The 59,792-nt window shown below is 39.0% G+C and overlaps 1 protein-coding gene across 2 annotated transcripts; it reads left to right on the forward strand.

Annotated features, from left to right (window-relative positions):
• Positions 1-4,524: 4,524 nt before the first annotated feature.
• On the forward strand, positions 4,525-58,301 carry xpo1b (exportin 1 (CRM1 homolog, yeast) b). 2 transcript variants are annotated; one of them, XM_033979388.2, is made up of 25 exons: positions 4,525-4,870; positions 12,452-12,583; positions 13,205-13,306; positions 19,137-19,209; positions 23,874-23,935; positions 24,726-24,770; positions 27,207-27,388; positions 28,753-28,801; positions 28,896-29,015; positions 30,224-30,352; positions 31,888-32,046; positions 36,895-37,092; positions 40,490-40,628; positions 40,775-40,956; positions 41,601-41,757; positions 41,919-42,082; positions 42,752-42,886; positions 43,287-43,470; positions 45,120-45,226; positions 45,795-45,989; positions 48,443-48,611; positions 50,146-50,280; positions 51,816-51,975; positions 53,562-53,658; positions 55,477-58,301. In XM_033979388.2, exons 2-25 carry the CDS (start codon positions 12,458-12,460, stop codon positions 55,621-55,623), a joined length of 3,216 nt encoding a protein of 1,071 aa, XP_033835279.1. In that variant the 5' UTR covers positions 4,525-4,870; positions 12,452-12,457; the 3' UTR covers positions 55,624-58,301. The 2 variants fall into 2 exon arrangements, with proteins under 2 accessions (XP_033835279.1, XP_055083311.1); XM_055227336.1 differs by lacking the exons at positions 4,525-4,870; positions 12,452-12,583; positions 13,205-13,306 and adding an exon at positions 15,401-15,628.
• The last annotated feature ends 1,491 nt before the right edge of the window (positions 58,302-59,792 follow it).

The raw sequence follows: 59,792 nt of genomic DNA on the forward strand, positions 1-59,792 counted from the left end.
CGGGTCTGAACCAGGATTAAACCAGATCTAAACCAGGACTAAAACACTTATTGTCTTGTGTCATAGTAGTAGTATTTAGAGCTACTACAGCTACTACTACTATTACTACAACTACTACAACTACTACAACTACTACTACTATGTCTCCATAATATTCACATTTCATAGTTTATGCTTTTGTCCAGTTTGTACAGGACTAAACCAAACCTTAAACATAATAGTAGCTAACCAAACTTTCTGTGTTGTCTTGTGTCTTGTATTCCTCGACTCCTCCTGTCTCTGTAGCAGTGCATAAGTACATGGGGCGGTCCGTCAGTATAATGTATGTAAATGTGTCTCTGCTTTAAGAACTGGACGAAACGGGATCTAACTGGTCTAAGCTCTGGACCAGACTAAACCGGACTGGAGTCTAGAGGCTAGACTGGACCTGCCCTTGCACTCACTGAAGGGGCAGTATAAGTTGTTGGTAATTGGTCAACAACTTTGTCTGTCAACTTCAATTTTTTCAATGAATGTCAAATTAACTTGGTATTTAGGGCTTGATATTTAGTTTAATTTTTCTTTGCACTAGTGGGGAATATTTGTTGTACTTAGTAAGAGTGCAGTTACTTCAAACTAATATTACTCAAGTAGAAATACACAGTAGTCATCCAAGAAATTACTCAAGAGTGAAAAATAATTTGGGGAAACTTCTACTTTAGTAAGAGTAGTTGTCTAGACCTAACAACTGATTTATAATTTAAAGTTAATACCAGGTTTCCAAAAAATATTGAAAACTGCCAAAAAATCTGGTATTTTCAAATGCAAAAAAAATAAATGTAGACTTACTCACAGTGGGAAGAGTAACCCCAACATTTACTCAAGCAGCAAGAGTACTGTTACACTCTACAATATATTACTGAAGTAGTAGTAGTACTGTTTTTTACTTGAAGTGGGTCGACCAGTTTGTCTTTAGTGGAGTTCTCCCCAAAGCTAAAAACACAGAAACAAGATTTTTAAAGAATAAGGGCGTGGCATATATTTTGGAAAATATTTTGTTGTATATTTATTATTATTAAATGCATTATTATAATCAATACAATATTTAATCTAAACAATAACTTGCTTCAGGGCATAAGGCTCTCACAGTATAGCTCAAATGTACATGACAATATTATCTACCATTCCTTTTTTGATTTATATGTTGAGATATTTTGTTATGGCAATGTTCCTAGATTTATCATCATTCTGAAACCCATGGATATAACTCTATGGGAGGTTCATTGTTACTGTTCACTTATATTAATTAAAGAAATATCAAAAGGTATGATCGGCAAATGCTGAACCTTATCATTACTTGTTTGGGATTGGCTCCACAAAATTACCATATTAATCTTACTGCCTAAAGTCATTTGGCAACTGACAATGATCACGTCTTTGAACTTGAATAATCTCACGAAAATAATAATTTCACTTGTGTTTATTTACTGACAAAGAAGACATTGAACTTTGTGCCAGTTTTTGTTTCATGTGGATTAGAGATATTTACCATAAACCAGGTCAACAAATCTGCAAAGTGAGAGTTAAACAGCAAACTCCACCACAGAATTCTGACACTGTTTAAGTGTTCTGCAATTTCTGTTTGTGTAAATTGATTTGCATGAGGAAAAAGTATTATATTGTATTATACATTTCATGGTAGTAACAGTATGAGTTGTTGCTATAGTAAAATAGATATGGTCATAGCATTAGCAGCAGCACCGGTAGTAGAAGTAGTAGAAGTAACAGAAGTAACAGTAGTAACAGTACTAGTAATGGAAGTATAACTTGTACTATGTAAGACATTCCATTTTCTGAAATGCTTTTACTCGAGTACATACCTGAGCACATACCTGGAGTACTTGGCCCCTCTGGTGCAGGTGAGTCATGGCAATAATAGGATTGTGTTGGTTAATAACATGGTAATGGATGTGTAAGCCTCTGTCTGGACTGAGCAAGGACACTCGCAATCAACTGTAACATAAACATGGATATGTATGAACTTGGGATGCACATTCTGTTTTGATTTTGATTTACACAACCAGTCAAAAGTTTGGAGACATTTTTCATGATTATTTACATTGTAGATTCTCACTAAAAGCATCAAAACAATTTTGGAGAATTTGAATATAAAATATGAAAAACTATTTACTTTAGTTATTTTTCTTTGCTACATAATTCCATATATCTTGCATCATATATTGGATGTCTTCTGTATACAACTAAAAGGGAGAGTAGTAAACAAAGAAAATAAATAAAGACTGAATGGTGGTGTGTCTAAACTTTTGACAGATTTTTGCTTTATGCAATTATTTATTATATTTATTTTCTTTAGGCAAGTCTGGTAACCACAGGCTTGATGTCACTTGATGGTGCCACAAGAAATATCTATTTGAACGAATTTATCTCACACAATTTTTGGAATATTTTTTCCTCTTTATTGTCCCTGGGCTGAAACAGAAATGGCTGCTAATCTGAACCTATGACCCCTATGACAAACATCAGTCACATTCATGAAGGGTCTTGCCCACGGACACAATAAATATGCTCTGATCTGACCTGAGATCAAACCTCCAACCTTTGAGTTTGGGCAATCACATATTGACATAAAGGTTGCTATTAAATACATGTATATCTATGGGGCCAGTCAACTCGGCATTGACTTTAACCCACCCTCACAATAAATGTCTCCAATATATTTTTTCAGGGATGATTGCAAATGTATTTTATTCTTAAATCCAAAAAATAATGTTTACAAACTTATATTAGGAGCATAAACAGACACAAATAATACATAATCAGGTATATAATGTCCTTAAAACTGAAAAATGTTTTTATAGAAGAATTTCATAGTCGTTATTGAAATGCAAGTACAACAGATCAGAAGGCTTATAAGAGCATGAGTTTGAGTCACATAAACCTGGATATTGTAAACAGTTTTTAAACACGTTATAATGCTATATCACCAAAATAAACGGAAAAGATCAATGTAATTTGTAATATTTATAGGCCTTATGGTTACTAAACAATTTCTGTTAAATGAGAGCATGATTTTTAGCCAGTATTCTAATATTCTAAATATAGCAAATACAACTTAAAATGTAAGTCTCCATGGTCAGCTTGACATTGAATTTGACATTTCTATCTCCTACCCCCAAGTACATTGAAATATATTATCTTACTTGTATCTGAATGGCTAGACAAGAATATGTACTAAAACAAAATGAAAGAATGACAGACATTTTCTTTTCAAATTGTAAAAGATCAGAATTAAGTTTACAATTGATGTTTCATAAAGCCTTTATTACACAAGTTAATTATTATTATTATAAGTATATTTTTTGCATATTTCTAGTCTCCTTAACTGAGATACCGCACATTAAAATAGTCAAGTGCCCATAATAATAGAATAAAAACTGATTTCATGAATTTGTCATTTTATATTTTAGTTTAGACATACAATTTGTTCTACATGATTTAAGAGTGAGAAAAGGTCAGATCCAGAAATGCATATAGTGAAATTATAATTATTGCACGCTTCAGTTCAGTTTTAGGTCTAATTTTAAATCTCAAATCTCCAAAAAATGTAAATAACTCTTCAGATTAGATGAAAACGGGCGTGCTGTTGCTGGGTAGGTTTCAAACGCCCTTCTCCAAATCATTCTGCGTGACTTTAGTGGCTTGTGTACTGTCTCCACTCTCTATACTACACACCAAATCCAGTATTTTTCCATCAAGTCCTGCGCTCTGGCCCACGTGACGCAGAGGGAGCAGAAAAAACGCTGTCATGCTCGCATCCTCACTTCACCGCTCGAGCCCTCTCCACGCGCGCGCCCCGCTTTCCTAATTCAGATAAATGCACACAAACGTCCCCGAGCTGCTGATGGTGTCACTTCATATTTATAAAGTCCATGGTCCACTTTGATACCGCTGAAACCAAATCTTGCAGCGCGGGTCGCTTTCCCTAACCTCGTGCGTACATGACCGAGTAACCACTCCCACTCGTGGCTGGTGGAAAATTACCAGCTTACAAGTAACAGGCAAATGAATGGTCCACAGCGCTCAAATAGGCAAGATACCTGCGCATATCAGCCCATGTCCTTTACGGAGAAGTGCTATTTATAAAGTCTGAGAGCCGCTAAACTAAAGTGCTTCAAACCGCCGTTTTCGCGTTTGTTTTGCAAAGAAACGCACTGTGCTTTAAATGCGCTGTGTTGGACAGTGATAAGGCGTAGTTTAACTCGTACTGATATAATTAAAGCATGCAATACTATTCTGCTCTGATAAGCCGAGTCCATTCTGCGAGAGCAGAGTCTGCCCTCTCTTTCTCTACGGGCGGAGGAGTCGCGTGGGCGCTTGAGCGAATTGAAAATGACTGACGGGTGTTTGGACCAATCAGGACACAGATGAGGAGTCCCCGCTCTCGGCTCGACCTATCAGGAGACTCGGGGGGCGGCGCTTCGGTCCAAACTTTCCGCGGCGCCATCGGCGGAAAACTAAACCGAGATGGAATCTCCCAGTCTGAACCGGTTTCAACCGGTTAAGAGTGAGAGCTTCAGAGGAGAGAGCGCAGCGCAGCCTCCGCACCGCCCCGCTGAAAAAACACATTTAAACATAAAAATTACACTTACTTTGATTTGGAAAATGTATCGCAGGGACAAATTCCGACCGTAATAGCAGTTTGGGGATCCATAAACTGCAGACATCCCTCAGACTTGGAGCTGGACTCAGACACAACCAACGCTGCAAAATAGGAATAATTTTGTCTGATCAACTCTTTTCCTCTCCCGGTCACGGTGCGTGGACTTTCCCCGCGGGATCCGCTCTTTTCTGTCAGAGCCGTGGACTTTAGGTGGGTACAGGACTGGCCCCGTGCACCGTGCCATGCTGTCATCACTGTTATTATTTCTCTGCCAATTTCCTGTTACAAATGAGACGCATTTTACGTATAATTTAACTTACCCACATCATGCTTCCTTTAGTAAAACTTGCAGAAATCATTGGGCTATCTTGAATTGGCTAATTGCTAGCTTCTGTTGATTACTTTTCAAGGATTAGAAAAACTGTCAATTGAAAGTGTTGTAACTTTTGCAAGCCAACTACTGCTAACATAAGAATTAAACCTTCTGTTTGCTTGATTAAACGTGTAAAAGTGCACGTTTAATCTTGCATTTTGCACCATACCTTAACCGCATCTTTGTGGCTAGTTTATGTGTGGTATTGATGTTGCTAGGTTGTTGTTTTAGCTAAAATAGCATCTGTCATCGCAAAAGTAGTAACTCAGGCTTATCCTTGTAGCATCTGAGTAACTTTTAGTGGATTTATACCCCTAAAACCCACGCAAATCGCTTTAAAATAGCTGCTGAGGTCCTCGTTGCTTTGAGATTGTTGGTGGGAGTGGTAGGAGTCGCCAATGAAGGAGCACATGTCAACTGTTTGCGAGTGCGACGCCTCCAAAAGCGTGCTAGAGGGAGTTAAAGAGATACGCACTGTTTTGGATCACGACTGGTAATGTCAAATATATCAGGGTTTTAGAACAGACTTTTCTTTTCTACTTTTTCCTCTCTTTTTAATCCTTAATGTATTACAAGTTCAAGAAAATTCAGCCTATTCCAAACAAATGCTATACTATTTACTCACCATATACCCCATGTGAGACTATAGTAGCACATGTCTTTAGTGAATCATTCTGTTGAATAGTATTTTTGAAGTAAATATGTCACTTATCATTCCCTCTACTAATCAAGGAATGATAAAAGATTAAAGAGCCTATATTATGCTATGTTATAATGTTCTTTCCTCATCAAAAACAAAGCTCTTTACATTTTCTTTATCATATCCTACTATTGTAGTAATTGTAAACTGCCTCCAGTTACATTTGTATAGATATGTAATATAATTTTAAATGTTTAAATTAGAATGAGATGAGTCATTTTTTTTAATGTAATTTGTTTAATTGCACAATAACCTGTGTTGCCAGTACAAAAGTTAGGAGTGAACTGAAATGGTCCTCAATTTCACTATTTTGCAATTTTTCAAAATCTCGTTGATTAAAAATGCAAATTAATCAAATGAATTGGATTAATTGCCCAGCCCTAACCTGGAGTTGTGTTTTGTTTCATCCACACATGTTAAACACACAAATCTTGCATATTTAGGCAGAGTTCTTCTTTCTAACAGAAAACACTCTGTTCCACCTTGTGATGTCATGGTAATACAGGAAGTGCTCCACTGTGTTTTAAACTCCATACAGCTTCACTAGAATCATTTGAATCAGCCCTGAAGAATAGCCAACCTCTACTGAACTGAATGTAAAAGGTAGCTGTTAACTTGAAAACTACAAATACATAACATCAGAAGGTGGAACAGAGCATTTTGAACAGACAGAATAATTATAAAGGATTACTCAAACATGTGTAAATGAAACAAAACACAACTCCAGGTATGTTTTTGACAAGCTAACAACATTATAACATTGCTTAAAGCTGAAAGAGTCATTTTTTTTAAAAGTTGGGTAGTTCAGTTGACTAGGAGAGACTTTTCAGGTTATTCTTGTTTTTTTAGAGTTGTGATTGTTTTCAATAAAAGTGTTTTTTTTCTTTTTTTATGATGCAGCTGTCCTTCATAACATTTATGATTATATTTTTTATTGTATTTTTCTCATGCCAAGCTTTTATGCCTGAGACAAAACTGCTTTTATTAGCAGTCTATAATTGTGCTCAAAGAAATACGTTGTTATTGATTGAATATTCAGTTTCCTCTGAACAGTTGTCAAAAGGAAACTAGTAGAGCCAAACAATTTTAGATAAATATTAAAGAGGGGGTGCTTATATGGGGTATTAACTGCTAACGCATCCTGCTAATGAAACTACTGCATATTGCATCAGGTTTGTTAAGTTGCTGTGCATTGTTTTGTATCATGTTTTTTGTATATTTATGGAGAATCATCATGAGCATGAGTGATGTAGTATTGTGGACTGAGCATTGGACAAATCTTACAGCTAACCATAAGGAGGGTTTGGATAGTGCCAGGGAGAGCAATATATGTTTTGTCTCCACAATGCACATTTCCACTAAACTTTTCCAGGACAAACATTTATTTTAAGAAACTTCAACTGCTAAATTAATACAAGAATCCCATGCTTTTCCCAACAGTTTTGCAGAGGTATAAACTACACAGAATAAAACGGGATATTTTTAGTCGTTTGCAGATGTAATTATGTTATGTGAATAGTTGGAGTCTTGATTGTTTGTAGTGTGAGCTCAATATTCAGAGTGCAATTTTAAGTTGGTTGCGATTAATCTCTTTGCTCTAGTAACTGGTATGCAATTATGAATTTGTATCCACTCCACTGCTAAACTTAAACAAGAATGCATTGCAGAACATTTTGTGGGGCCTCAAACCACAGAGTTAGCAGTGTTTTATGCAGAATGGAAAGTAAATTAGTGCAACATTGATATTGCTCTTTAGATTTGATTTGTGATTTTTCTTTCAACCCTGGTAACTTGTACTGAATGAAGAACTGGTACCTAACCTTATTTACCTGCCCTCTACGCATCTTCCACTGATTGGTTGAGCAGCGGCCCAAACCCCGTCCTCTGTATAACGAGCATGAGTAGTTTTGATGAGGGGCTCCTGTATCGGTTCATCTCATGTAAAGCGGCACTGTCAACACGGCTGTTCTCTACACACGTGTGCATTATTCATCTGTTCAAAGCACTCATCCCTCAGAGGCTTTTGTGGTCAGGTTTAAAGTGTGAGAGAGACCACAGTTTACTCCCATCAACAGGGAGACGCATACACAACTTTATTTATGTGGTTAAAAGTATCGATATCCAGATGTACGGTTGTCAAAGGTATCAAAAATCTGTTACTAATCGAAACTAGTATCGAAACTAGATATACTCATTTGGGCAAGTATTGATACTAAAAAAAGTCACATTCACAGGACAGATCTGAACCATTCCTGAATAGCTGTAGAATGATCTTGAGCTGTGTCAGAACAAGTATAAGACACATAGACTAGTATGTGCCCATGGAGCCTACTTGGATGACAGCGGGACTGAGTAGACTTGGAAAATCACATTCTTTTGTCTAAATAAAAAGTATTGAGTCTATTCCTTAGTATCGAAATCATGTTTGAAATATTATTATGGTGACAACACTGCCTAGATGTAGGACTGAACGATCTGGGAAAAATAACAATTTTTTTTTATTTTTTTTCTGACAAGCATTGTGATTAGGGTTAGATTTGTGATTTACATTTTAAACAATTCTGTTCCAAGTTCACATCCTAAACATGTCCAGAATTGACAAAAAGACTGAAATCTCAACTGACAAATAAACACAAGAATCACATTTCAGAACATGTTTGTACAGATCTAAACTACAGAGTTAGCAGTTTTTATGCAGAGATCTTGTTTTGTGGAGGAAATTCTGGTACTTCAGAAACTGCAGCCTTTGCGATTTGCTGATTGCGTCCATTTAAATGGCTATTTTGATTTGATTGCCATTAACCATGCAGCTCTAATGTGGTCAAAACAAAGTGTCCATCCCCAGATACTAAGGCTGAACGATTTGGAAAAAATATCCAAATGTGATTTTTCTGTCTAAAAAGAGTTTTGTCATCAAACGGCAGGCTTTTTCATTGTAACAAAACTACACTAGTCAATACATTTCCTAAATTAAAGCGCTAGTTAATAATTTGGTTACTTGACAACAAATACACTATTATATTTACTCCATTGCAAAAGTAATAATTGACACATTGGTACAATTAAATTCAAGTTGTTTTTTGACAGTCCCGCTCTTACCAGTGTATATTCTTTTATCCTTTGGTAAGACGTCCAACTTGCCCATGTATGAATGTGGCTGTCGGTGCAGGGCAGAGCCCCATCACTAGGCCTGTCACGATAACAAATTCTGAAGCACGATATATTGCTATAGAAATGTATTGTGATAAATGATAATATTGATACCATTTTATGCCACTGATACCATTAAATTAAAGCAAGATAATTCCAATAAAACATTTTCTACTGCCTGAGCTGCAGCAAAAAAAATAGCCGATTGAATAATTAGCCATAGAAGTGACTTATTCAACAGCTCAAATCTTATCATATTACAACAAAAATAACAAAAATCTCCCCAATTTTGCTAAGAAAAAATACCCACACTAAATATTGAGCCTCAAAATATATTGTTCCAGCTTTCATATATTGAACGAGAAGTCAATATAGTAATTACTATGACAGGCCTACACATCACTGTCTGTGAGCCTCTGGGCAGCTGTGGCTACAGAAGTGGCTTACCACCATGAGTATGTGAATGAAGAAATGTGCATATGTAAAGTGACTGAGTGTCCAAAGCGACACTTTAAGACACTATTTACACAGTTTGTTCAGTCTGAAAATAAACAATAAACATAGTAGTAAATTATAGTCATGAGAAATTGGCATAGCAGCTCTCTAATAAGAAAAGTCTCTTACTGTAGCACAGACCTGGTTTAATATTTAGTTGCACTGGACACAAATACCTATTTAATGTTTAACAGATATTGCCTATTTTCTCAGTACATTGTACAGCTGTAAGATGAGATAAAGTGACATAGTCTTCTTGTATTTTTTGGTATAATACTTTTTTTACATGTCCCTTTACCATAACATGACCGACAGCTCTTGTAGTCACATGGCTGTTGGGAAATACATTTTGAAAGAGTAAAGTAAGCTCAAATTAACTTCTGTTGAAAGATGTTAACCCACTTTTGGGAATTAACCAACTCTGGGTTTCTCAATCAAAAGTGCAGGTACAGCTGAGGGCGAGCGGGCTGATTGTGTAGTGGGAGTGATTGATTTTTAGGCCCATACCTGTAGTGTTGGTTATTTTCTGTTTTGACTTGATTAAAGCTCTATGTTTTTGACTTTTGACTTCATGATGGGTGGATATTACATCGATGACACTCACAGCATGTCACTGTACATTAGATTGTTAGTCATCCATGTAATTCTTTATAGCTGCAAAGGTCAAATGTAAAGTAATGGTTTCATTTTTTTTTAATTGTTAAAATCAATGTTTACAGCTTTTAGTTGCAGCAGCATTAAAAAAAATCCACTGTATGGCATTAAATTGATCTTTCTTGCATATATATATATTTTTTAAAGATCTAACTTGTATCTTAGCCTTTAATGCTTATACTGTGGAACATTCTTGGCAAAGACATACACATCCGTGAAGACGACCCCAGTGGCAGACCCTCCCCCTGAAAGGTTACATCATGCATATTTAAATGTTAATTTGGATTACAGCTGTAATTATGGCACTAAATTAGAGATAAACTGATTGGTTGGCCAATATTTGCACTTTTTAGAATATCGGCTGTCAGCCTTAATTCTCTCGCATAGGCCGATACTTTGTTCTTAAAGGAAAAATAATAAAAGCTTTTATTTGATCACTTTACTGATTAGGGCTCTTTACAAAATCTGATTCCATTGAGGTGTGTTAGAAGTAAAACTGGGCTGTGGATGTCTAAAGTTGAAATGATTGTGTCAAGAGATTGTAGTATACTGTACATGTACGTAGATGTATCTATATCACCATCTGAGACACTGTGGAATCATAGTTAAAGATTTGCAAGCAGCGTTTCTCATGTCAGTGATCAGAACGTGGACCAGTCAAGTCTCGGCATGATCAGACTTCACTGAAGGAGAACATTATATAACATGTTAACAAATGAACACTAGCATTTCAGCCTATATCATCACTTTTGTAAGTGATAGTTTTAAACTCCCTGACACTTCATTTTTTGCAGGTTTAGGATGGAACAATTTAGGAAAATAATGTAATTGTGATTCAATTTGAATACATATATTGCAGAGTACACATTGTAAACAACTCCAGGAGCATTAACTCCTAGACTCCTGAAGACTGAAATCTGAACTGCTAAACTAATATAAGAATCCCATGCATTTCAGAACATGTTTGTAGAAGTATAAACTGCACGTACAACAAGATGTATCTATAAAAAAGACAGGATATTTAGTTCTTTGCTGAGGACTTTTGAGAACCTAAATAATTGGAGCCTATGCGATTTGATAATTGTGTCAACTCAAATTTGGATTTCGATGTAATTTTGAAATTTGCAGACACAAGTCACCCAAAATCACCCTTCTGAGAACTCCTTTTTATTTTGCTTTGATCCACTCGACCTTGGTCCCTCTTCAATGTTTATTTATTTTTGCTTTATTCAAAAGATTTACAAAACAAGACTGAAGACAAGTTCCTATTCACCAGTAATCCTAAATTATAATTCATAATAATATTTGACTAAACTGAGTCGCCTCCTTCAAATATTACAGCTACTGTGAGCAATGGTTAAAACACAGTGAGTCAAGCCAAGGTCAAATGAGCTGCCAGACTTCTGCAGTCAATACAGCAGATTTAATATAGTCAGAAAAAAAAATAAAACAAGGGTTGCAGAATTCTTTTCAATCCAATCAAAATCTCAGCCTACAATTATCTAGATAAGTGTTTCTCAAACTGTGGTATCCGAGCCCTTTCAGGTGGTACTTGGACAACTCTTCAGTTTGTGGGTTTGGCTAATTTTAGAGTTCATTTTTTTCCTCCTTTGGATAATTTCTTAGAACTATAGTGGAAATACGGTAATGTAGTCCACTTTTAGACCTGGTTTAGATCTGGTGGGACTCGGAAAGCCAAATCATTTCTTTGGTGGTACTTTGTGTGAAACGTTTAAGAGCCACTGGTCTAGATTATAAAAACTTTAAAGAATGTTTTGTCTTTATGGAGTTCATGAGTATAAAACCTGTTAATGCTATATTTCATTCAAATGTTTGTGTGTAGATGTCATGGGTTTGGGAATGTTACACAATATGGCATTTTGAAGCTTGCGATTATTCAATTGCAGGTGTTTTCTTGCTTAAATGTGATTACATTTGATTGCACAGTCCCACATTGTTACAAAAACATGGATATTATTTATATTGTCAGCGGCCTCAGAGTTGGAGCCTTTGTTTTTCTAATTGATGCTTTCTTTGTTGATGTTGTTTTGTGCCTCAGCTGTTTGACTCTTTCTAACCTCTTCACATGACTTCCTCCCTCCCCTGTCACTCTCACTCCTCCTTTTCTGTCTCCCCTTCTTCTCTCTCCCTGTCTCTTATTTGCACTCTTTCTCTCTCCCTACATCCTGTTGTCTCCACCCCCCCTCCCTCTTTCTCTCACCCCCTCTCACCTCTCCCTCCCTGTTTCTCTATTCCCCTCTTGCCTCTCTCTCTCCACCTTTCTTACATCCCCTCTCCCCATGTTTCCCTCTTACACCTCTCTCTCCCCTCTCCTTCCCCTTTACCCCCTCCACTCTATCTTTCTCTCTCTCTTTTTTCTCTCTCCATTTCTCTCTATCTCTCTGTCTCTCTCTCACAGAGCTCTATGCCAGCAGTGATGACCATGTTAGCAGACCATGCAGCACAGCAGCTGCTGGACTTTAACCAGAAACTGGACATAAACCTCCTGGATAATGTGGTCAACTGTCTGTACCATGGCGTTGGCCCACAGGTAGGGGGCGCTGCATGCACTCACAATCAGGCCTGTCGCCATAACACATATTGAATGGCGATATACCCTTATGTAGTTTAACAAATACATTCTAAATCAGGCATGGAGGCAAATGGTGGCAAAAGTAAGTACTGTATAGGTGTGCTTACTAAATTACTATAGATCTTCCCAGTGTTTGTAAACAGAACGCATGTGTTCCATTAGCTGGTATTGTCTGGCTAACTTACAGTACCTGATTTTTACTGTCTTAAAAAAGTGAAAAAAAACAAACAAGTTCATTAAAAAAAAATTGCAGTGGTGCCAAGTTATTCCTCACTAACCCCATGTATTCCGTGCATGCTAATTATTCATCATAATGAGTTTATAAGCACTTTTCACAAGTGTCAGAGACCAAAGCCAATGCTAACAACAGCTAGCATGCTAACAGTGCGCTTCCTGATTTGTGAAAGATAAAACACTTTCTAATTAGATGCAGACAGTACACAGTGGTCTCATTTTGACCCTGAGAGCTGCTTATACTATATGTCTGTGCTGGGCAAGACTAATTTACTTTATTACATGAAAAAACTTTAGTAAACATATATTTTCTTATTAAAACTATATTTTCTTTGCTTCTTGCAGCAGAGGATGGCGCAGGACGTTTTGACTCACCTGAAAGAGCACCCAGACGCCTGGACCCGAGTTGACACAATTCTGGAGTTTTCCCAAAACATGAACACCAAAGTAAGACTCCAAAACACACTCTGCACTGCTCTCCACTCCACCTATCTGCTCAGAGGAGGAACTGCAGGACAACAAATGCCCAAATGAGCTATCTACTTTATTTCTTGACACACCACTTACTAAAATATTACCAAATCACATTTTTTAGAAACAGTCCATTCCACTGTGTCTGGTTCTTTAAAGGTGCATTCACACTTGCATAAAGATCACATTGAAATGGGGGATAACTCTGATTAGACCAGGACCAGACCAGGATTGGGACTAACCCAGGATCAAACTGGACCATAAAAGGAGTGAGTCCATGTGTTGTGGTGGGACTGAGGGGAGCAGGGAATGATGACGTACCAGCGGGGCAGCTATCAACTCAACGGCATATATTCACCATGTGTCCTCGACATAATTCTCATTTTAAATGAATTACAAAAATTGAAAGAAAGCACACAGTGTAGGGCTTGGAGCTTTACATACAGCTAGGCCTATCACCATAACAAATTTTGAAGTGCGACATATTGCTGAAATAAATACCAGCCGACCGACCAACCTGCACTCAGCACTAGGGCCCAGAAAGTACCGCCTCTAGGTGGGAAAAGTGGGCATGTCTGTGTGCTCCATATCTGAGCAGGCTGAAGTCTGAACGTGTATGTTTATAAAGGGCTCAAGTCTAGATCAGAATTGAACTGCGCTCAAACCAGGACAAGCAAGTGTGAATGCACCTTAAATTTGTCAAAGGTGACGTTTGCATTATTTTTTGGATCAGAATTGGTCAGAATTGGTGATAAGTAATTGGTTACATTTTGATTATAAATTGGGGCCAAACCACCTCCTTTTATTTAATCCTGGTTAATAAATCACTATTCTACCTGTTTCCATGACGTGTTATTGCTTTGCCTTAAATTTTCCACAGTGTGCCATTATACTTCTATATCTTTATGGAGACAAGCAAATGACACCAGTAATTACAAATCTGTTGAGAGTAGGGATGGGACGATATTAAAATTTAGACTCACAATTATTTTGACCAAAATAAGCCATCAGCTGTGCAAAGTGCTATTTAGCTGAAGCGAACCTAGCGATAGCAAAGTTGACACAAAAACATGCCATTATTCATACAAATCCAAACTAACACAAATACATTCAATAGTTTATTTCATATGGTACGTTACCGTATTTTCCACGCTATACATCGCTCCGGAGTATAGGTTGCACCAGCGAAAAAATGCATAATAATGAAGAAAAAAACATATAAGTTGCACTGGACTATAAGTTGCATTTTTGGGGGAAATTTATTTTACAAAATCTGATACCAAGAATAGACATTTTCTCTTTAAAGTCAAGTTATAATAATAACAATAAATTAGAGACTGGCTGGCTTCATATCACTAAATCCATTGAATTCTTCATCCTCGGTATTGCTTCTGAACAACTCTGCCAACTCCAGAACTAGATGAAGCGCCACTTCCTCTGCTGCCTGGCTGTCATACAGGTACACAAGCCTAGATTGCCCTCGTGTGATTGTCAGTGTGAAAATAACAAAGATATAAGTCGCACCCCTGGCCAAACTATGAAAAAATGTTTGCCTTCGGAGCTGCGTCTTTTTTTCGGCTGGCTCTGCAGATTGGTAGGCAGTCTAAAGGCGATTATAATCGTGTGCGATGATCACGATTATTAAAACATGCCACCAAGGATTAATTACAGACCTTTTTGATCACTTTTAGCGATATTATTGTATATTGTCCCATTCCTAGAGGAGAGGCAACCCCACTCTCCGTAAGAATACATGTTTCTGAGGTATTTTTCAACAATTAAACACCTGTAACTGATTAAATACAAGATGGTTAAGTTTATGCCTTGCCGTGTAACATTCCACAGAAAGTACAACATATCTAAGGAGAACACCAGGTGGTACTTAACAGATTAATGCGACTAATTAATATTAAACTATTAATTGAAATCGCTTCCTGCAGTCCCTCCTCTCAGTTCTGGTGCTGTCTTCCTTTCTGCTTTGCTCCTTTAACACACATGTTTTGACTAATGTATGCGTTGATGTGTGATCAGTTGCTTTAATTTTGTAGCTTTATAGTTGAAAATTTGCCAAAAAACAATTGGGACTTTAGCGGCAAAGAGATAAGGTAAAGATCATGAATTTTACATTTATTTTAATTTATTTTTTAATTCAAGAAAAGTGCATTTTTTTCCAGCACAATTTGGCTATTTCTTACAATGATTCAAATGCAATGTACTGCTCTGAATGACATTAATCTCCATGTTATTATGTTTGTAGCCTGTAATAGGAAGAATCGTCTGGCGGCAGGCCTCCACAAGGTCTACCCTTTTAAATTCCCTTTGACTCGGTTCTGTTCATGCGTTTCTATGCGTTTCTATTGCATCTGTTTCATTGGACACAGAGACACAGACAGACACTGTTCACCTGTAGGGATCATGGCTACCTTTTACAACTTTTATTTAATTTTTTTTGTAACTCTTTATAATAAAACACCTTAAGTAGCCTTAAAGGCCTTTCTACCATGTTATAACGTTTTTCCTTCATGGAAAACATGCCTGTATGTCCTCCTTGCATGTTTGAATAATCGCTCCCAGGCCCTATTCAAACCCTCCTTACGGTTAGCTGTAAGATCATGTCCAGTGCTCAGCCCCTGAGCCTATGTCACCCATGCTCCCGCACAGCAATTTTCTGTGAATGTACAACTGCAGGATACAAAACCATGCGCTACAGCTAGGGCTGCAACTAACAATTATTTTCTTATCGATTAATCTAATAGTTATTTTTTCAATTACTCGACTAATTGCCTGCATATTCCACGTTTCTGTGCACCTTATAGACTATGCGAGAGCTGATTGTGTGGGCAGCGTGCCACATGCTGCGCTGTGAAGGCTGCACTTTTACAACACGAGGAGGGGCCCTCGTTTTACTTAATATTCAGTCACACTTTTAGCTCCTGGGCTGAAAACTCTTGGACGATGAGTGGAAATACAGCCCGGATGTTCAGAGTGTGCCTGTACAGATTATATATGCCACATTAATTAAGAACTCGGCTCTAAAGACGATGCATCGATGCACTCTACATGCATCAACATATTTTCCTAATTGGCGTTATCAGTTATGTTGGAAAATTGCAGCAATTCTAACTATAACTTCAGAAACCTGATGCTATGTGTTTTGTGTATGCTAACATCAAAAACGAAGTGAAACTCGCAAAACATGTTAATGTTTTTTTCGGCAAATACGGCATTTTCAAAACAGTAAAAGGTAACATGGTGCTCTAAATATGTTATGCGTTAGCAGTTAATATCCCATAGAAGTTAAATACCCCCACTTTAATAAAGCAGGAACAAATGCTTGATTCATCATGAACAAAGAGTTTATTCAGAATGATTAATAACTACTTAGTAGCTACTTAAAACCCTAACCCTTTAAGTACTTACTACGCCTGAATCATTCTTAATACACTAGTTGTTACTATTTAAGTATTTGTTAACGCTTTATTAAGGCTAATTAAGGTGTGCTTATTCTAAAGTGGTGCAATTTTCTCTCTTCCTTTTTCCTATATTCCCTCCTCACTTTGGACAAGCTCAGACATTCAATTTCAAATGTACATTGTTTCTATCAGGGTTTAACTAACAATTTGGGTTAGCAGATCCACAACTGACAATTGGCCATTATGTTATTTATATGACTTATTACTTAGAATTGCCACATGAAAACTGAGACTATACCCGGAACTAAACCTGGACTAAACTATAAATAAATCAGATCTAGAACAGGACCAAACAAAGTATTTCAGGTCTAAACTGGGATCAAACCAGTACTAGACTACGATTAACGATTTTGGCAAAAAAAAAAAAGATGTAACTGCAGTTTTTCTGATAAGCATTGAAATGACTATTTTTATAGTTTGTGTTTTAAAAATACAAATCTGTTGAAAGTTCACATTTTAAACCAGAGTAATTAACATATGAGAGAAGGCTGAAATATGAACTGGTAAACTAATACAAGACACATGTATTTCATATGTTAGATCTAAAGTAAAGAATTACCAGGTTTTTAGATGAGACCGGATGAGACCGGATATTTGCAAAGGACTAATTTAGTGCATAGTGATATATTTAAACGTGGGTCTTTATCTGGGATCACAGTTTGTCTAATATATCTCTAAAACATGAAACTTAAAATGGGGCTTGCAATGGAATCTGTGACTAAACTCAAGCGTTCTTATTGATATTTAAGAGCAATATCCATTCAACTGGAGTACATTTCACTTTCATTTTGCAGCTCATTTCTACCCTGTTTTTATTTTACTCCTCCTTTTCGTCCTGCCATGCCATGTTTTTATTTTGAAACTCTCTGATGATCCCTACAGATGACAGACTTCCCCTTATGTAGATGCAGTATTTGATTATTTAAAAATAATTATATGTATTTTAGTCGTCCCAAAATAAAGTAGGCGTAACTAGTGGCTCGTCCTGCTGTTTCTTCATCAATCTGATTAAAATTTAGTTTTACAGCCCTAGATTAAAGGTCGGCTATTGAACATTCAATAATAACTCAATAATAACTATCTTGTAAGATATGTATATATGTATATGTGTATATATATATATATATATATATATATATATATATATATATATATATATATATATATATATATATATATATATATATATATATATATATATATATATATATTTAAAAAAAAGAATTGTGAGGCCAAAATAGTATGTTACAGTTCACACTTTATTTTAAATTATGTCAGACTCCTACGGTCCATGACAGTGTTATGACACAATAACAATTTGTTGTATTAATGAGTAGTAAAAATTAGCCCTAACTAGTTTTAATGTGATGAGAATTGCTTTTGGTTTCTCTTTGGCTGTGCATCCTGTACCTGGAATGCCACCTATGATATAAAATAACCACAAGATTAGAAAGAACTAAAGCCAAAAAGAACCAGGGCCCCAAAGGATAATTTATAATGGGCCTAATTGTTGTCACAACACTAAAATTATACTAAGGAATAGATTCGATCTCAGTACCAGTTCAGATACCACAATGATAATAAAAACACTCTTAAATTAGACAATAGAATTTTCAACATTAAATCATATTACTTTCTTTTATATTACCATAAGGTCTTGTATCTGTGTAATCCCTCAGTCATCCAGCTATATGAGGTCTTATACTAGTTCCGATAAAACTCAAGGGTAATTATTATTATTGCTGTCCTGTTGATGTGACTTTTAGTATTGATACTTGTTCAAATGAATCTATTTTGGATACAAGTTTTAATATTAGATTTTCCATGCTTTTGACAACTCTAAAGGGCATATATCTGAACTAAGTCAAGATTAAAAAATTAAATTTAATTGAGACAAGCCCTAACTTAAATGTAAAAAAGCAAAAATATGGCATAAAACTGAGGACTGGTCCTGACTACCTGGCACCAGTGCCACAATAGGAAAAATTTTACATTTACTTTGAACTGACACTCAATAACCAACCTTTTTTCAGCTTATTTTTATTCAGAAACAAATATCTAAAAGTTGCAAGTCTATTGGAAATTTGGTGAGATTCTTGTAAGAAACAGCAAGACATACACACAGTTACTACTTTCAGGTCCTAAAAATAAAACTCGAAACCACAATGTTTATCTCTGAAATGTGCATGAAGGAGGTGGTTTAGTCTTACTTGAGGCTGGTCCACTTCATTCTGTTTTGGTTTGTATTAAAATAAAGGCACAGTGATCATTTAAAGTGTTTAAATGTTTGATAAAGTTTAGTTCTAACACTGCTCTGTGTTGGCCTGTTACAGTACTATGCTCTTCAGATTCTGGAAACTGTTATCAAAACAAGATGGAAGATCCTGCCCCGGAATCAGTGCGAAGGCAAGTACACAGACTTTAAATGTCATTCACTGGTACCATTCAAGTGGACAAAACGAGTGGAAATGGATGAATGCCATTGATTTAAAAGGAAGGTGCATAGCCTTCACTCTTACTTTTTTAAAAGGTACTTCAATCACAACTGAACATGGGTTGCCAATGCCTTAACCTGCAAATACAGGATACATATGCATTTTTTCATTCTCAATATGGCCTGGCCATTCTGCGATTGGTAATTGTCTTGAGAACCAAAACACCAAATTACAATGTAAACAGTTTGACAATTATGTCCAATGTTTTTGTAATTAAGAATAAAGCAACATTACATCAGTAAAATATATTTGATTTGACCATGTTTACCTTGTAACTGGGGGATAGTTAGGTAAGTAAAAAGTCTATATTATATTACAGCATCTTGCCCTAACTAGAGATGGGGCAATCCGATTTTTCATAATGAAATAATCTCACTTGAATTCAGCTAATCCGTGGGTTTCAGTTTATTGTTATATGCTACATTTTGAGGACTTTTCCTCATCATTCTGAAACCCATGGATAGGAGCCCTGAAGATTGCAACACCACATTTCTCATGTAAATGTGATGCAATACAGACTCAGCTGTTGTTTATCATATTACTTGTACAACTTTGTGGAATATTCAGATAGAAGCTATCTTTCTGTCTTTGGGTGCATCAGGAGTGGAGAGTTTTTAAATGTTGTGACGTGCGGTTGCCAGGTTGAGTGGTTTTCCTCCTTTAAGCATGTCACTTGTTTATGCCCCAGTGCTCTGAGCAGCAGGAGGTGGAGGAGCAAAATGGACAGACTCAAATGACCCCAAAGCGACAAACATTTTATCATTTAGTTTACCTTTGTTTTTGCCTAGAGAAATTTTTAAATAATGAGTTTCTTTCATTTTTTTTTACCATATTTTTGAAGGGACATGGTGGTTGTAGTTAAAAAGGAGATGGTTATTGGCAGGATTTGGAAAAGTGGTTTTAAACAATTATTGTGAATAATTATTTTTCAATTCCATCCATCCATCCATCCATTTTCTTCCGCTTATCCGGGGCCGGGTCACGGGGGCAGCAGTCTAAGCAGGGACTCCCAGACTTCCCTCACCCCGGACACGTCCTCCAGCTCCTCCGGTGGGACCCCAAGGCGTTCCCAGGCCAGCCGAGAGACATAGTCCCTCCAGCGTGTCCTGGGTCTTCCCCGGGGCCTCCTCCCGGTGGGACATGCCCAGAACACCTCCCTAGGGAGGCGTCCAGGAGGCATCCTGAGCAGATGCCCGAGCCACCTCAGCTGGTTCCTCTCAACGTGTAGGAGCAGCGGCTCTACTCCGAGCTCCTCCCGTGTGACCGAGCTCCTCACCCTATCCCTAAGGGTGCGCCCGGCCACTCTGCGGAGGAAGCCCATTTCAGCCGCTTGTATCCGCGATCTTGTCCTTTCGGTCATTACCCAAAGCTCATGACCATAGGTGAGGGTAGGAACGTAGATTGACCGGTAAATCGAGAGCTTCGCCTTCCGGCTCAGCTCCTTCTTTACCACAACGGACCGATACAGCGACCGCATCACTGCAGACGCTGCACCGATCCGCCTGTCAATCTCACGCTCCATCCTTCCCTCACTCGTGAACAAGACCCCGAGATACTTGAACTCCTCCACTTGGGGCAGAGACTCACCACCCACCCGGAGAGAGCAAACCACCTTTTTCCGGTCGAGAACCATGGCCTCGGATTTGGAGGAGCTGATTCTCATCCCAGCCGCTTCACACTCGGCTGCAAACCGCCCCAGTGCCTGCTGCAGGTCCTGGCTCGAAGAAGCCATCAGGACAACATCATCTGCAAACAGCAGAGATGAAATCCTGTGGTTCCCAAACCAGGCCCCCTCCGGCCCCTGGCTGCGCCTAGAAATTCTGTCCATAAATATAATGAACAGAACCGGTGACAAAGGGCAGCCCTGGCGGAGTCCAACATGCACTGGGAACAGGTCTGACTTACTGCCGGCAATGCGAACACAGCTCCTGCTCCGGTCATACAGGGACCGGACAGCCCTTAGCAAAGAGCCCCGGACCCCATACTCCCAGAGCACCCCCCAAAGGACACCACGAGGGACACGGTCGAATGCCTTCTCCAGATCCACAAAACACATGTGGACTGGTTGGGCATACTCCCATGAGCCCTCGAGGACCCGATGGAGAGTATAGAGCTGGTCCAGTGTTCCACGACCAGGGCGAAAACCACACTGCTCCTCCTGAATCCGAGGTTCGACTATCGGTCGGATTCTCCTCTCCAGCACCCTGGAATAGACCTTACCGGGAAGGCTGAGGAGTGTGATTCCCCTGTAATTGGAACACACCCTCCGGTCCCCCTTCTTATACAGAGGGACCACCACCCCGGTCTGCCATTCCACAGGTACTGTCCCCGACCGCCACGCGATGTTGCAGAGACGTGTCAGCCAAGACAGTCCCACAACATCCAGAGACTTGAGGTACTCAGGACGGATCTCATCCACCCCCGGAGCCTTGCCACCGAGGAGCTTGCCAACCACCTCAGTGACTTCAGCCAGGGTGATGGACGAGTCCGCCCCTGGGTCCCCAGTTTCTGCTTCCTCCTCGGAAGACGTGACAGTGAGATTGAGGAGATCCTCAAAGTATTCCTTCCACCGCCCGACAACATCCCCAGTCGAGGTCAGCAGCTCTCCACCCGCACTGTAAACAGTGTTGGTGAAGCACTGCTTTCCCCTCCTGAGGCGTCGGACGGTTTGCCAGAATCTCTTTGAGGCCGTCCGATAGTCCTCCTCCATGGCCTCCCCGAACTCCTCCCAACCCCGAGTTTTTGCCTCTGTGACTGCCCGAGCCGCGGCACGCTTGGCCTGCCGGTACTCATCAGCTGCCTCAGGAGTCCCACGAGCCAACAAGGCTCGATAGGACTCCTTCTTCAGCTTGACGGCATCCCTTACTTCCGGTGTCCACCACCGGGTTCGGGGATTGCCGCCGCGACAAGCACCACAGACCTTACGACCACAGCTACGAGCAGCCACATCAACAATAGAGGTGGAGAACATGGCCCACTCGGAGTCCATGTCTCCAACCTCCCCCGGGATCAGGGAAAAGCTCTCCCGGAGGTGGGAGTTGAAGACCCCCCTGACAGAGGGCTCCGCCAGACGTTCCCAGCAGACCCTCACAATACGCTTGGGCCTGCCAGGTCTGTCCGGCTTCCTCCTCCGCCAGCGGATCCAACTCACCACCAGGTGGTGATCAGTTGACAGCTCAGCCCCTCTCTTCACCCGAGTGTCCAAGACACGCGGTCGGAGGTCAGATGACACGACAACAAAGTCGATCATCGACCTCCGACCTAGAGTGTCCTGGTGCCATGTGCACCGATGGACACCCTTGTGCTCGAACATGGTGTTTGTTATGGACAAGCTGTGACTAGCACAGAAGTCCAATAACAAAACACCAGCTCGGGTTCAGATCGGGGAGGCCGTTCCTCCCAATCACGCCCCTCCAAGTGTCACTGTCGTTACCCACATGGGCGTTGAAGTCCCCCAGGAGAACAACGGAGTCCCCGGTTGGTGCACTGTCTAGTACCCCTCCCAGGGACTCCAAGAAGGCCGGGTACTCTGCACTGCTGTTTGGCCCGTAGGCCGACACAACAGTGAGAGACCTGTCCCCGACCCGAAGGCGCAGGGACGCGACCCTCTCGTTCACCGGAGTGAACCCCAACACGCAGCGGCTGAGCTGTGGGGCAATGAGCAAGCCCACACCAGCTCGCCGCCGCTCCCCGCGGGCAACGCCAGAGAAATGGAGAGTCCAACCCCTCTCAAGAAGTTGGGTTCCAGAGCCCAAGCTGTGCGTGGAGGTGAGGCCGACTATATCTAGCCGGTAACGCTCAACCTCCCGCACAAGCTCAGGCTCCTTCCCCCCCAGCGAGGTGACATTCCATGTCCCCAGAGCTAGTCTCCATGTCCGGAGATCCGGTCGTCGAGGTCCCCGCCTTCGACTGCTACCCGGATCTCTCCGCACCCGCCCCTCATGGCTCCTCCCGCAGGTGGTGGGTCCACGGGAGGACGGCCCCACGTCGTTTCTTCGGGCTGGGCCCGACCGGGCCCCGTGGGGAAAGGCCCGGCCACCAGGCGCTCGCTGCCGAGCACCCACCCCAGGCCTGGCTCCAGGGTGGGGCCCCGGTAACGCCAGTCCGGGCGACGTAACTGGCCTTGATCTTTTACTTTCCATGATGGGCTTCTGAACCGCTCTTAGTCAGACCCGTCTCCCAGGACCTGTTTGCCATGGGTGACCCTACCAGGGGCATGAAGCCCCCGACAACATAGCTCCCAGGATCATTCGGGTGCTCAAACCCCTCCACCACGTTAAGGTGGCGGTTCGGGGAGGGGTATTTTTCAATTCCATTAAATTAAATTAAAGCCACAATATCTTTTTTATTTTTATTTTGAAGCCGTTGGATTAGTAAATGAAAGCATGAAAATTTTTTTTAACTGAACTTATTGTGCCAAAAGGTATGTTCAAATATCACAATAATATCTTAGAGTATCGCATCCTTCCTCATATCGTTCAGCCCTACAGTCATTGTTTATAAGTCATAATTAACCTTAACCTTACATCCTTATTATTGAACTAACACCACTGTTTCTGTCTGTGGTTTTGACAGGTATAAAAAAGTATGTTGTGGGCCTCATTATCAAGACCTCTTCAGATGCTTCAACTGTGGAGGTGAGTGTTCAAAATTCTTACACCATTTTTGTAAAACTGGCTATTTTATAAGGACTAAGATGTACCAAATCAGCTATTTCATTGTTGCTGCATTAAAAACAAACCTGACATTGTAGCTACTACCTTCAACGTTGAAATGCATGTTTGGTTAGCAGCATGGTGACTGAGTGGTTATTGCTCTTGTCTAAATTCTCATTCACCATGCCATCTGTGGTTTGGGGGGGCAGCCTGTCAGTCTGCCCTAGGCAACTGTGGCTACAATAGTAGCTTACCACAACTGAGTGTGTAGTCAATGATGTAATGTTAAGCGAAAGGTGGTACTCATGGGTTTCCAGCAAATAATCTTTCTAATTTGAAAGATGCTGTGAGTACCTTTCCCCATTCAAAAGATATAACATTTTGAATTGATTGCTATGGCAATTGGAGGGCAGTTGCTGTAGCTTAAAAGCCTTGAATATAAATCCACTGCATTTTATTAATAGAAAAAGTAGTGATCTATAGGTAGTAGCAGTAACCCAGCCTGCTGGTTGTTGTTGTTGTTGTGGTGCAGTTAGCCTGCCTTAATGACCACCTCTCATTGTGGACATGATGTCACTGCTCTGCTATATAATCACTCTGAGTAAATGCAGAGCTTGCACTTTCAGCCATGTTTCTGTTGTTTATGTCATCTACATCTTAAATATAACCTCACCTGCCCCAAATTGCCAACAAATACATTTTTACCAACAAAATTGTTATTTAATGTTCTTGTTTATTTAATTAATATAATGTTTTTTTGTTTTGATTTTAGAAAGAAAAGGTGTACATTGGGAAGCTGAATATGATCCTGGTTCAGGTAAGGCTCTTCATTGTTACAGTTTGTACAATGTGACAGTAATTACTTACGTTGTAAAATGAGATTTGGCTGGGAACACATTTTATTGTTTGTTGCTGCTGATAACTAACTTGTACCATTTTTCCCATCCATAACCTACCCATTTCTTAACCTAAATTATAACCCTCTTACTAAACTTGAAATGACCAAGCAAGGCAGATTGTTAAAAAAAACAAAAAACGCATTCACTGAAGCTTTGGTCTTGGCAAACTCAGTCCCATCTTTCTCTCTTATTTGATTGTTTAACGACTCTCTTGGCACAGAAATGATCATCTCTTTATTTACCTCTGAACTGTTTAGAGTCAGATGGTTCAGAGTGAGCCCGGAGCAGCTGCAGAAACCTTTAAAATCACTAAACTAAAGGCACATTATGAAGAGGTGAACATTTCAGTGAAAATATCAACAGTTCAGTGTAGGTGAAAATAAATGTATCATGATTCTTGACTAAATTTATTTTAAGAAAACCAAACTATTTTTTTTCCACTTCTCTCTGGCCAATCCCAAGGTGTAACCAAGCCAGCTGAGAGACATAGTCCCTCCTGCTTTTTCTTGGTCTTCCCTGGGGCCTACTCCCTGTGGGACATGCCCAGAACACTTCCCCAGGGATGAGTCCAGGAGGCATCCGGAACAGATGCCCGTGCCACCTCAGCTGGCTCCTCTCAATGTGGAGGAGCAGCAGCTCTAATCTGAACTAGTCCCATGTGACTGAGCTCCTCACCTTATCTTTAAGGGAGCGTCCAGCCACTTTGTGGAGCATACTCAGTTTCTGTAATAATGTTGTCACAATACTAACATTTTAATTTTGATACTAAAGAACAGACTTGATATTCTATACTGATTTTGATACCCAAATTATTATAATTGTTAATTATAATATTGTAATTTTCATCACAAAATAATAGTATTTGTTTATTATACTACGTGGTCTCACACTAGTTCTGATAAGACTCAAGATGAAACTGTTCAGGAAAGGTCCAATTTTATCCAGTTATGTGATTTTCGTTTTGTCTCAGTATCAATACTTCTTCAAATTAGTATCTAGTTTCGATATTCGTTTTAGTGTTGATTGGTATCTGATTTTTGATACTTTTGTCAACCCTAATCTGAGATCTTGTCCTTACGGTCATTACCCAAAGCTCATGACCATAGGTGTAGTAGGAACAGTCATTTATGCACTTAATAATGGCTTAACATCTTGCACTAGGATTGGCTATATATAATGTTTCTTCTATAGTGAAATTCATCTGCAAAACCACAGCAAAGTGTCCAACAGGCACTTTCTTGCTGTTCTGCCTGAAAATGCCACCCTTAATGTCACTTGGACTAAAACCCTCTTGTCTAATTCCTAATTATTATAAATTACTTATTACAGTGTCTTTAAACTGTTATCAGTGCAGTGAATGAGCAATTCCAGAGATCATTGTTTTGGCTCTGAATGAGACCAAAGCTTAAATTAGCGGCTGCTTCTCTCAGTCTGACCTCCTCTACTGAGGCTGGGATCTCAACAAATAATGCATTTCCATTTACAGTCTACAGTACATTTCTGTCTTATTTAAATAAAATAAATGTTTAAAGCTGCTGTAACAGTTATCCTTTTTCCACATCAAGAATACATGTGCATTACAAATATATCCTCACTGTAACTTTTTTGTTGCAATCCACAAACATGACTCTTCCTCCTGCTTGTGTCCATGGAAATGTTCCTTTGGCTACAGTAGTGATAATAGAGGGAGGGCATCAGACCCACATGGAGGGCATCAGACCCACATGGAGGGCATCAGACACACATGGAGGGCATCAGACACACATGGAGGGCATCAGACACACATGGAGGGCATCAGACACACATGGAGGGCATCAGACACACATGGAGGGCATCAGACACACATGGAGGGCATCAGACACACATGGAGGGCATCAGACACAAGGATATCTTAGTGTGTGATTGTAATTTACACCCTGTCCCACTGTAGTCTCGTCCCATAGAGCTCATACAGGCCACAGACTGTGATTGTGCATTAATGTGAGTGACTCATCTGTGACGTCACAAACCCTCAGTGTTTTGTCCTTTGGGGGCTGCCATACTCCACGCTGCTCATTAGACACAGCAGCAGAATTAGGACAAGAGTGAACTGAAGTAGGACGAGATATAAGATCTACACAAACATTTTTGGTTCAAAGGTCTTGCCCTCGTAGAAACAGTCAAGGCAAACTGCTCCCTGATTGGAATGATACATTTTAGATACTGCAAGATTATTTGCAATCAAATCAAAATCACAATTTACATGGACTCAATTATGTAAACTCAAATTGCAATTTCGATTTGAATGGAATTAATATCGTGTAGCCTTAACTCTACTCTAGTACCTAACCATGTGCTTTGTTGTGTTGGTGCAGATCTTAAAGCAGGAATGGCCGAAGCACTGGCCCACCTTCATCAGTGACATCGTGGGTGCGAGTCGGACAAGTGAGAGTCTCTGTCAGAACAACATGGTGATTCTCAAACTGCTGAGCGAAGAAGTGTTTGACTTCAGCAGCGGGCAAATGACTCAGGTCAAAGCCAAGCACCTCAAAGACAGGTACATATACAATATCTATATTTATTTAGTTCAATTCAATTAAGTCAAAAGTATAAAAAATCAGATACTAATACTGAAACTTGATACTCATTTGAGCAAGTATTGGTACTGCAAAGCATTAATAGGACAAAATTTGAGCTTTCCAGTGTCATTTGAGCTGGTATAAGATCTCAATATCTCTTATTTTACTTAAAAAGGAGCATTTTTATCTTCATTGTGGTATTGTAATCGCTATCAAGTATTGACTCAATTCTTTGGTACCATCAAGCACCTCAAGGGCCGCAACAGAGGGAAACGTAAAACAATGTGAACAATTACTAAAAATTGTCATTTTTAAATTTATATTCAGTACAGTTCGCCATCAAGCACCTCAAGGACGTGACTGTTGTGACCGATTGACTGTGGGTGAGGGCAGATAATCCGAGACAGTCTGATAGGTTAAAAGTCCTTTATTACTGGGAAAGCGTGGCAATGGATTTTTACTAATTGTATATTTACAGACTAAGAAGCGCTCTTGAGTATTGTTTTTACTATTTGCTCTTGTTTACTTGTTTACAACTGAAAGTTTAGCTTCAGACACTGTCTAAAACAAAGAAAGCCACCTTGATCCTACTTTGGATGTTCTATGCAAATGTAAAGAAAGGTGACACTTCACAAACCTGACTGCCCTTGTTTTACCTGGAACCTGTTTACTCAGTCAAAAACTGATACCCAGATACTAATCAATACTAAAATTAATATCAAAACTAGGTCTCATTTCAACAAGTACAACAATCAATTCGATACTGATTAAAAGTCACAAAAATAGGTCAAAGATTCACCTTTCCTGAATAGTTTGATCAATGTCTTGATCTTTATCAAAACTATTATAAGACCTCGTCGTAAGTTTAACAAAAACTACGATTATGTTGTGGTGAAAATTACTCTCTACTGTATTGTAGTATTTAAACCAGTATTGAATATTTTCCTTAATATCAAATTGAGTATCAGTTTTTAATATTGTAACAGCACTTACCTAAACTATATTCTGTTACTCTATTTTTATGTGAACCTTTACCCCACCAGGCCAAATTGTGATTAAGAACATGTTCTTTAAGTTAAAACTTACCCAGGCAAGTTATAAAACTGCACTATGTATTTTTTGTGGTGGAGTGTTGCCTTTTCCACTGATCTGACCTGTAATTTGACTGGGTTTAAAGGCGAGGTGAGTTTAATGCTATACTGTGGAACATTCCAGACAAAGCAACTGTCTCTATGGAGACAAAAAGGTTGCGGACTGGAAAAATAACATAGTACACATTTAAGTATAAAATGATATATTCTTTGGACATAGCTCATGCTAATTAAATCCGTTCATGTTTCAGCATGTGCAACGAATTCTCTCAGATTTTCCAGCTCTGTCAGTTTGTCATGGTGAGTCCCTACATATATTTCATACTCTTATTTTAATCACATATATATTGATTTGTCTTATCTGATCTGATTGTATTGTCACTGACTTCTTTAGGAGAACTCCCAGAATGCCCCTCTGGTCCATGCTACCCTAGAGACTCTGTTGCGCTTCCTGAACTGGATTCCTCTGGGTTATATCTTTGAAACAAAGCTCATCAGTACTTTAGTGTACAAGGTGAGTCCAGAGATGAGTGATGTAAGGGAGTGGCAGGCAATATGGTGAAAAAATGTCTTAAATTGTGACCTGGATTCAAGAAAATTATCTGTATGATCACAATTTATGTAGTACAGTAAGTGAAAGAAGGAAGGAAAATAGGAAAAATATACATTTCGAGTGAATCAGAGCCCCACTCCCATGAACTAAACAAAACTCAGCATTAGATACAATGGGGCAAAAAGTTTTTAGTCAGCCACCAATTGTGCAAGTTCTCCCACTTAAAAAGATGAGAGAGGCCTGTAATTTTCATCATAGGTTCACTTCATACACTTCAACTATGAGAGACAAAATGAGAGAAAAAATCCAGAAAATCACATTGTCTGAATTTTAAAGAAAATAAGTATTTGGCGAATAACAAAAGTTCATCTCAGTACCTTGTTACATACCCTTTATTGTCAATGACAGAGGTCAAACGTTTTCTGTAAGTCTCACACAGCACAGCACAGCACAGCACACTGTTGATGGTAGTTTGGCCCATTCATCCGTGCAGATCTCCTCTAGAGCAGTGCTTTGGAGCTGTAGCTAGGAAACACGAACTTTGAACTCTCTCCAAAGATTTTCTATGGAGTTGAGATGTGTAGACTGGCTAGGCCACTCCAGGACCTTGAATTGTTTCTTATGAAGCCACTCCTTGTTGCCTGGGTGGTGTGTTTGGGATCATTGTCATGCTAAAAGACCCAGCCACGTTTCATCTTCAGTGCCCTTGTTGATGTAAGGAGGTTTTCACTCAATCTCACAATAGATGGCCCCATTCATTCTTTCCTTTACACACATCAGTCATCCTGGTCACTTTGCAGAAAAACAGCCCCAAAGCATGATGTTTCCACCCCCATGCTTCACAGTAGGTATGATGTTCTTTGGATGCAACTCAGCATTCTTTCTCCTCCAAACACGACAAGTTGAGTTTTTACCAAAAAGTTCTGTTTTGGTTTCATCTGACCATATGACATTCTCCCAATCCTCCAGTTTCTGGTGTCCTTCGACAGCTCTTTGGTCTTGGTCATAGTGGAGCTTGGAGTCTGATTGTTTGAGGTTGTGGACAGTTGTCTTTATACTGATACAATTGGTGGCTGATTAAATGCTTTTTTGCCCGTATGTATGTTAATAAATGTTACTGTAACTCACAATTATTCATATTGGGGTTTTTTTTGTGTGTTTTTTTTCAGTTTTTGAATGTGCCGATGTTCCGTAATGTGACTTTAAAGTGCCTGACGGAGATTGCTGGAGTGAGCGTAAACCAATACGAAGAGCAGTTTGTGTCCCTGTTCACCCTCACCATGTGTCAGCTCAAACAGGTGAGTCTTAAAGGCCATTCAGTCAGTTGTAGTACACAGATTCATCTGCAGTTCAAATATTTGTTGAAGAAGGCCAGTATCATGGCCAAGTTTTCTATCATGCCAAACACAGAGCCAGTATCAGTAGCGAGGTTATTGAATGCACTCACCCACTCTGGCCCTCTTATGCCAATGAGTTATCCTAGCTGTCAATCAAACCTGTTGCTAATGCCAGCTGGAGCTGATTAATGTGCAAGAATTTACGTGATTGGTCTATTATTTATAAGAAGTAGCAAAGTAAAAAGGATCATGTAGAGGGGGTTAAAACAAACATTTCAAAACTGTCAATGTCAATGCCCTGTCAGCCGAACACAGGCCATTTAATTCTCAAAAAATGCATTTTGCTTTATTGGAGGATTATTTCTGGGCCTGAGCGCCCAGGAGCTGCAGTACCTGGAGCGCCATTAATTGAGTTGTGGGTTTTCTTAGTCTAGAAATATTTATAGTCGTATGATGATTATAACAAAACCCAAATTTTATTATTGGCCTATAGAATGTTATGATGTCTAGACCGATGTATTGATTTGCTGATTTGTAGCGTATCTGTTATCGACCTTAAATCTCCATATATATATATATATATAAAATGTTTTTTTTTTTTGGACAACCAGCTGCCTCCATATGCAGAAAGCTTTATTTAAACACTTAAGTCCAGAGATGCTGCAAAAATGTGACTACATCCAGATTGTAGACAGACAAGGTCGTGGATGGGTTTGTACTATATTCAAATTAGATAATTTGGGTAAAATTACCAAAATCAGCCCTACATATTGGCTCAAAAATATTGGTAGAGCTAGTATAGCCCTAATATATTTTACTGGTAATGTGACAGTTTTGATTAAAAACAAAACTCTTAGATCCAGGATAAGAGTGGAAGAACCAGTGCATATCATTCTGAATTAAAGTTAATAATTTGTATGTCAATTACAACATATTTGTAATTGAATAGACTAATCATTGAAATCTCAGTTTTAATTTTGATTAATTGCACAGCTCTACTGATACTGTTAATGTATTATAATTGTTGTAATAGTAATCGTTGATGCACTTTATTATATTTGAGGACTTTTCAACATTCAAAACATGGGATATTTTATTTGAAAGAATGCATATTATGCGTTCTTGTAGCCTTAATTCCCTTGCAAACATGGGATAAGTATTTCACATTTTCTAACTTAACATAATGTCTGCATTTGGAAAACACACTTGTGGCTGTGAACACAATTTTATCGTACACTGAGTCTTGTAATGATTATGGGCTTAAAAACTGCTGGAGAGGTCTGGAGGTAACTAGGTGGGCAAAATGCAAACAGCATTTTTGAGGCTCAGAGAAGACTACTTTGGATTAATGGATTCATGAAAAAAGCGTGAATGAAACAAAATACAACTCCAGGTATGTTTCTGATGAGAGGACAACAGTGTAACATGGTTAAAAGCTCCAAATAGCCAATTTTGCATAATATGTGTTCTTTAAATATTTCTATTCTATGTTTCAGATGCTGCCACTTAACACAAATATTCGCCTGGCTTATGCGAACGGCAAAGACGATGAACAAAACTTCATTCAGAATCTGAGTCTGTTCCTCTGCACGTTTCTGAAGGAGCATGGTCAGCTGATTGAGAAGAGACTCAACCTGAGGGAGACACTTATGGAGGTCTGAGAATACACAAGACTATGTCAATATAAATACACTTCAAAATGAACACACAGCATAATACAGATGTAATCAGTAGGGTTTTAGCCGATAAACATGACTGATCAAGAAGAGACTCAACCTGAGAGAGACACTATCCCTGAGTTCAGACTGCACGCGGTGCAGCTCCGATTCATTCCGTATAATTACAAGTTGCGAGAGGAGCTCAGATTGCACACACCATGCAGTCCAGTGGTGCTGGCGGAGGTGCCGTGTCACTCCGTTAGGAGCCTATTTTTGTTGGACGCCTGATCCCTCTGCAAGCCTTTTCTCTTTATAAATAAATAGTTATCGTGTGAACAGCTTCAAAGGTGGTGACCGCACTAATGCAGTAGAGCTCTGGTCCTCATGTGAGTTTCACATCGCAACAAAACTGGACTGACACTGGAGACGCAGCTGGACCGGGTGCAGTCTGAGCAGGGCATAATGGAGGTCCGAGGTGCATGAGACAATATGACACAATACACATGTAACCAGTAGGGCTTTAGTCAAGAAACATGGCCAGCTGATCAAGGAGAGACACTAATGGAGGTCTGAAAAAACACAAGATAATAAAACATAATCCACATCAATATGTTGTTCATTTTGATGTATTATGTTGTGCGTTCATAACACATCTAACCAGTAGGGCTTTAGGGCTTTAGTCGATGAGCACGGACAGCTGATCAAGAAGAGACTCAGTCTGAGAGAGCCCAATGGAGGTCTGAGATAATAAAACATAAAACACATAAAATGAACGCATATCAGGAGACATCTATTCAGGGTTTACAAAGCACTGAGAGGCACAAGGTTAGTTATAACACAAACGATGTAAAAACATTCTACTTAAGTATACTGTATGCTGTATAAAATGCGGGCAATTAATGTTATGCACCCTTTCTACCATGTTGTAACATTATTCCCTCATCAAAAACATGTCTGAAGAGGTTTTAGATGTCATCCATGCATGTAATTTAGCGATCTCTCCCAGCCTCTATTTGAACCCTCCTTACGGTTAGCTCTGCCCATAAGCTACGTCACCTATGCCCCCACATGTCAATTCTCCATAAATATACAAAAATATGCTACAAAGCAATACGCTACAGCTTCACAAATGTGCTGTGTGCAGTTGTGTCATTAGCGGAATCATCCCAATTGTAATGTAATAACACTCTGAAGCAAAGGGAGGATAGACTCTCAATATCAAAAGCGAAAGTTAAAGGTATAAAATAAGTTAATACTTTGTTTTCAGCAAAATATAGCATTTTCACTACAATTAAAGGTGATCTAAATGTGTTTGCAGTTAATACCCCAGAGAAGTAAAATAGCCCCTCTTTAAGCTGCTCTAACTGCTTTAAAAGCCTTGTATGGACAGGTGTTTGAAATTTGCATTTTTTGCTATTACACTTGAAATGATTTGACATGGACATTACAAGTTGCCATTTTATTTATTTAAAATACTAATACCCAAGACACGCCCTTTAAATATTTAGCATATATTTTGACATCCACACTTGGTAAAGAATGAGATTTTTACTATTTTTCAGTTATTGACCCTAGAGTCCTGAATATGTGAGTCTGTTATTAGGAGGAGACACATCTTGTTTCCTTGTTAGCAGTCTATTTCTGTAACATTATCTAAATGCACAAATATCCCTTTCGCTCCAGGGTGCCCTCTAAAATAGGACTTTCCCAGTGAAAAAAGGTCAAATAAAAATAAATATACCCTCCTTTTCTACAACTGCAACACTGGCCTACATTCTGTTTCAATGCATCCTCACACACTAATCATGCATTTAAAAAAGGCTTCAATTTCAACTCAGTGGTACAATGGCTTGATATTCAATTTTATTTTTTGGGTAGCAATTAGGGTTGTCAAAATGATTGGAAATCAGATATGAATCGATACTAAAACTAGTATCGAAACTAAATACTCATTTGAGCAAGTATTGATATTAAAAGAGTCACAGACAGAAATAAACCTTTTCCGAAATAGCTTAAGAATGATCTTGAGCTGTATCAGAGCAAGAATAGGACCACATAAACCAGGGGTCGGCAACTTCGCTTGGCTTCGGGCCAATTTTTTTCAGCGCCCACAGATGGCGGGCCAGATGGTAAAGGTATTGGCTTATATATATTTATAAATACATAAATACGAATTACATCCATTTTAACTCACCTAAAACAGCCAATTAAAAAATCCTCGGGCAAAAGCTTTTGCTCCTTTTATTATGGTTTTGGTAAGAATTATGCCTTTGTTGAACATGGTAATATGGATACTAAAGGCGCACAGTATCGGGTAGAGCTATGAAAAACTTTTCACTTTAAGGTTTTACCTCATTTATTCAGGTCTTTGTCTCATGATATTAATTGAAACTAATACTTTTGTGGTTAAAATGTGCGGATTTAAACAAGGATAAAATCTTTCTAAGACGGTTACTTGAACCAGGAAGCTGCGTAATTATTGCTTATCGTCAAATCTCTCCATCAAAATTCTTTTCTCACGCTGTCTTCTTGTGACCATCACTGCGATTTAGCTCTGCCTCGAAGGTTAAACTACGACAGGCTTTTAGTCGTGCGTAATACCGCACTAACGGCTTCCTTACTCCGCATTTGGTGCCGTAATGACCTGCACCTTTACGCACGACTGTGGGAGAGCTGTAGGACTTGGATGATGCCAAGTGCAGCAAGGATCGTGATAAAATCACAACGTAAATGAAAAATGTTTAAAATTGACATGGCTAAGTGGATTTATGTTGTGTCAAACATGAGCAAAGGTCGGGAACAATAAAACCTGACATGCGGACAAAAAGCAAGTCCCCACCCCGGTTAAAAGAAATCTTCAAACTGAGTATTTTGACAGTTTTGTGATTAAGTGATTTATTTTAATAAAATAGGGAATTTTGAATAACTAACCACAGAAGTGCAAGAAGGCTATAGCGTAACGGGTACACATTCCTTGAGCTGCGCGCAGTCTGCACGCTTGCCTCACCAGATGTCCAAAAACAGTTAGCCACGATTTTGACTGGTGAAGGTGTATGTACACACCAGTTCATTGTTTGCTTTTAATGTTGTGTTACATGCACACCATGGGCAGTGGAATGCCCGTAGCGGTGCCCACATAACTTGGTATTTGTCGTAACGGTGGGTGTAGCGGACCAAAGGATGCAGACTCGGGGAATATTTACAGTATTTATTAAAGAAATGACAAATGGTGCAGTTCGAGGGTTGATCCGGCGGTGAGCAGGAGGTGAGGCACGGGCCAGGATCCAGGAGCGGGACGTGGAGCGCAGCGGAGATGACGATGCGGGCAGCACCAGGGCAGGACGCAGAGTGCTAACCAGGGTCCGGGGTCGCGGAATGCAGAGATAAAACAGACAGTACCAGGGCTGGGAAGCAGGGTGGAAGCAGGGTCGGAGCTGAGCCGGGAGCGCTGGAGCTGAGACGGTCCAGCAAGCTGGGTGGAGACGCACATACGATCCGGCACCGAACGGGATGAGGCTGAAACGAAGATGAACCGGCACTGAACAGGGTGTAGAAACGCAGATGATCTCGCCCTGAGTGTGTGGTCCTGCCTCCTCTTATACACAGCAGGTGGTGGTGATCGCGCTGATGAGCTGCAGGTGCGCGCAGGAGGAGCCAGGAGCTCAGCCCAGCTCGGCAGGTGAGGGAGGGAACGAGCAGGACAGGAGGAAAAACGTGGAGCAGACGGAGCGGATCATGACAGTATTAAAGAATCAATGCCGGAAGAAAGTCCAAAATCCTCTGGCGGGCCAAAATAAATTGGCAAAGGGCCAACATTTTCCCGCGGGCCGGACGTTGCCGACCACTGACATAGACCAAAGTCTGTGTAATCCCTCAGTCATCCAAAGTTATATCTGTCAACTGGACAAAAAGTTGTAAAAGTAAAGACGTTTCCCTGCTAATCCAAGCCACTTCTTCAGTTCTGGTCAGATTGCTGGTGGACACTGTATGTCTAGTTGCAGGGAGGAGCTAACTACACTGAAACTGTAAATAGCTATTGTTTACAGTTTCATTTTTAATGGGCCTAATGGCTCGCTCTATTGTTCTCTTCATTGGCTTTGGGTCTGGAGTTAATATATTGGGGACAATATGCACCCACGGACCACTATGGATACTACCTGGACCAGCTTCCATATTTTGAAAGGTCGATATAGTAGTTATCGTGACAGGCGTAACTAGTACATCTCAGCTGATCAAGTCCCAATGTCTAACTTTTTAGCCAAAAAACAGACTAAAGTAAAAGCTTTTAATTTTTGTTTTTTTGTTTTTAGTGCACTGGAAAACTACGAGTCCTTACAGTGAGCAGGCTTGCACCTCCACAGACCTAACTCTTACTTGGTTTGGAGGAGGGCAACACATTAGGGCTGTAATCAATTAAATAAATAGTTTGACTAAAGACAAATAAAGACCGATAAATTAGTCAAAAAGGGGCATGGCAAAAGCTCCATAAAAATTACCGTACATATTTCTATGTATCTAACCCAAACTGCATTCACAAGATATAAAGACAGATTAAACTTGTTGAATCATGAGGGGTTTTTTTTTGTTTTTTTAACATATAAAAAATACCAAATTCTGTAGGTCAATCAATAACTTTCTGCTGTTGTCTGATATCATTTTATTTAGTTTATAAGAATTTATAAATCAGCCAATGCAAATTTTCATCAACTAAGACACCACTGACCAATTAATCAACTACATTTTCCACAGCATGGCATAGAACACAACTATCTCTATGATGATGAATGTTCAGAATGACATTAAAATGCCATCAGCATGTTGTTAACTTTGCCTTGTTGTCTTTAGGCTTTGCACTACATGCTGTTGGTCTCTGAGGTGGAGGAGACAGAGATATTTAAGATCTGTCTGGAGTACTGGAATCACCTGGCTGCAGAGCTATACAGAGAGAGTCCCTTCTCCACCTCCACGTCTCCTCTGCTTTCAGGAAACCAACACTTTGATGTGCCCCCAAGAAGACAGCTCTACCTGCCCGTTCTGTCCAAGGTAAGGCAGCAACGCATGGTTATCGTGATCCGTATATCTGAACATACTGTACAAAATGTGTGCGTAAATGTCTGTTTGGGTGAATGCTTTCCGCTCACAACTTGCCTCTGACCTGAGCAGTATCATAAAGAAGCACATTAACTGTTGTGCACATAAGCTCAGCTTTAATCGTATGTGACTGTCACAGGTACTATACTATAAAAAATATGTAGGACTCTTAAAGGTTTTTATAGGTTCACAAAGAAATCAGCACAGTGCTTATGTTACGATAGTAGCCTGCTAACGCTGCTAAGTAGTGCTATTTGCCTGTGTATGCATTGTAACTTATTGTAATTGACAAACTAATTTATTGACTGAATGGAGCAACAGGAATGGCATATCCATATTGGTGAAAGTGTGGCTGTAGTAAAAGTAAGGGGACACTCTCTGTTATACTAAAAATGTCTCTTTAGCAGTTAGCACGGAGCGCGGTCTGCAAAGACGAAATGATAAATATTAAAGACAGGTGCTTCTCTAATAAAAAAAAAAAAAAAAAAAAGTAGGCTATACAAAAAAAAATGCTGTGAAATGAATTAGATTTACCACTATTATCAAACCCCTGTAAAAATAATGTCTGGTATCAATATTGGTACTTGATATCAGTGAGTACTTAAAATGAAATATTCGTATTTGTTTTGGAAAAAGTGGTATCGCTGCATCCCTATTAGTTATAGACAACTTGAACCAAAAAGAAAATGTCTTATTCTGTGTAAAACCTGCTATCCTCTACAAACATGTTCTGAAAATGGATGGGAGTTCTATCTCCTTTCAAGTGTTGAAGCTACAGTATGTATTTTTTTTAGCTAAAAAAAAAAAAAGACAAAAATAAAAGCATGTTTATGTGTGTGTGCACTGAATACATAGATTAACATGCATCCTTACTCTGATTGCATCTTGCATCTCCACAAACTCTCATTTGGCCTGGAAGAGGGCCTCCATATGCTTGTTTAAATTGAAATGTTGTTTCTTTGACTATAAAATTCCATAGTATGGTATAAAGCATACAGAATGTTGTGAAGTTTTAACTTTTAATTTCAATGGAATCATGCAGGTGATGTGACAACTCCTGAAAGTTACATACTGTGCCTTTACTGCTTCTTGACAGGTTTAAAATGTAAACTGAACATGCTTGCCACAAAAATCACAGTTAGATTATTTTTAGGGCCCAAGCACGAATGTGTGTGGAGGGTGAGTCAGGAACTTGTGTGTACAATTTTGTGGAAAATCAAGCAGTAAACAATATTGTATAGACAAGTAAGTGGGATCAATAATTAGAGTTCAGTGAGCTCTAATTTTGAGTGAAGAAAAAATAATCAAAGACGGCTCAGTAGCACCACCTCAAAAATCTATTAGCATTGCACCAATAGGAGTCCAGTCCAGAAGACAGTAGACAAATGAAACTTAGCATCAAAAATAGGTCACGTCAGGACATGTTAAAAAAAAAATTATATTATGGCCCCATCCTAAACCCTACAGGAAGTTGGCCATATTGGATCAAACCTGGGATTGACAAAATCACTAGTCTTAATCTTTTGACATCTCCTCCAACAGTCCCCTCAACTCCCCCAGCATCTTTCATCTTATCTGTCTGGCGGGACCTTTGAGTCTAGAGTCTAGTCTTTAACACAGGAAAATAACTGACGCCCATATGTGACACCAAGTACCATTAAAATAAAGTTGTTTAAAGATTTTTTTGTCATCTACATACCAAAATATAGCATGTTTGTCTTGTCTGTGTAGACCCTCAGTCGTCCAGGTCTGATCCATAGCAAACAACGAAGTTAAATCTGTCAACTGGACAAATCTTGTAGGAGTGAAGACGTTTCGCTGCTCATCCAAGCCGCTTCTTCAGTTCAGAACTGAAGACTTCAAACAACTTCGTTTGCCATGTTTGTCTTGGTGTGTAATTAATTTGCAATAATTTTGGGCTTTGGGTGTAGCCTTAGACTACATCTTTTATTATTCAAAAATGTATACAGGCATAATCTGTTTGTAGACACTGATTAAAAATGTCTTTTATTAAACTTGTCAATAGTTTGGCGTATTCTTACTATTATTTTGTTGACCAAGCACTTGGAGCTTTCTACCAGGACAGTTGCCTAAGAGGTCTTGTTTTGTAAGCCCAGTGAAGTATTACATCACAGAAATTGCCAAATCTTCTGGCAGACAGAGCAACCAGGTGGTGGCTCTAAAATCACCAAAACACAGTTACATGGCCACAAATCATCACTAGATAAAGATGTTTGCTCATTAGTGACAATAACAACAGCCAGTCAGTAACAGCCAGATGCTGTTACAGATACTGTGAAAGTCTTATCAGTTTCAAAACATATTGAATATTTGTTTAATTAAAAAAAAATAAAGATTTTTTTTCTCTCATTTTGTTCATCATTTTCAATCTGTGTTTTTAATTTAGTTTAGTTCTCATCATCATCATCTTTATTTGTTTAAGACATTTCTGTCTTAAGTCCACAAAAGCAAATCAAAGTACGCAAGTACCCTGATTTATAGGAATAAATTATACAATGCATTACATTCAGTCATTAATGAGAGCAATTCAAACTGTCCACTGACCCAAACACTCACACAACATTACACATACAATACAACCACACACCTCAATAATGAGCATTAGGTTTGTAAATACCTAATCTTGAGTTAGATGAAGCTATTATTTCTACATATTACTATTACATCAGTTCATAGCTTTCAAAATGCAATATACCAATTTTGAAGTGTGTCGTATTGCATCTCATTTTAAGTGCTGGTATGTTTGGTTATTCCACACCCGTGAATCCACAGCATAGCATGAAATTAGCTTACATTTGTTCAATTACACATGCTTTATTGCTCTAAAACACCTTGGAAAAGCATTCTTACTGTGAGTGGGGTTGCCTAGTCTCCATAAATCTGATCTGTAACTTGAGATAGTTGTGTCATATGCTTATTTCCATAAAGATGGATAGCTTTAATTCCATACTGTGGCATGTATGTTTTAATTGTAGGATTCTGTTGTCCACATTTTGTGAACATGTTTGTAGAGGTCTTTTAAAAGGTATGGCTAAGATGTCTTAAAATTTACCCTTGGGTGCAAATACAAATATTCATTTTCAGTAAGCGTCATTCATTATGACATGTACACAACCAATGAATACAGACAAAATGTACAAGCTTTCAGTTGACGTCAATTAGAAAGAATGGCTGTGGTCTCTGTCCCTTTTGATCCTACATTTTGTTACAGCAATGTAGAATTGACCTGCTATTGAGTTGTATCTTAAAAGTACTGTATACTAATCAAAAGTGTTTTTACTTTGGTATAATGCTTTACGGTTAGTGTAAATATATTGTCTTGTCTCAGGTCCGTTTGTTGATGGTGAGTCGAATGGCAAAGCCGGAGGAGGTTTTGGTGGTGGAAAACGACCAGGGAGAAGTTGTACGAGAATTTATGAAGGACACAGACTCCATCAACCTGTATAAGAACATGAGAGAGACTCTGGGTAAGAATAAATATAAACCTGTACAAGAACATGAGAGAGATACTGGGTAAGGCACCTGGCACATTTGCCTGGCTCCAGTAGGGCTGCAGTCAACTATAGTAGAGTACTTTTTAAAATCTCACTAAATTACCCATCTCTCTCTCCAGTGTACCTGACTCATCTGGACTATGCAGACACAGAGCGCATCATGACAGAAAAGCTCCATAACCAGGTGAACGGCACCGAGTGGAGCTGGAAGAATCTGAACACGCTGTGCTGGGCCATCGGCTCCATCAGTGGAGCCATGCACGAAGAGGATGAGAAGAGATTCCTCGTCACCGTCATCAAGGTAAACACTATAAAATATTCAATGGGAGGTTGGTGTAGACCTGGTTTGGACCTGGTTTTGACCTGTTCATTGCCATCAACGCAGAGCAGGGGATATAATGAAAGTGACAAAACAGGAGAAATAAGCCACGATAACACGTATAGTGAGGAGGAAATTAATGATTGCTGTTATATTATATTAGATAAAAATATATTGCAGACTAATCAGCTTTGTAAAATAAAGAGCTGTGGCTAATCCTCACGACATATGTCCAATATATTTGTAAAGTCCACAGTCGATATTGAAACATTGCTAAAATCTGATGCAGCTTTTTGGCCAATGGGCGAATGTGATTTCTACTTTGGTGACGTTTCCTGCACTATTTGCGATGCAGTGCCACTTCAGGCGAGGGGTATACTCTATTTCTCTTAGTTCAGTTCATTTGAGCTGAAGTGTGGTGATCCAGACCAAATGAAAACTGCAACAATGTTTAAACTTTAGCTCCTGATCGAGCCAGTTAACCGAAACTAAGAGGAGTGAAAGCACTCTTGATCATCAGTAAAGTGTTGAGGATCTTCACTTCTGTTGTCTTTTTACAGGAAGTGATCGTGTCTATTTGTGTGTTGTGACCTGTTGATATAAATATTTTTTTTTATGTGTTCCAGGATCTGTTGGGTTTATGTGAACAGAAGAGAGGCAAAGACAATAAGGCCATAATCGCCTCAAACATCATGTACATCGTGGGGCAGTATCCACGTTTCCTCAGAGCGCACTGGAAGTTTCTCAAAACAGTCGTCAACAAGCTCTTCGAATTCATGCACGGTCAGACATACAACTATCTATCATAGAGCTATCTTTGTCAAATTGGTATTTTTGATTAATTATTATTTTTTTCAGTTAGAGTCTGTAGTTTTTTTTCATCTGATGCTTAGTAGTTAGTTTTAGCAGTAATTTTTAATCATATTTTATATTCTCACTCGCAGAGACCCATGATGGTGTGCAGGACATGGCGTGTGACACTTTTATAAAAATCGCTCAGAAATGCAGACGCCATTTTATCCAGGTCCAAGTGGGAGAAGTGATGCCTTTTATTGACGAGATTCTGAACAATATCAACACCATCATCTGTGATCTGCAACCACAACAGGTCTGGAAAAACTGCAATAAAGATTTGGTGTAGTCCTGGTTTAGTCCTGGTTTAGTCATGGGTTAGTCTGGATTTAGTTGTGGTTTAGACCTGGTTTAGGCCTGGGTTTGTTTTGGATTTATTTTTGATAAATCTAGTTTAGTTCAGGTTTCATTCTGGGTTTTTGGCCCGGTTTTATACCTGGATTTATTACTGCTTTAGACCTTGTTTTGACTTTGTTTAGTGGTTTAGACCTTGTTTAGTAGTAGTTAAGTACTAGTTTAGTCCTGGTATAATCCCTGGTTTAATCCCTATATTTAGAGTTTAAACTTGGCTCAGACCTGGTTTAGTACTAGTTTACTCCTGGTTTGTCCTTTTTTGTGGTATTATTCAGGTTTAGTTCTGGGTTTAGTCCCCGTTTACTGCTGGTTCTGGTTCAGTCCTATTTGAAACATGTTTTAGTCCTGGTTTATTCCTAGGTTTGGATGTGACTTGGATCTTTAGTGCTAGTTTAATCCACTGCACACATTATTCTACCACAAGGGGGGATATTCAGTGTTGCAATGCAAAGTTCAAGAACAGCAATCCAACTAGAATATTAGAGAATCGTAGCTATTGAAAGTATATTCTCTGTGGAGGTATTTGATAATCTCTCGTCTTTCTCGTTTTATGTTTGTCCCTCATCTCTAGGTGCACACATTTTATGAGGCGGTGGGATACATGATCGGAGCTCAGACGGATCAGGCCGTTCAGGAACACCTCATAGAGAAATACATGTTACTGCCAAACCAGGTGTGGGACAGCATCATCCAACAGGCCACCAAGGTAAGACTAGCAATAATTAATCAGAATAATCATGACAGATGCATTATTTAAATGATCGTTTCTAATTATCTGGACTATCCAGACTCAAACACATGCCAAGGAGATGTTATAACAATCATCGTGGTTTTATTAAGTTGAATGAACAATTGAATGAACAATTCAATAATTTATAATTTTTATCAGATAATACACTTTATTTGTAAATATTAACTTATATTTTGACAAGAAAAAGGTAAAAAAATGTTTTTAAAAATCTAACTATACAACAGAAATAATCGTTTAACTGACTACTCACTTACTAGTTGCAGCCCTAGTGATGTCATATCTGAATAAATATGAACAAAATATTTAAGAAGCATTTCATTTTTTGTTTAAACTGTCCTCTGCTTTGTCTCCTCAGAACGTGGACATCTTGAAGGATGCAGAGACGGTGAAACAGCTGGGGTCCATCTTGAAGACCAACGTTCGCGCCTGTAAAGCTGTGGGCCACCCGTTTGTAATCCAACTCGGGCGCATTTACCTCGACATGTTAAATGTGTACAAGTGCCTGAGCGAAAACATCTCTGCCGCCATACAGACCAACGGTGAGGGAGCAATGTATACAAAATGGACCCTGTGTAGAACGTGGGTAGACCCTGCATAGACCTTGTTTAGACATGGTTTAATCCTGGTTTATTCCTGGTTTAGTTCTGGAGTTGTTGTGGTTCAATTCTGATTTAATCCTTTTATATTTGGTTTAGTTTTGGTTTAGACCTGGTTTAGACCTGGTTTAGACCTGGTTTAGTACTAAAGTCCTGGCTTTGTTTTGATTTTATTTATATATTACAGTATGTTCTGGTTTAGCTCTGGTTTGGACCAGCCCTAAATATTTAACTTTTCTAAATGTGTATTTTTTGGTAAGTTTATGTTGATTTGATTTTGGGATTTGTGAAAATTGTATTTAAATGGGCCTGGTGACTCATCTCTGCGTCTGTCTCAAACTGAAGGAGCTGCTGCAGTGCACACATCACAAAACTATTGTAAAAGCCAAAAGTAAAATCTGTCAACTGGACAAAAAGTTATAGGAGTGAAGACTTTTCTCTGACCAGAACTGAAGAAGCGGCTTGGATGAACAGATTGCTGGTGGACACTGCCTTATATCTATCTAAAGGGAGGCACTAACTACACTGAGACTGGAAACAGCTATTGTTTACAGTTCCTGTATGTAGGCTTGGTGTATTGACCTACACTCAGTGTGCACTGTGCCTGAGTCATACTTAGCATAGTCATTCACTCACACATTAAGAGTTGAATGACTATGCTAAGTATGACTGAGGCACGTGCACACTGGGCTTGGATGAGCAGCAAAAACGTCTTCACTCTTACAACTTTTTGTCCATTTGACAGATTTTAGTTCCAGCTTTTGTAACTAGTGGAATGGGTGTGTCCTGCTTGTCTCCATGGAGATGTTGTTGCTTTGCTTAGAATGCTTAACAGTATGGCATTAAACATATCTATATACATGGAGACAAGCAGGTAACATCACCTGGTCAAGATACTGGTCATCTGTGGAGTTGTGTGTCCGCTCACAGTAAGAATGCATGTATTTCAAGGCATTTTGTTAGCTGCAATTAAATAAATACAAGATAAGTGGAGTGCCATACTGTGAAACATTCCACGCAAAAAATAGCATCTCCATCGAGACAAGCAGACACTCCACTAGAAGAGTTGCATAGTATAGTTTTAAGATTATAAATATTTTGTTCCGTGTTACAACGTTTCCTCTTCAGATAATGCCTGAAGTGATTTTATGATTTTATGTCATCCATGCATGTTTGAGTAATTTTGCGATCTCTCCCGAGCCCAATTCGAACATTCCTTAGGATTAGCTGTAAGACTCCGTTTAGTGCTCAGCCCTCAAGCCTACATCAGCCATGCTCCCAATGCTCCCACACAACAACTCTCAAAGCAATACACTACAACCTGACAAACCTGATACGATGTGAAGTAGTTTCATTAGCGGAGAGCAAAGGGAGGGAAGACTTGGAGCATCAAAAATGAAAGTGAAACTTATAAAACGTGTTGGTATGTTGTTTTGGGGGAATATATAGCATTTTCAAAACAATAAAAGGTAACATGGTGGTCTAAATGGTTATTTGTTAGTAGTGAATACCACAGAGTAAAATACCCCTCTTTAAAATCATATTCATATATTCATGAATCGTAATAATATATTTCCTTCCTGTTGTTTCAGGGGAGGTGGTGACAAAGCAGCCTCTGATCCGCAGCATGAGGACAGTCAAACGGGAAACACTCAAACTCATCTCCGGATGGGTCAGCCGCTCCAATGACCCACAGATGGTGAGAGGCAAAAAATAAATAATTGTGTAAAATGTTTGAGGTGTATAGTGGAAATGTAAATTTCACCCGAGAATTTGAAATTCACTCTGGCTGTGCACATTTTTTCTGGTTTGAACCTGGTTTAGTTCCAATCTAGGCTTGGTCTAGTCCAGGTTTAGTTCCCAGTTAGTTCCAGTTTCATGCCTATGTTTGATGTGATGTGTGTGCATTTATGAATGCAACTGTATAATGTAATTACAGCTGCAACAGTTAATCTACTAATCGGGATGACTATAAAAAAAATTGGAAAATTGTAATTGTTATCTGGATTATACATACTCTAAGAGATGGGAAAATACCTTTTATAACAAAGACAGTGGCATTATTAAATCAAAATATTTAAAAAAGAATAGAAGAAGAAAGCACACTTAATACTCTCTACTTAGAGGCCATATTTACCATATTTAAACCTTTATTTGGTTAAAATATATTTAAAAAGTGTACAATCGTTTGATTAGTCGACTACCAAATTAAACGTTGCAACCCTAAATATAATGCTTTACGCTATCTCTTTTCCCATGTTTTCCAGGTTGGGGAGAACTTTGTGCCCCCCCTGCTGGACGCTGTCCTCATAGACTACCAGAGGAATGTCCCCGCAGCGCGAGAGCCTGAGGTCCTCAGCACCATGGCAACCATCGTCAACAAACTGGGCGGACACATCACCTCGGAGATACCGCAAATCTTTGATGCTGTTTTCGAGTGCACACTCAACATGATCAACAAGGTACAGAGTTTAATTGTGATAGAGATCCTTAAAGGTGCGCTATAGGCCTGTGTCCTGCTTTGGCACGAAGCGGTATGGTCACAAAGTGTTATTAGTGTCTTAAAGCAGAGCTATTCTGCAAAATAGACTTAAGAGTTTTAACCAGGTTTTAGCTGTTTCCTGTCACCATTTACCCCTTCTAAGTTGTATTTGGACTGATTTGTGCATGTTATGTTCAAGAAGCCATTTTGGGTTAGCGTATGTCACGGCCATTTGATTTTCATTTTTGAAACGGGAAATCCCAAATCGGGAAACTTTTGTTTTGAGATTGGGAAACAGAAAACAGCATAGAAAACTTGGGAAACAATCTGTTATTTGTTTTGGGTTTAAAACCAAAATTGGAAAACAAAAACTATTTAATTGTAATTGGGCTAAAACAAATATCCAAATTCCAAACAAAAACAAATATCCAAATAACTGGGGAAAAACAAATTCCAAACAATTTCTCCACTGGAAAGGAACCCCAAACAAATAACGGATTGTTTTCCAATTTTCTATTTTGTTTTGTGATAAGGAAGCGAGTAATTGCTGTTTTGTGATTTTGGATTTCCCATTTCAAAACAAATATTAAATGAGCACGACGTACATGGACCAGTGAAGTTGTTTGGAAATTGGATCTTTTATGTTTGGCCTTTTTTTTTTCGTGGAGCGGTGCTCAAAGCCCCGTGCCAAGTGCCTACTGAAGCTCTTTCAGGGCCCAGGCACTTGTTGCTGCACAGAGACAAAGTGTGGGGACCTGAGCTGCGTGCGATCGTAGATACTCTGTCTTCCTGTGGCCCTATTAAACCTATTTGAAACTGAATGGTCAGAGGCAGATTGGGGATCACTGCTCGAGGCTGCTAGACAGAAAGCTGTGGTTTAGCAGGATTGGGGAGCACAACGGAGCTTATACCACAATGGAATAGTCTCTAAACACAAACTAAACCTGGACATAACTAGGTCTAACCCGACACCCCGCATATAACTGAACCAGGAGGACAGCCCCATGCACTGTGATTCACACTATCCAAAACTCAATTTGCTCGTAACTTGTGAATGTTGATAAAATAAATATGTACCCAAACCCATATGGACGCAGTGTCTCACAGTCCATAACGAGGCAGTAGTGTACCAACAGCGTTCAAGTGGGGAATGTACCATCAAAGCCCCGCTCTCCAGTGTTCCCCAGCCCCATTGAGGCAGCTGAGTCGGCTTTCTGTCAACAGCGTATCCAAGATCTCATGCTGCCCAGATTCCCTCACCTATGCGCATCTTTGCCTCTGCGCGGCACCCAGTCCCCGGGTTCGGAAAGTGATTAGCTTTACTGGGCACTAGCCACAGGGCTTTGAGAGCCACTTCCTGAGGAAAACATGGGCAAAAACCAAATAAAATTTTGACTTCCAATTAAATTAAAATAATGTTACATTTTTTGTTTTCCAATTTTGGTTTTAAACCCAAAACAATTTACTGGCTTTTTTCTGTTTCATTTTGAGATTGAGAAACGGCAAACAGTAGTTTCCTTTTTTGGATTTCCCATTTCAAAACAAAAATCAAACGGCCGGGATGTACACAAACCATTTTGCCGATCAACCTGTTTTCACCACCACCTGCATATGCCCACTGCTCTGTACTTAATTTGTTCTTCAGTTAAGAAAATGTTTTTCTTAAAACATTTTGATGTGCAACAATCCATAGCAGTTTTCTAACGTGCAAGTCTGCAGAAATATAAAATATTTTTAAAAGATATAGAGAAATTCATTGCCATACTGTGGAACATTCTAGGCTAAGCAATAGCATCTCCAGTGAAAAAGTTACATAGCGTACCTTTTAAACTGTAACTGAGGTGGGACAAAGATGTGGGATAAACACATGGTTGTAAACACAATATGCAAATGCTTCGTTTAATTATTGATCTCTGCTCTGTGTTACAATATATATGCCACTTGGCTTTTTCAGTTAATAAAAATGCATTAGTCTTATAAGTCACTTTACAGTTTTGTGCACTATTCCTTCCATAGTCAACGGTAATTTACTATTGTAACCACAGTTGCCCTGGATTAGATTTACAGAAGCAAGGCTGCCAAACTGCACCATTGACCCCTCCGGCCACCACCAACAAACACAGGAACACCACATTCATACTAGGCACCGTGGGTAAAGTGTCTTGCCTGAGAACACAACAGCAGTTTGCCCTAGAGCTACTGCTGTCCTACTGTGATGCCTTTTATTCCCAGTGGTCTCCCATCAAAGTTTGAACAAAGTGAACAAACTCCATCTTGTTTGTTATGGATTGAAGATCTCTGCCAGATGGCTCATCCGCTTCACTGATGCTTAAGCAAAACCCCCTCATATTTCCTGGTTCTTTATACCATCCATGACTTTTATAAACCATATAATGAACCATGTAATATACCGTGTCTTTCTCTCTCTTGCAGAACTTTGAGGAGTTCCCAGAGCACAGGACTCACTTCTTCTACCTGCTGCAGGCGGTAAACTCTCACTGCTTCCCTGCGTTTTTGGCCATTCCTCCAGCCCAGTTCAAACTGGTTCTGGACTCTATCATCTGGGCCTTTAAACACACCATGAGGAACGTGGCAGACACCGGTGAGCAACAGTTAACATTTGAAGCTAATTGTAAAACTATGGGAAATTTTTTAGATGTTTTTTTTTATTTTTTATTGCACTTATTAACTGCTACCACATAACATATTTAGATCACTGTGTTACCTTTTATTGTTTTAAAAATTCTATATTCACAGAAAACAACATATTAAAATATTGAATAATTTTCACTTTTGTTTTTGATGCTCTGAGTCCCTATGCTGACCGTCCCTGTCAATCCCCGCTCAGAGCTCTGTCACAACACAATCAGCATGCATTCCACTAATGAGACTACTGCACATCACAGCAGTTTTGTGAAGCTGTAGTGTATTGTTTTGTATCATGCTTTTGTATATTTATGAAAAACTGTTGTGTGAGAGCATGGGTGACGTAGGCTTGTGGGCTGAGCTTTGGACAGAATTGTACCGCTAACCACAAGGAGGGTTTGAATAGGGCGAGAGATCGCTAAATTATTCAAATATAAATGGATGACATATAAAACCACTTCAGGCATAGTTTTGATGAGGGAACAAAGCTATAACACATAAAAAGGCTATAACACATACAAAATGCTTCAAAAAGTGGACTTCGCATAATACCCCCTCTTTAATTACTTATGAGCGCTTTTTTGCTGTTTAGGTGGACTATACATTCCAACCAATTGGGTAGCATTTCCTGTCTTTGATTTATAATGTTTATTTCAGTTTCTCAAGTAGGTCATACCCCTGGTATTTTAAGTTTGCCACAGCTGCCTTGGGCACTCACCTTAAGTAATATTTGTCTTTTCAAATACCACTAGAAACCAAATTAGGGCTAAGTGGTCTAAATGTAGACCCAGAAGACCCAGAAACAGGTTTAAAACAACACTAAACCATGGATTAGGTATTTCTAAATGATTATTAATCCAAAAGAGGATAGAGGAAAGGATAGATTTCTTTCTAAATACTCAATTTCTCAAAATAGTCATGTCTCGCACGTCGTACTACCAGCAGTCAGTACATTTTGCAAAAAGATTTTTTGATTGATTGATTCATTTATATCGATCACAGGTATTATTATTCAGCAACGTTAATATTTAATTTGCCAGATGACCTAAAAGGTGTAGGCTGAAGTTTAAGCTTAAGTGGAAGTTTCACCCTTCACCCTAGTAGTTAGTTTGCACCCGTTGAGTCCTAGATGTTATTAATGCAATGTTTTATGGCGTAAAGATTATCATAGAACCAAGAAATAACCACAAATTTCCCAGCAGTGCAAAGAAAAAGTGTCCATGATAAATCCTGACACAAAAAATATTGTTGCAGCTTTCATATATTGATTGATACGATAAAGATAGTAATTATTGTGACAGGCCTAGTTAATACCTCTGTGTCATAGCATCATCTTGGAAACTGTACAATACATTAACAGAACAGTAAAGTACAGCAACGTACTATGACACAAACTGAGGAACTTGATAATCCCCCTGGAAACCCTTGGCATATTCTTTAATACATATTTACTGTCTTAACTCTTTTGTATATATTGTCTGTGTGTTTAGGTCTTCAGATTCTGTACACGATGCTCCAGAACGTGGCTCAGGAGGAGGCAGCAGCTCAGAGCTTTTATCAGACGTATTTCTGTGACATTCTACAGCACATCTTCTCTGTGGTCACAGACACCTCACACACTGCAGGTCAGATCTATAGTAAAATAATCATGCATTTTATTTTATTGGTGCCTTTTTGACTCTCAGGGTCAAGTTAAACGTGAACTGTATGTGCAACAGGTAGGACATCCTCCAATAGAAATGTCAGAGATGTAATTGCTTTGCCTGGAATGTTCCATAGTGTGGCATTAAACTTATCTATCTCCATGGACACAAACAGGTGACACCACCAGGCCAAGTTACAGATCAGATCTGTGAAGACGTGAACCTGCTAAAATTAAGAATGCTTGTTTTCAGTTTATTTTTGAGCAATAAAAAACTCTTAATGCAAATGCAATGATTGATATGTTTCACAGTATCATTAAGCCCCTCCAACCACCAACGACACTCACATACCACATTCATAGTAGACACTGGGTGAAGTGTCTTACCTAACGACACAACAGCAGTACATATTAGACACATTTCTGCCCCACTTTGAATTTCCGCTGGTCTCCCATCCAAGTACTAACTGGACCCCGCCCTACTTAGCTTCAGACATCAGACAAATTCCTACGTATTTACTTTCATCTGCAAAGATATATTATTCTGTAATTCTTTAAGTATTAGAATTAACTTCCTAAAAAAAGAAGTTTAAACCACAATCTTTCAGTCACCACGGGTTTTAGCAGAGCAGAGGGTTATGAATGGACAGTAACACTACAAGGGGTGAGTGGGGATAAAATTAGAACATTTATTTTGAAACTGGGCCGAAGCGTCAATGGGATTCTCCAGTGAAACCAGAGCCACTTAAAGCTCTTAGAGTCATGTGGAGAGAGTCAACTACAGGCCAAACTGTAGAAGCATGTGGAGAGAGGAGGCTATCTGATCTGATACGTAGACTTCTGTAGAAAAAATATTAAAACAATTTTATCAAAGGAACTTTATGTATGAGTTTAAGTTGCATACACATGACCCATCTGTATCTTCAGATATGATGTAAACATGGTCACATATATAAACTCAAAGTATAGCTCTTTACAACTGCAAAATTGTAAAGAGCTATATGTAAAGGATTAATTCTTAATTATACAAACACTGGACATGGACAAGTTGTTGGTTATAATTTGTTGTTTTGGTTCTCAAGATGATTATTCAGTCAGAAAGCAAAATAAGCCTCACATGAGTCTCTCAATTGGATTGCCAATTTCAGTGCTGAAATACAGTTGGTTTATACCTGAAAGGAATCTGATCTGAATCCTCACTACCTAAACCACAGGACCACAGGATCATTAATCAGTGCTAGTGCAGCCTCTGCAGCTCAGTGAGTGAATTCTGGAGATTCTGAGCTTTCAGATGAAGCATGGCCTGTGCCTATATTGAGAATAAGAAAAACTTGTATGTGTCCTCTATCTACAGGTTAAGACACTGGCAACCCACGTACAGTATGATTGTAGTACCTTTTTTAAAACTCTTAACAGCACAGACCACATAGTTACTTTGATATTTGAACTTGAATATTTGAAAGACTGAGAAAAAATTATTTAATTGGAAAGTTAATGTTAACTCGTGTCTTCTCTCAGGCCTTACGATGCATGCATCCATCCTGGCTTACATGTTTAACCTGGTGGAGGAGGGAAAGATCACAACAGCCCTAAACCCAGCGACGCCCTCCAACAACCAGGTCTTCATCCAGGAATATGTGGCTAACCTGCTCAAGACCGCCTTCCCACACCTACAAGAGTGAGTACTAAGGACTGGGCTGGGGACTGGGCCAAAGTATTTGAACAATTAAAAAAAACTAAATTAAACCTGATTTAACATATTTTGCCGCTTGAAATTAGTTCTGCCGTCAACTTAATTTTGCACTGGGGGTCCCAAGTCAATAGCATGGTTATTTGGGGGGTCCTGATATGAAAATATAGCTTAGTCCTGGTCTAGTACAGGGCTTCACAAAGACAAAACCAAGACTACCTTCCCGCACCTACAAGAGAAAGTGCTAAGGACTCAAACCAGGAGTAAACCCGGGGACTAGACCAAGACCTAGACAAGAACTGGACTAGGGCAAAACTAGGACTAAAACAGGTCTTCTTCTAGTACAATACAAGCAGCACCTCTACACACAGTGAAGATAATGAATGTGTAAATGTGTGAAAATAGTTAATTGTCAAATGGCTCCATGGAAACTCCTGTTGTCATAGAAACGAGATGAGTGAATTTGTTTAGAGAAACAGAAAGTATTTGTAAATGTTATGGGAGAAATACCAGAGGATGCAGAGGAGAGGGTTAGACGGAGCAGAGGATGCAGAGGAGAGGGTTAGACGGAGCAGAGGATGCAGAGGAGAGGGTTAGACGGAGCAGAGGATGCAGAGGAGAGGGTTAGACGGAGCAGAGGATGCAGAGGAGAGGGTTAGACGGAGCAGAGGATGCAGAGGAGAGGGTTACAGGGAGTAAATTATAATATTTTTGTCATGGTTTTGTTCAGTCTCATATTTTTTCTGACTACAACTATATAAAATGCGTTACTTTGATTTAAAAGACTGATATTTTTGTGAAATAATAAAAACTAAACGTAAATGGTAGAAAGGAACGGGATGGAGACTTTCCAACCCCAGAGCCCTAACAACATCATAAACAAACTAGGGTTGTCAAGAGTATCGGAAATGAGATACTAATCGATACTAAAACTAGTATCGAAACATCATTATTCAGGTATAAGTACAATAAAGTCACATTTACAGGACAGAAATGAATCTTTCCTGAACAGTTTTTAAAATGATCTTGAGCTGTATCAGAACAAGTAAACGACCACATAGTCGTCCAGGTAGGTCCCATAATGGTTCATGGACGGGTAAGGCAGACCTCTTTCCCAATGTTGGACTCCCTCAGGGCAGCTCTTTGTCACCAGTCGAAATGAGTTTCCTCCGCAGGGCGGCGAAGTGCTCCGTTAGAGATAGGGTAAGAAGCTCAGTCACATGGGGGGAGCTTGGAGTAGAGCACCTGTTCCTCCATGTCAAGAGGAGCCAACTGAGATGGTTTAGGTCATTCCCAGGCGTTCCCAGGCCTGGGAGCGCCCCAAGGCAGAAGTGTCCAGGGTGAGTCTGGGAATCCCTGCTTAGACTGCTGCCTTCACGACCTGGGCTCAGATAAGCGGAAGAAGATGGGGATGGTATCAGAATCAGTATTGAGTATCTGGTCTATAAATCCTTAGTATCAAAATTTTGCTGTGGAAACATTTTAAAAGAAAATAACAAAATACATTAACATATTTAATATCATGTTATTGTGTGTATAATGTATAATTTAATTGTTTCCCTGTCTGCTCCCAGTGCCCAGGTGAAGGTGTTTGTGACCGGTCTCTTCAGTCTAAACCAGGACATTCCTGCATTCAAAGAGCACCTCAGAGACTTCCTGGTCCAGATCAAGGTGAGTCAGGAATAAACCAGGACTGAAGCAGGTCTAAACCGGGACTAGAACCGGGTTGTAAACCAGGGAATAAACTAGGGACTTTCACAAACAGATCCAATATTTTGGGTGCATTGACAAAGTAAACCTGAACCTAAACTAGGTCTCAATCAGGACTAAAACAAGTCTAAACTGACCCATAGGACCAACCTTGAACCTGAACCTGGATTGTACCCAGACCTCAGGACCCAGTCTAATCCAGAACTAAACCAGGACTTGATCTGTTTAGTCCCACAAAGTTGATAGGAGGTTATCTGCATACTCTGCATACTGTGGTTCACTGTTGTTTCCTTAAATAACTTTTTCCTTTAGAGTGGGTTCAGTCGGAGAGGATCATGGGTAATAAATGAACCATGTTTCTAATATTAGCTTTATCAAGATAGTTTAAAGGGGCAGTGCCCATTTTAAAGTAAAATAAAGTGTCCCAGTACAAATATATTATAAAATCAGCTCTTAAGGGCAAAATAAAACCACTGTAATTGTAAAGTATTTTTATCCTCCACAAACCAGGAAATAAGGCTGGTGGCACACTAGTTGTTGTTCACGGTGGTGTGATGGCCAAACCTTCTCTGGTCTCTGAAAGTTGTGAAACTTGCTTATAAACTCCTCGTGGTGAATAATTAGGAAGGATTAGGATTAGATATTAAGAATGCATACGGTGAGTGAGAAATAACTTTGAAGTACTGCAAACTATTTAAAACTAGTGTTGTGTTTCACTTTTAAAATCAGGTACCGTGTCCTTATAGTCCACTGTTGTGACCCTGAGTGACCCCCGAGGTTATGAGGGCAGTGGAACTATATCGAGGAAGTAATCAAATCCAGTGAGAACTATTTCTGTCCAATTACTCAGATATAAAAATGGCTTTCAACACTCACTCTTCACCTCCATACAGTACAAGTGAGGCAGCAGAGGTTAGAGAGCAGACCAGGCATGCTACCGTTGTGTTCATGGGCAAGGCACCTGACTAAACCCCTCTTGACTAGTATGAATGTGGTGTGTTAGTGTTGGCGGTAGGAGGGACAGATGGTGCAGATTTGGGAGCCTTGTTTCTGCCAGTCTACTTCAAGGCAGCTCTGGCATTCACTCCAAATGAATAAATAATGTCTTTACCATTTTGTAAAGAACATTTTGAATGACTAGTTTAAACCTGTTACACTTGATAATGCTAAAGTATCTTAAAAACATGTGTGGAACATTCTCCATGACACATGTCAAAGTTTGAGTTGAACTTTTGATCTCCATGGCTTTTGGGTGTTTTGTTTTGGGTTTTTTTATCCCCAGAAATATTATACGGTGGGGCTTTAAAGAACTATATGTAGCCTGCGCCCCTATTGTTTTAAATAAAAGTACGACAAAATCTTACATAAAGTTCCTTTAACTACAGACATGTTCATTATCAAAAATCAAATACATGAAGATTTTTTTTTCATGTATTTGAGCAAAATTTATCCAAGTACCCAAGATATATTATATACGCAGCTCTTGAGGGGAAAGTTCACTGTCTGCAGCTTTTTTGTACAAGAATGTGTTACCATCACAGCAAAACTGTCTCTGACAGTTGTGAAAACCACATGTAAACTCATCGTGCTGAATAAATAGGATGTTCAGAATCCATAAATTAAATGAGGAAAACTTTAGACCACTGTAAACCTTTTAAAATGAACTAGTTCTGTTTTTAAGACTGTTTTAAATTAGTTGCAGTACTTTTAACACCCAAACTGCTCCCCCAGTCTCTGTGAAGGCCCAGGGAAATAACAGTTTGTTGTTTTGTCCTATAGGAGTTTGCAGGCGAGGACACAACAGACTTGTTTTTGGAGGAACGTGAAGCGTCTCTGCGTCAGGCCCAAGAGGAGAAACACAAAATCCAGATGTCTGTGCCCGGAATCCTAAATCCACATGAGATTCCCGAGGAAATGTGTGACTGAAAACGCCCCAAAAACCACCCCAAAATCATCTTAAAACCCACCTCCACCCTCCAACGCACCGGCACTGCACAGGAGCTCCACATGAGGGCGCTACTGTGTGACCAAATGCCAATAACTGTCCTCTGTGGCTCTTTTTAACGCATTTTTTATGGGGAATTTTCTGTAAATTTTTCCGGAAAACCTTCTAATTTTTTGTGTCTTAGGCTCATACCAATTGCATGAAGTTTAATTATTATTATTATTATTAGGATAAGGTTAACCACGAGATTCTGTTCCTCAATTTAATGTTGTTTATATATATATATAAATATGTTAAATATAATAGCAATGTTTGTGAGAAATATTGGCTGCGTTGGTGGGGCTTTTGTAGCTGGTTAAACGCGGCGTCGAATGTGAATTTAAGAATTGCGAATGAAGGCTTAATGCTTAGATGCTCTGCACTAGTAAAATTAGGAAAAAATACAGCTTTGAGATTTGGGCCAAACTTGGTGGAAATAATGTCAAAGTAAGTAGTAGAAACTGCTAAATTTCAAGGCAATTTACTTTGTAAATCAAAATTGGGGCAGTTTAAAACTACAGTTCCTTCAGCAATAACTAAATAAATCTGCAAATGATATGAGCATTGTATACTTCCCAGAAATAGTAAAAAGTCAATTATTAGGTCCAATTATTTACTTTTGATATGAAATTTGAAATAATAGGACAACACTGGGGAACAAAAATCTCTTATACTCATGAAAATAAATTGTCAGAATTTTGGGGATTTTGAAAATAGTTTTGCTGCGAAAGATCTATTAGCACTATCTGAAAAGATTGATATGGAAAATGATATATGAAAGTTGTGTATTGCAGTTGGCTGGAATCCAAAGAATATACTGGGTTGGACCACATTTCAGAACAAACTATGAGCTGGAGCACAGGTCAGAGGTCTATGGTAGAATTTGCTATTTAACTGTCAGATTGCAGATTTTATCTAGTTTATGGTTAATGTCTCATGACTGAATCTATCCACGTGAAACATAAACTGGCACAAAGTTCAATGTCTTCTCTGTCAGTATAAATAAACATAAGTGAAATTGTGTTTTCACAATAGCTTCACAGACAAATAACGATAAGGTTCAACATTTGTGGCTCATGATTGGATATTTCTTTCAAAAAGAGTGAATCTCTTAGAGTTTTATAGACCCCATCCGCTCATCTGAAATTATGACAAAGTCTAGAACGTGAATGTAACTTATGCATTTGACCTTATTCACTCCAGTTTTGCCTGAAACTTCTCTCGTCTGTTCTCCTGGTTGTACACGTGCAGAGGTGTTCTCTTGAGTGCACATCGCCCCCTGGAGGCTGTGGATGAGTGTCGCACGTCGACATGCTTTTGTTTTCCTCTGAGAGGAGTTTCTTTATGGGACAGTTTGGAGCGGGACGTATTTATGGTTGTTTCTTCATCTTTATAACGAACTTTGGTTGAACTCACGTGAAAATGGTTTGGAAATGTACTAATTTCAAAAATGCAAAAAGTGAATATCGAAATGAGTTCAAATGACTTGAAATTTTAATGTTAAGCTTAGTTTCAGTAGATTTAACCTTTTTAGATTTAATTGCTCGGTCTAAATTATGTAATTTTTTTTTTTTTTTTACCAGTTTCAAGTTATCTTAAAGGTTCACTATGTAACTTTTCTAATAGATGATCCACCACACGCTTGTATCAATGGGGATGTTATTGCTTGAAATGTTTTGCGGTAGTGCATTAAACATACCTATCTTACATTTATTCAATTACACTTGTTTTATGCAAAAAAAAGATATGCATTCTTACAGTGTGCGGTCTCTCATCTTCACAGATCTGACCTGTAACTTGGCCTAGTTTGTCAATTGCTTGTCTCCGTGGAGATCGATAAGTTCAATAACATACTGTGGAGCATTCAAAGCAAGAGACAAGCAGATGGTGTATGTTTCGCCAGAAAAGTTACATAATCCAACTTTTATAGTGTAACACAATTCAATAAGACCAAAATCTCACCGACACACTGACAAAAGCTGATACTTTTTTTTTTTTTTTTTTTTTAAAGCCTCAGTATGTCACTTTTTTAGCCAAAAAAATAGACTTTGTTTATTGCACTGAATGACATGCATGCATCCTTAACATGAGCAGGTTTGCACTCTCCACAGACCTGACTCTTTATTTGTCCTGGAGGAGGGCTGATCTCTGGCTTCCATTGGCTGTAATGTTCCATAGTATGACTTAAAATGGATACATCTTCATGGAAAATGTGTATGGTTTTAACTTTCCATTTCCTTGAAGTCATTCAGGTGACATGCAACCTCCAGAAAGTTACATATTGTATCTTTAAACTTAATCTCGACAGAAAAAATTAATTATTTTAAACTAGTCCAAACATCTGAAATTCAGATTATAATCCTGGTTTCATGTCATTTCCCTCTTGTTTGTTGTTCACTTTGAGATGTTCGTTTACCGCGTGGTTTGGCTCCAGTGACGCTTGGAGCGAACTCTGGTTTACATTTAAATTTGCAATTCTCATTTGTTCGAGTTCTGTCCAAATGCAGAGTTTTTTGTTTTTTCGCGGGGGATGAAATAAAGCGTCGAATTAGGAACCTGTAAATGACCTGGTGTTACTCTGTTGTGAACTTTTTGAACTGATTAAAGTTGAATTTTATAACTCCGCCATTGAAATGACTCTTATTTGGTAATTATTTAGTTGTACATTAAAGGATGTAAGATTGTTATATTAAATTGGCCTATTTATGATATATGAGGTAAACATGTTAAAAATCAAATATAGCTTTAATTAATAACAATTCTTATGCTAATTTATTTTAAATTACAAAAACATTGGACATGACGACCATATTGTTTGTTATAATTTGGTGTTTTGGTTCTTAAAACAATGATCCAATCAGACAGCAGAATCCGCCTCACATGCCCCTCACTTGGGTTGTCTGTTTCAATGCTGAAATCTAGTTGGTATATTAACCTCCTGAGACCCGAGCTCTTGCAGGACTTTATTTGCAAAACTATTAAGTGGTTGAACACATATATTGTAAAAAGCAAAATGACAATAACAATAAAAAAAATAAAAATAAATAATAATAATAAATATACAAAAAAAATACAAAAATATAAAATCAAATAAAAATAAATAAATAAAATAAGATAAATTAATTAAAATAAAATAAAAAAATAAATCAAAAAACAATTAAAAAATCTAATCAAATAAATAATAATAATAATAATAATAATAAAAAATAAAATAAAAATAAATTAAAAATAAAAATAAATATTCTAAACCCCTAGAAATATTCAAAATTGAACATGTTCTTGTTGCTGTTCTTCTAAAAATTTGCACTGTGGCCTAAACAACCCAAAAGGTGTTGTCCACAGATGAGGACACCAGGTCTCAGGAGGTTAAGTTAGGGGGCAGGTAGAGGGCAGATAAAGGGCAGGTAGAGGGCAGGTAGAGGGCAGGTAGGGGGGCAGCGGGTGCACAAGCGTGACTGCTTTCTCATTCATGGGGGAACCTTGTTCTCGCAGCAGCCACAACTCCCGTGTCACCGAGCTATCCTGCACTACAGAACCCAAGAGGCCAGCAAAACCCGCGACCCCACAACCCTGGAGCCAACCCAGAGACACTGAAGGATGGGTCAAATGCAGAGGACACATTTTTCAATAGAAATATCTTTATCAAATTATGAACGCTCTCAAAACCTTTGGGAGTTGTTCCTTTAAATTTTGCACCAACCTATTGCTATGATCTGTCTCCACCTCAATACAGTTCAGTTGCACTTTTGCTTTGATATTAAATCCTGGATTTCTTTTTCCTGTTGTGATTTGGTTCAGTGAAACTTAATGAGCAAAGGAGAGAGGGCAGTTAAACACAAGTGGGTCAAAGTTCACACTGAAAACTCTATTTAAAGTAAAGCAGCACCATGTACTGGACAAACACCTCTGGTGCCATTCATTTATTCATTCCTGATTTTATTATTGATGCATGTGGTCAGTGTAAATGTAATTACAGTCAAAGTTCAAGTTCTCAAATTGGCAATTTTCACATTCAACCATTTATGCATAATACAATAATAGGATGAACATTTTTTAATTATTCTCTGGGCATTTTGGTAGTAGTTTTCTAATCTAAACATATGGCAAAACA

The sequence above is a fragment of the Periophthalmus magnuspinnatus genome, chromosome 15, assembly GCF_009829125.3.
Source record: "Periophthalmus magnuspinnatus isolate fPerMag1 chromosome 15, fPerMag1.2.pri, whole genome shotgun sequence".
In the NCBI taxonomy this organism is placed as follows: Eukaryota; Metazoa; Chordata; class Actinopteri; order Gobiiformes; family Gobiidae; genus Periophthalmus; species Periophthalmus magnuspinnatus.

Bases quoted from the DNA above. Each gene is read 5' to 3' on its own strand.
- xpo1b (XM_033979388.2), top strand. From the start codon at position 12,458: ATGCCAGCAGTGATGACCATGTTAGCAGACCATGCAGCACAGCAGCTG. The intron at 12,584-13,204 runs GTAGGGGGCGCT...TGCTTCTTGCAG, and splicing joins ACCATGGCGTTGGCCCACAG to CAGAGGATGGCGCAGGACGT. The intron at 43,471-45,119 runs GTGAGGGAGCAA...CTGTTGTTTCAG, and splicing joins TGCCGCCATACAGACCAACG to GGGAGGTGGTGACAAAGCAG.